Source organism: Amblyomma mixtum, chromosome 1 (genome assembly GCF_055824585.1).
Source record: "Amblyomma mixtum isolate Tamu chromosome 1, ASM5582458v1, whole genome shotgun sequence".
NCBI lineage: Eukaryota > Metazoa > Arthropoda > Arachnida > Ixodida > Ixodidae > Amblyomma > Amblyomma mixtum.
Window position 1 is genome coordinate 326,784,612 of NC_143012.1, and position 58,830 is coordinate 326,843,441.

Genomic DNA, 58,830 nt, shown 5'->3' on the forward strand with positions numbered 1-58,830 from the left:
TAGTCAGAAACGAAATACAGGTGTAGAAGTCACCGGTAAATTTCTCTAGTAAAGTGAGCGCGCCTATATCGCTTTTTGAGCGCGGATCCCACAGGTTAGGCTACATTGACATTCGCTTCACAGCGGGGTAGCCCCGTTGTGACGTGAATGGCATGTTGGCGACGAGATGCTTTAAGGTCGGGATAAAACTAAAAGCACTTAAATCGCTCACGGCAGCCGCTAGTAGGTCGCCCTTCTACATCATCATCTTGACCAGATTCCTGCCAGTCGTGCGCTCCACAAATGCCACATTCGTCTGGTTATGTGGGTGCTCGACAGCGTCCTCCACCGTTTCTGGCTCCGTAAACACGGCCTTAGAAAGAAATTCGTGCGGCGCGCCACACTCGTTTCATCCACAAGGCCTTTCCATAGTTCAATGAGGCGAATGGGCTCAGTGTCTGTAACATCCGGAGTGCCACAAGGTTGCGTATTAGCCCCTGTTTTATTCCTCATCTTTGTTAATGACTTACCATCAATTATTTGCTCTAACATCAGGCTCCAGGCTCTTTCCCGCCGATTGCATAATATAAAGCGAGATCAGTTCAACCCAGACAATGTAGCCCTGAACGACGACCTTCAAGCAGTAAATAAATGGTGTAACGATTGGCAAATAAACCTCAACGAAAAAAAAAAATCCCCCGCGTTATCAATAACCCGGAAAGTACAAAAATCAGCCTCTCAGTTCGCCATTACTAATATCCTACTCCCCCAAGTAGTGGAACCCAAATACCTCGGTGTAATCATATCCCATGACCTCAGATGGAACTTCCATATAAATCATATCACATCCCAGGCTCTAAAAAGACTCTTCTTCCTGAGAAGGCTCCTCAAACTAACACCATCGGAGACAAAGCTCTTAGCCTATAATACCCTTTAAGGCCCATTCTAGAATACTCTAATATTGTCTCTTTTCCCTTTACTAAACAACATGTAAGTAAACTAGAACAAGTACAAAGAAAGGCAATCAGGTTCATTTTGAATAAATATAGTCAAACTGATTCACCAACTGACCTACTCCATAAAGCTTGTATGCTTACCTTCCAGAAGTGAGCCAAACTAGCACGTCCTTGATTCATGCACTAGTTACTCAATAATCAGCTGCATATTGCCACTTCCAAATATTTATCCTTTACAGATACCAGGCCCACGCGCCATAAGCACTCCCATACATTGAACGAGTACACTTTCCGGACCGACAGCTTTAAACTCTCATTCTTCCCACTAACCATACGCGACTGGAATACTCTTGACCCAACCACCACAAGCTGCTCATCATTAAATACTTTTGTAGCCCTCGTCGAAAACCAGTTGCATACGAAATAAATGCTTGAAGTATTTTTGGATATGTATCAGCCTTCAAGGCAGCCGCAGATGATGCTCATTGTATGCGTATTATTATATGTTCCTCTGTTTCATTTCCTTCTATTTTTGCTTGTTATTTTCAGAATATTGAACCATTGGCTTACAGTGTCTGTTCTCAGTTCAGTGCTTCCATTCCATGGTTGTTCCGTGTATTTGAAAGTTTATAACCTTTTACTTCTATTCTTGAGTTCATTGTTAAGCATTTTACTCTCACAACGCTGCGTGTTTACTTTTGTATTAAAGGTGCACTGAAGAGGATTCTGAACTTGTCTTTTTGCCGCGGGAACTCGATCTACACGTTCCTAGCATTCTTAGACACTGCAACTTATTGCCCTGTATGACCGATTTCCCTAATTAAATCGAATTAACGACCGGCTCCCGCCCTTTTTTTTAATTCTGCCTCGTACGATGGGCGGAGTCGACCAACGCGTGAAGTTCTTTTCAGCCAGCTCCGTGGAGGCTTTGCTTTCGCTTTATTTTGTTTTTTAGGTTTCCGTGAATAAATAGTTTCATTTGCAGATAATATAGCCTCAAAATAAGCCCGCAGAAATAAAAATACGCGCGGACTATTTGCTACTACGGACTACTACGTATTACTCCGCCGATGGCAGAGCGGCAAGCCGCCACGGGACTGGGTGAAAGGCAATCCACGCGTTGGTCGACTCCGCCCACCGTACGAGGCAGAATTAAAAAAAAAGGGCGGGAGCCGGACGTTAATTCGATTTAATTAGGGAAATTGGCCACACAGGGCAATAAGTCGCAGTTTCTAAGAATGCTAGGAACGTGTAGATCGAGTTCCCGTGGCAAAAAGACAAGTTCAGATTCCTCTTCAGTGCACCTTTAAGTTAGCTTGCCTTATTGTTCTAGTTTATTATTACTGTTCAACTTTGTCCCTCCTCTTATTATCCCATATGGGATTGACAGTATGTACCAATAAATAAATAAACAAACAAGATGTGACTCGGGATATCAGCATCCCCTTACATAAATTTTTAGACACTCTATAGACTGTCTATAGACTTCTGTTCATAAGTCTATAAACTCTCTATAGACAAATCCTAGAGAACAGTTTATAGACAATACAAATATGATAGAAAGTCTATAGACAGTTTCTGGACAATCTATAGATTTATTACCTTACAATTTTAGTAGACTTTTGTCTAATGCAGTCTATAGACTACGAACAGACAAAAAAATTACCGACGATTACATTACTTCCTAATGCGAAATTTGAGCGCAGCAAATAAGCTGTTTCACCTTTTCGATAGATTGAGGCAAAGAAATCGAGCAACACATGTATGCGCTATCACAGAATTTTTCTTTTTATTTTTCACACGTATTCGCAATTTCGGCTCGGGCGGTGCACATATACAGATCCGCCGCCACCGATCTGGCTCTCTGATTGCCACCGCACAGGGGTTGCATTGGAGGAGGAGCGAAGAAAGGAATTAAGTTCGAGCCGGCGCTTTGACAACCGGAGACTCGCAGGAAGAGGGGGGAGGGGGGCGGCGTGTACACCCAGCGGTAAACGATGGGGGCAGAAGCGCGCGCAGCAAGCGGACAACACGATAAAGGGAGGAGGGAAGAGATAGCAGCGACTGACTGATGCCGCTGACGCCGATAGCGCTGGGGGGATGAAAGGGGGGCGGAGCTGGTTACGAGGCCGACGCCGACGACGACGCGAAACCCAGGAATGGACGCCAAAGAGCTGCGCTCTAAAAGAAATATCTATAGGAACGCAATAGAGTCTATAAGAAGCCTGTAGACTGTCTATAGATCATTTTCATAAGGTTCTGGTGGTTCGAATGTTTCCAGCATGCCCTGGATGACGCACCTTCGACCGGACGCCTTGAGCGTGTGAATGATGCCCATATCCAGTGGCTAGGCACTGCACGTCGCATCCGGTGGCAACGAGTTTAAGCAGGATCATTAAGAATGACCACCTTTACTGCGGCATCGACAGTCTTTTCGCAGTCGAAGTAGAACAAGACAAACAGTCCACCGTCATACAACGCCGAATTGCAGCCCTTGCATACTCGCGATGTAGCAGCCTCGCAGCCTCTAATCCTAGACAAGTTGTAAGGATGCAGTGACGAAGATAGCTCAGCGCTAGTGCGCTGAAAACATATCAACTACAGCGTCTGCGACCACCAGCAGCGAAAAAGTCTGAGCTGATTTTGCAGACGACGCGTGGCCCAAAATGCGCAACTGACTTTCAGACCTCTCAGGTCGCCGCCGTTGGTTGACCCACGACCGTCTGCAGTAGTTCCGCTTTCAACGCTGTCCCTCCCTCCCGCCAATCACGCTCCTTCGACTTATATACGCTTTGCACAACTGGCAATTATCTAATCATCATCGCCACTGCTCGATTTCATTATATCAGCGAATCTTTTCTCATTTATTTAGGCATCCTCATCTAACATTACATACCGTTTTATGCCCTGAGGCAATCAATATCGCTTAAAAAAAAATATCTAATTTCATAGCACACTTTGTATCGTGTTTTTTTTTCCTCGATAGGGTGTGGTGTGGGAGGGGGGAGCTTGAAGGCGTCACGGGACCACTGAGGCACCCTCCGGTCCCCGCTTACTTGGGGGTATTGAGTTTTTAAATTGCAGGAGTGAGTTTATGGCGCCTCGTTCATTGTAACCGAGTGGTGCGTCCGCCGTTGTTCGTTGTATCTGAGACGCAGAGCCATTGCCATAATAGATATTTTGACGGTGGCACTGCCTCGTTCATAATAACCGAGAGTTCATTATAACTGCGGCCGTTATAAGTGAACTGAACTCTACTTCGTTTTCTGCGGTTTGTCGCAATAACGCTAACTCTAAATAACCTATGTGAACGACGTGACTGGCGAGATCAATGATGCAGCAACATGCGTGATCATTGAATACTGTACTTTTCGCTGAGTTTTTTGGTGAGAGTCGCATGTTTACGGCAGACCTTGCCCAAGCATATACAAGAAAGGCACCCAGTCCGCCGATTCCTTAGAAACAGTCCACATTTTTGATCCGGTTAATATGAAAGTATACTGAACATTCCAAGAGCGACTAGCTCTTGCCACAAGCCGCAAGCGCAAAATGCCTCGAGTGAAAATTATTTTAACTGATACCATTGCACTGCCAAACACTTCGGTGTCTTCGTTCTGAGACCACAGCCGATGCTACTTATGATGCTAACAGTTAAGCGTCAAGTTTTGAGACATGTGTCGTTTTGGAACGTTAAACCATATGAATATGTTCAGATAAGGACGGTAATTGAGGTCGCGTGGCCATTTCTATTTTCAATTAAATTTGATATGTTGTGCGAAAAATGCGTCGGCTCAAGGGGATACAACTTAGTTTGCAATAAACGGTCTTGTTTTAGAGCGCAGCTCTTAGGCGCCCGTTTCTGCGTTTCGCGGCGTCACCGTCGCCGTTGTCCGTTGTAACCAGCAGTGGACACCCTTTCAGCTGCGAAACCAATGGAGCGGGAGCTTGGAAAGGAGAAAGTAAAAGCGCAACATCCTCCCATCCTTAGCAACCAGCGCGCCAGTGGGGGCGCAGCTGTGCACAGCAACCGTGACGTCACACAGTAGCGGTAGAACGAGTGCGCGCACGTCGGCGGTGGCAAGTACACCGCCGCTCCTTCGCCAGACGTCTCGTTGCAGTCGAGTGAGTGAAACGCAGTGCTCCGCAGTGATTCCGCGCCAAGCGGTTTGGGGAAGCGGCAGTGGGTTGACCACAGGGTTTTCGCAAAGCACACTTTAGAATTTCCAGTGTGTCTTGCGGTGGCCCTGAGACCTTGCACGGTCCAAACTCGCTTGCTTAATAAAGTTTTCCATCCATCCATCCATTGGTATTTTTTTAGGAAAGGAAATGCGCAGTATCTGTCTCCCGCAGTTGCGAAACCAATAGAGCGGGGGCATGTAAAGCAGAAAGTAAAATTTGTAAATTGGTTTTTGAGGAAAGGAAATGCGCAGTATCTGTCTCCCGCAGCTGCGAAACCAATAGAGCGGGGGCATGGAAAGCAGAAGGTAAAATTTGTAAATTGGTTTTTGAGGAAAGTAAATGCGCAGTATCTGTCTCCGCACATCTCGGTGGACACCTGAACCAGAGGGAAGGCGCATAACTGCCCTCTTGGAACAGTGGACACCTCAATCGTGCTTTAAGCTACGTGGCGGTAGTGACAGAAGTGCACTGCAGGCTTTGGCATTGACAACGTTGTTCCTTTCTCTCGTAAGGGCTCCCACAGCTGTGACAACCTCGCGAAATACTTGCGCAGATGTCGTCTTTGAGAACCATACATTGGTGTAGCAAGTCGAGCATATATCCATCTATTTTTTTTTTTGTCCACAAAGCTTCCTTCATGACAATCAAGAACTGTTAGTGGAGCGTTTCTTGCAGAAGGAATATCTGTGAAAAATAACAAGTTGTCTGTAATTGTACATACATGTCTTGCTCGAATTCTTTGCCTCAATCTATCGAAAAGCTGAAACCGCTGACAAGCTGCGCTCAAATTTGGCATTAGAAAGTAACGTAATCGTCGGCAATTTTTTTTAATTATTCGTATATCCTAAGAGTTGCAAAAACGTGATTTTCGCAATTCGCAAAGTCGCTAGCTTGGATCGCCGCAAAAACCAAACATAAAGTTCTGTGGAACCTGGATACTTTTTCAGCAATGCTGTCTTTTCTGTTGAAAGCACTGCAAAAATATTTTGGCTCTGAATTTACCCGCCAAAAAAAAATATCAAACATGGTTCATGAAGGTACATACCTAAAATTTCTGGACAAAAGCATATCTAAGCGGGAAACCATTTATGAACTGATTTTTTTTCATATAGTGTAAGATTTCGCTATAGCAATCAATACGAGGTCTGTTAGAAAAGTATCCGACCATTGGCCGTAGAAAAAAAACTTGCATAACTGGAGCGTTGCAAACCTATTCACCTTCAAAGTAGTCTACTTGGGACTCCACACACTTCTCCTAGCGGTGCTGCCATTGTGCGAAGTATTTCGAAAAGGCCCCTTTCGGAATGGAGTTTAGCTCAGCTGTCGTTGCAGCCATAATGTTCTTCCTTGTCTGAAATCGCGCTCCTTTCAATGGCCTTTTAATTTTGGGAACCAGCCAGAAGTCGCAGGGGCCATATCAGGACAGTAATAGTCTGTTGAACTACAGGAGTCCGGTTTTTCGCCAAAAAATCTGAATCGAGTGCGAGGAATGTGCAGGAGCATTGTCGCGATGGGTGCGCCAATTTCCTGTTGACCTCAGCTCCGGGTTCTTGCGCCGCACAGCATCACGTATACGAAACGGAGGACATCCCTGTAGTACTCTTTGGTCATTGTTTGACCCTGTGGAGTGCGTACTCGTGGTCTGCCACACAGAGGGTGTCAAAGAAAGCAGTCAGCATCACTTTCACATTGCTGCGCACTTGGCGGGCCTTCTTAAGTCTTGGGGACGTGGAATGTTTCCACTGTGACGACTGGGATCTGGTTTCCGGGTCGTACCTGTACACCCAAGACCAGGGTGTCGAACCGGAATTTTTTCGGGTTCGGTTCAGGTTCGGGTTCACGCCTTTCGGGTTCAGTTCCGGGTTCGGCTCCGGAGCGACATTCCGTTCCGGTTCGAACCGCTCCGGATAGCGTCTAACCGGTTCAAACGGGTTCAAACGGGTTCAGGCTATAAAAAATTCTGAACGTACGTTTTTATTCAACCATGTTTTGCTGTTTACTTTTCTTTGTGATATCAGCATATAAAACAGCACTGCAAAATTTGCTCACTGCGAGATGTTTTACTGTCCGCGGCAAAAAGATTTAAATTTACGCAAGAGCCGCGAAATCTAATGAACTCAGAATTAGTGTACACCGGCTATGTATACTAGACTCTCTGATGAGATACATAAAAAGAAAAGCTGACGGATTTTTCATCTACAAAACATTTCAGCTTCAGCAGTTTCGGAGTCCCCGTCAGGCAGGTATATACAGCCAAGACATCTTTCTGTCACCACAAAAGCGGCTTGCCAGTCACCTTCCCACTCTGGTACACTTGCAGCATATATCTAGAGAGTTTACCAGAAATATTTTATTTTCATCACCTGCTCTACATTGCCTTTGTAACTCGCATTATTTGTCTCGACCACCTATAGCTCAGTTTCTTCAAAAACACAGCAAATCGTGGCTTGTGGCTTGTAGCTTGTAGCTTGTACAGTGTAAAATTAAGATTTTGGCCTATGCTGATGGCGTCTCTGTCTCTTGCTCTGATGAAAAGAGTATGATAAAAAAGCAGGCTTGCATTGGCTGGGGGCACTTCGTGTCTGTACGGACACAAACTTGCGACGTCTTCGATGCGACGGCCGCCGCGGTGGCTCAGCGGTTATGGTGCTCGGCTGCTGACCCGAAAGACGCGGGTTCGATCCCGGCCGCGGCGGCTAGAATTTCTTTGGAGGAGAAATTCTAGAGGCCCGTGTACTGTGCGATGTCAGTGCACGTTAAAGAACCCCGGGTGGTCGAAATTTCCGGAGCCCTCCACTACGGCGTCTCTCATAGCCTTAGTCGCTTTGGGACGTTAAACCACATAAAACCAAAACCAATCTTCGATGCGACGTTGCGTTTCGATGCGATGCGACGTTGCAATTGGTGCATTGCAAGAGGAGGACCGTAAATTCGTAGAGTTGTTGTTACTTTTCTGGAGCGCTTTCAATGGGAGCCCAAGCGAGGACAGAATTTCATACTACCTTGATACAGTATGATGAGTCTTTGGTGCAGTTTTTGTCCACTAACCTGTTTCATGATTTTTATTTTTCGAAACCGAAAACCATCGCTTCCTGGCAGCTGTGCTTATTAGGTGAATAAGTGATCATCTGTCTTTTATGTACATAGTCGCGACGGAATTCTGTGCTGACACACTCAATTTCCTAAATATTCGCTTTTCCTTAGAATACCTGTACGGCTTCTCCAGAAGGCAGCTGACAAAAGCTCTGATCGCTCATTACTTCTTCTACGTGCAGCTTTACCTAGCCTTTCTTGACGGCCTTATATTTTTTTTTTATTATTTGGTACCTGCATCGCCTTTCAGCATTACAGCAGGGGGCACTTTCACATTCAAAAAAACAAAAAATCATGCACTTAACGCGTGAAAAAAGACATCCTTAGGTAGAACATTAACAATATGTGGCGGCAAAGCATTCCATTCGCGAACTGTTCGCAGAAAAAAAACGAATAACGGAGTACGTCACCTTTAAAAGGAAATTCATGAAGCTTTAAATTGTGGTCCCTTCACTTCGAGACATAGAAAGGCGGCTTCAAATATTTTGATCCGTCTATGCCAGTCTTGGAATAGAAAATATTATGCAAAAATTTTAATCTCAGATTTCTTCTTCGAGTTTTAAGTTCTGGCCACTGAAGATTCATTTTGCTTTCCGAGATACTGAGTTTCCTGGAATAGTTTCCAAGTACAAAGCGGACTGCCCTATTTTGAATTTTTTCCAATTTGTCAATAAGTTCTTGTGTGTGCGGGTCCCAGCACACTGATGCATATTCGAGTACTGTGCGGACGCGAGTAAAATATAGCTGTTCTTTGAGATGCTGTGGAAGGTGGCTGAAATTTCTTCTTAACAAACCTAATATACCAGCAGCTTTCTTTACGACGTAATTAACATGCTTTGACCACCTCAGGTCAGCAGTAAGATAAACGCCTAAGTATTTAAAATTCTGTTCTTTTTTCAAGGCCGCATGGTTTATAGTGTAGATATAAGCAGGGTAGGAGCGCTTCCTCGAAAAGGTGACGTGTACACACTTTTTAGTATTCAAAGTCATGTCCCAATTATTACACCACAAGGCTATCTTATCTAAGTCGTCTTGCAGGCTTTGCACATCAAGTGAACAATCTATAATTCTGTAAATCACGCAGTCGTCTGCGAACATTCTGAACGAAGAAGTAACATCAGCATTAATATCATTTATATACAACAAAAAAAGAAGTGGCCCCAGAACAGAGCCCCGGGGGACGCCTGAAGTGACAGAACCATAGTTCGAGGAGCGACCACCAACAACTACACACTGCTGCCGTAGGGATAGGTATTCAGAGATCCATACAATGACTCTTTCATTCAAATTGTAGCTGCGTAATTTAGAGTCAAGGAGATCATGCTCAACAACATCAAATGCCTTGTGGAAGTCCAAAAAAATGCAATCAATAACTTTCTGTTTATCAATAGCAACTGCGATATCATAAGTCAACTCAACCAACTGTGTAGAGCAAGACAAACCTTGGCGAAATCCGTGCTGAGCAGGGTTAAGTAAATTATGTTTAACGAGGTGCGACATGATAGAACTGTAAATTACATGCTCCATTGTCTTGCAAGCTATACTTGTTAGAGACACTGGCCTATAGTTTTCTACCAAATTTCTCGGTCCACTTTTATGGATGGGCACAACGCGAGCCAATTTCCAGTCTTTTGGCAGAGTGCCTTCTTGCAAACTCTTTTCAAATAATAGTGTAAAATACAATGACAATGTATCAGCGCAATTTTTGATAACTGCTGATGGTAAATCATCTGGGCCGCTTGCAACCGACGGGTTCACATTGCGCAATAACTTGCGAATTCCTGCTGTACTAAAGATAACTTCGGGCATCAGATCAGCACTTGCTGGAATCTGTAAAGCTCGCGAGTGGGATGAAGTAAATACCGACAAGAAATATTTACTAAAGGTGTCAGCCTTACATGCGTCGTCTTCAATGAGCGTATCACCACTTTTTATCGTTGGTACGGAGCAGTCATCTTTGCCGCTACTGCGAACATGTTTCCAGAATTGCTTCGAATCCTGTGCCAGCCTGTCTCCAAGTGAAGAAAAGTAAGAAAGTTTCGCTGTTCCTGCTAGCGATTTAAACTCAAATTTCAACCTTTTTAGTTCAGCTAGATTCCCAGGGCAACGCCTTTTTCTAAGTTTCAGATAAACTCGCTTTATTCTTTTCGTGAGAGCGCGTAACTGGCTGTTGAACCATGGTTTGTTTTTAGCTCTTCTAGGAGATATAGTTTGCGTGGGGATGAACATATCTTGTAGCTGTAAGAGTTTTTCTTTTAGAATGGTCCATAACTGCTCAGTACTAAGTTCATCAGCCAAAGTATCGAAAACCAAAAAATATGATTCTAACTCTATGTTAATGCTGTCATAATTTCCCCTACTAAATACATAGACCTTTCGCGCGAGTTTCTTTGCGACTGACACATTTCCAATAGAAATGTCGGCTATCACTATATTGTGATCACTTATTCCCAGCAGTACTCTAACATCTGTTATAACGTTCGGGGTATTACACAGCAATAGATCAAGAATATTCCCAGAGCCATCATTTCGAGACGCATCATGAATGTACTGATGGAACCTGAATGAATCAATTAAATCGAAAAATGTCGAGTACAAGGAACCTTGAGCACTGTCTCTCGGGGAACTGGCTGACCAGTCTATGCCAGGGAGGTTGAAGTCACCGCCCAACAAGATAGGATCACCTTCAACAGTGTCGAGAATACTTGATAGGTGCTCAAATTCTGCTCGCGATGAACCAGGTGGGCGGTAGAATACCCCAATTTTCAGGCTTTTTCCATTCGATAATCTTAATTTACAAAACAAGGACTCCGTAACAGTAGAAGAGTCTAACATTACACATGGTATTCCCGAAGCAACTAGAATGAACACACCCCCGCCTCTTGTGCAACGATCGCGACGAAAACACTGATATCCGGAAAGGAAAGGCGAGTTCAGAGGATGTACATTCAATAGGCCCCAGAAACCTTTCTTAGACTTCAAACGTCAACCTTGCGTGTTAGGACATGCCATCGAGCGAAGCAGACGTTTGTGCCATGATCAGTGAATTGCTACCTCTGCAAGCAAGAAGGAACTATTGAATAGCGAAATTATTTGTGACGCTGCGTTCGTATGAGACGTAGCTCACTTCAGCAGTATAAGATTTGTGCCAGTAATGAAGGACACCGGAATTCCATGTGAACTTTTCCTGTTAATAAGACTGCTTAGCTTGTCAAGAAGCTGTATGCTTGATAAGCACGCACAATCGCCACTTCCGGCGAGATCACTCTTCAGAGAACAGTTCATTTAAGCTAAGATCGTATATGCTGCGAAAGTTCAACCTCCTGACTGTTCGCCCTTTCTTGGCGTGTGCGCCTTCAAGAATTTTTATGTGCGGGCTGAGCAAGGGAGTGATAGTGGCATGAGGCCGTATTCCGAGGTCGCGGAATTCGACCCAGTCCAGTAAGGCGAGACGAGGTCAGGTAGGTTCCTGATATTCCATGAGGCAACAATAAAAATAATCATCGAAGATGGCCGAGTAACCTAAGGCATCAGTACACGAAGCTTCTCAGTTGCGCCCGCCACCACTGGATCGATTGCCACTCAGGATTAGAATATTGTAGCTGGTTTCTTTACTGCGTTAGGAGTTTAGTCTCCTTTCTTCCTTTCTCAAAAATTTCCGTGTTGTGTGTGTGTGTGTGTGTGTGTGTGTGTGTGTGTGTGTGTGTGTGTGTGTGTGTGTGTGTGTGTGTGTGTGTGTGTGTGTGTGTGTGTGTGTGTGTGTGCGTGTGTGCGTGCGTGCGTGCGTGCGTGCGTGCGCGTTTGCGTGCGTGCGTTTGCGCGCGTGCGTGTGTGTTTGTGTGTGCGTGTGTGTGTGCGCGTGTGCGCATGTGTGCGCGTGCGTGCGTGCGTGCGTGCGTGCGTGCGTGCGTGCGCGTGTCCATGCATGCGTGCGCTTAAGCATGTGTATGCACACGCGTGCACAATTCGGTGGGCACACATCGGGGCACTCACTGGCAAAAAACTGACAGACGGTTGCAATTGTTGGTAATGCGAAGTTTGAGCGCAACTCATCCCACGCTACCTGGCGTGTGGTGTATTATGCTGCTAGCCACTCTTGGGGCCTTCCCGTAGTAGCCACCTTCCAGGTGGCGTTTAATTCGCTCTGCTACTTCGACAACCGGTTACGCCGGCTACGCCGACTGCGACGCAGAACGCGGGAACGGGCGCATAATAGCTGCGCTCTAAAATGCCCCATCTACCTGCAGCCGATCTACCTGAGGTGGAATGCTGTCAATGCTGCACGTGTGCCGTCGCAAAGCGTTCCACAAAAGAACGCGAAAACGCTCATGAATCCTGACGCCGCGGTGCAAAAACTTCTTTTTGAGTCGTCGCGGTGGTGAGCGGCGAGGTTCCAACAAATTGCAAATTTAGCTGGGACGCGCCGCTCAGTCGCCCATTCGCTTGTATGTGAACTAACCTTAATCCTCTCGCCTCAGACACAAACAACCGGAAGCGAGGGTTCTCGCACAGCTTCCGCCCTCACCGTTCGACCACGTTTTTTATGTGGCATTCGCGGTAACACAGGACGCACTACGTCCGCCGCTACGGACGAGGGTTGCACTGGTGAACACTCTGATGGTTCGGTTGCACTATACCCCGGTTGCACCCCCGAAAGCACGAAAAATTAGACAGTCGTCGGTGCCGCGCGTAAGTAGCGGACATCTTAAATTTCCTCACTGTGCGCTTTTCTTTGGACTACCTGTGTAGCCTCACCAGAAGGCAGACGACTCATGTACTTACAGGGTATTTGTTTCCTGCACTGTTGTATCGGCAACCTTTTCTGGAGTTCCTTAATATCATGGCTTTAAAACGTGTTAAGCGAATATACATTTATTTCTTCTGCTGCAAAAACGTTCTTCTCTAAACGTCACACACCGACGCTGCCTGTCAGGCAGCGTCGGTGCTGCTGATGTTCATGCTGAGGAGAATGTTTGTGTCATGGACGGTAAATTGACACCTCCGCAATGCGCCAAAGACCATTGACCATTGTTTTATTCTGTGCAATGATGCTACGTTCTTCTGGGACATAATTACGGCGAACGTACACTTGAGAAGGACATTGAAATCACACGGATTAGTACCCGTTTTTTGCCAGTGGAAAAAAACTGTGTTGTGCCGTGTGATTGACTGTTTAGTCTCAAGAGCCGTATGATGGACCACCGCCGAATCAACGTGGTCATCGAAATTTTTGTTCCGTGGGTAGTGCCCTTTGGTGAGGGGAGTATATGTGGCCCTGAAAGGGCCGTCTTGCTGGCTCTCCTATCTACGTATATGCATGGGTGTGCCTCTCAGACTTCTGATGTTTAGGGAGGTGGGGATTTGCAGGGGTATGGTGGGCTCGTATTACACAGCCTGGTGTTTTGTGTCATGGACTTACTTCGATTTTCCTTTTCGGCACTATTTCCATGCAATAAAGGAAAAAATCGTCGCCATAGCTCAGTTGGTAGAGCACCAGACGCAAAATTCGGAGGTCAAGGGTTCGGATCCTATTGGCGGCATGTGTTTTTTTTTTTCAGTTTAAACAATTATCGTTAAAAGTAATTACTCTTCAAGCTCGTAATGATGAAAATACTTTTAAAAAAGTACGTCCCCTATGCTCCTTGGTTTCGGTTATTGTTGGCTTCCCTCATGTGCGGCAGAGGCAGATATAAGCCGCCCGTAAGAATTCAAGATACAGTAGTCCGAGAGTAGCGTGACGAAGCTTCCCGCTAGCGATTGTCATTTTTTTATATAAACAGAACAATTTCAGTGCATCGACATTCGACATAACAGAAAATCACTTCATCGCAGTAACATTTCATTTCAGTACCACCTTTCTAGGCCTTTTTCACATCTCAGCGAGCGCATGTATTTCCGCATTGCCTCTTTGTGTAATCACTATTTTCTTTTTCTAAGTATCGTACCGTTGCTACATGCCCGCCTTTCATTGCTGATTTCCGTCGCGTGCAACAAAGAATATTCGGATTCTTTAAAAAGAAAACATGTATGTTTCTCTGTTCTGTAATAATAGTATTATGTGTGTTCTAACGTGTCAAAGCGGCGCGGAGTCTATCAGGAACGCTGTAGTGGAGGACTGCAGATTAGCGTAGACCAGCTGGGGTTCCTCAGAGTGCATTCACATCGCACAGCACACACGCATTTTTGTATTTCGTCGCTATCAAAATGCGACCTCGCCACCGGTATCAAACCCGCGACCTTGGCATTAGCAGCCGAGCACCACAGCCACTGAGCCATCATCAGGGGTCTCTGCTATCTGAGACAAGGAATGCCTCAGAAAGTAAAATGTTGCACAACGTGATTTGGTCATTGCGCCTATGCTTCACATATTTATGGTACTCGACACACAAAAAAATGAAACCATTCTCAGTCAGTGCTTTACGACTTAAAGCAGTGCTAAGAATTCGAGTAAAGCTGTACGTAAGCATGTGAAAGGGGGATACTATAAAATCCAACATTTCACGTCTATCTGGCGTAAAATACTTTAGAATTACCAAAAGCACATTGCGGAAACGCCAATTAGCTTTCTTCCTGGAAACGAGACCTTTCAGATTTGTTGTTGACCTGGATGCCATTTCGACTGGATGCCATTTTCGCACTTCATAGCGCCGACAGCTTTCGCTGGGTAAATCTACGCGCTGGCATATGCCATTTGGTCTGAAAAAAAAAACGTATGCCGTGTTGCACAAAATGTGCGGCTGAACCGAGTCCCGAACCGGTTCGGAACGGTTCCTTTGAATCGTTCCGGTTCGGGTTCAGTTCCAAGATGGCGAAAAAAATTTGGGTTCGGTTCGGTTCCAGTTCCGGGCAAAAATTCGGGTTCGGTTCCGGTTTCGGGGTCAGGTTCGGTTCCGGTTCGACACCCTGCCCAAGACTCGTCACCAGTGATTATGATGTTGATGAAGTCGGGGCCACTGTTTGCGGAATCCAGCATGTCCTGTGAGACTTCAACACGAAGCTGATTTTGCTCCACTGTGAGCAGCTTCGGCACGAATTTCGCCGCAACTCTCTCCATGGCGAAATCTTCGGTGATAATGGAATGTACGGAGAAATTGCTCATGTCCACCTCTTGCTCAATTTCTCGGATAGTCACGCGACGTTCCCGCATCACCATAGCGTTCAGTTCGGCAATGACCTGGTCATGTTGGCATGTTGATGGCCGATTGGAGCGTGGCTCGTTCTCCACCGATGTGCGGCCATCTTTAAATCAATTTATGGCAGTTTATGGCAAAAATTGATGCGGTAGCGCTGCTCCTTTCACTGCGCCATTTTCCTTGCAATAAAAAACCGACGAGAGCACAGCACACTGCCTCACTCAAATGCTGCGTCCCAGCGACTGACGCTGTCGGGAGGCGGGAAAAAATTCGTGCATGCGCATGAAGGTTCAAGATCGCCTGATGCAAGCGCGCTTGTTTCATATCTATCAGGTGTTCGCAAAAAAAATAAAGTCGGATACTTTTCTAACAGACCTCGTATATCTGCAGATCAACCGATGGCAGCCTGTATTTTTTTTTTATTCTATTAAAGTTCTTGCCATCGTCAAAAGCATTCCACACAGGTTTTCTATCGCAGTCTTTACTTTTCGATGCGATTGATGCAAAGACTATAAAGAAGAACTGTTAGATATCAGAATAATGTACCGTTACCTTCAATATTTGCATAACGGTATCTTACAATTTTCTAATTTTCAAAATTTTAGTCTGAGAATGTTGAACATCTGCGTTCCATGAAGGGGGTTTTTCAGGACGATAATGAGACAAGAAGGAGCGAGATTTTTGGGGCTAAAATTTGCCCTCTATTTATCGGCCCTTTCTTCTAAGAATATTCCTCCTTCCAAGTGGTAGAATTCGTTTTCATAGTTGCGCGTTCAAATTTCCTGAAATTAGGCAACTGTGAAAAATTTCCAACTTTGAATCATATCTAAATATACCATTATCAACCGATTATCTTTTCAATTTGTCTGGGGTAACTTTAGTACCTGGTAATTCTATAGGAACAGAGTATTGCATCATATTGCTTTAAAATGAAAAATGAAATGCCTAATGCAGACCATACTTCGTTCAGCTACCATTAATGGGTATTGTCTGTTAGGAGTAAATGTTACGAATTCGACTTGGAGCTGGTTTCATGTGTTTAAGTTTTAGTTAACATAATGGCAGAGCTCCAGGAAGTACCTTGGGACCAGGTTTTTGCTCCTTACCTTTGTTAAGCCAAACGTAAATAAGTTTGCTTCTTCGAGGGGTTTCTATAGCTCGGGCTAATGCGAATCAGAAATTCGTCGCGCTTCTAGCTCACTTCAAAGCAGCCTAGGTTGGTATCAAGTCTACAAAACGCTTAGTTTCAAACTTTCACAGCCTTTTGTTAAATCAAGACCCCTGTAATGAAACTTATATCAAAGGTGCTCAAAATCGTATAATTTTCCTGTGTGCTGCTGTGCTCAAAAATGCACCAGAAAAAACCTTTTATGACAGAAGTATGATGAATCTCTTTATACGTCAGCAAGCTATAGTTCCATCTGTCTCTTCGATAAGAGCAAATGTTATCTAAGAGATATTGTTTTCGCTACAAAATAAATTTAATTCTGTAATTAGCACGAAGTACCGGCAGCATGTAGGTTGAATGAGATGGTTGAAAAGCTGTGACTTATTTGATATTTTTAAAAGCACTTTGGAGGAACACCACAGCATTACACCGCCCGGGTGCACAAGATCTACACCTGCAGGATTTATCCATAAAGAAGGTAGAGCTGTGAGAATAAACCGTCGTTCTGCCTTTTCACTTCGTCAAGTACTCAGCAGTCGTGTTTTCGAACGTGGCGACAGCATATAATTGCAAAAAAAAAAAGGGATGTTCTCGTTTTGCACGGCTGTTGCCACGTCAAACAACTTGACGCCGAGATCCGCTATCATTTCCGACGTGCCTCACGAGTCATTGCATGCATGTCTGGCTCTGACGTGATCGACGCAAACCACCAAAACCGTACATGTTCATCTGTATGTCAACGCAACTACTGCCAAAGACAAGGTTCCCACTCACTTAAAGAACAAACATCAGTTTCACGAGCTCTGAAACAAGAAAGTCATGTTACAAAGCCGCTGTTTCCTGCAACAGGATGACAAGCTAGTTAAGAAACACTGCACAACTAGCTTTCGATTGTGAATGAGGGCATGGAAACAGCCAGTGGTTTCGTAGGCGCACTCAAAGGAAAACTAAATATCAGCATTCAGGACCTCACGCAGGGTTAGCCTGCTAACTCTCATGACGGGATGGAAGGCAAGAAAATGGGCTGAGAAAATACGCCGTAACGAGATGCTCCACTTGCAAAGGGGTGAACAGGAAATGCTTATCAGGCCTACACCATATCTTTAGAGTAGAATCAGTTCTGGACAGTAGTTTACTGTCTTATGCTGGCTGTTCACTGTGGGAATAGCCACATGAACGGATACCTTTCATTTCATCACTAATTTTGCTGAAACTGGGTCATGCGCTTCAAGAAGCTTCTTATTCAGAGATATATGCGCTTCGTCGATAAACCACACAAGAGTAGCCTGGTGCGCACCGGGGCCCATAGGGCTGCACTACCGTGAGCCCCTGCACACGGCACTCATTCGAGGCAACTCCTCTGCAAGTTTATTAAAGATTCAACGAGGCATCGTCGTCTAAGATATAAAAACAATTAACTGAGTGCAGGATGCGTTCTGTTGACAGACTTTGTCACGTAGTGTCATCATATCCCTAATACACTTTTTTACACAAGAGACGAGGGAGCACCGGGCTAATGTATGCTGGCAAACAATATGCTGTGTGATGAAACTTCATAAAGTAATCTTGTCTAGCTGTACTTGAACAAACTGCGGCTTTTATCTCAGTCTAAATTGACTGGCCGTGCAATTAAAAGTCACTATGTAATGTGCAACGCTGGCAGACGACGGACACAGAGGAGAGGGACACACATTTGTGTAGTTCTGTTTCCTTGTCGTCTGTATCTATCGTCTGCCCGCGCTTCCTATTTCATTATGCCAGAATTCAGTCTGCTTGTCCAGCAACATACACTACTCAGTTAAAAGCGTGTTTTCAAATCGAGGGATTGAGACTAGCATTCGAAAAAGTCGTCGTCCTAAAACGCATAAACTAATTTCTACAAATATATATTCTACAATGCTTACAGTATATAGACATTGAAATATTAGAACATTCAGGTTAGGAGACCAATTTGTTTTGTTTTGTTTTTTTCATTCGCGACACCTGGAAACAGTATGCGAAAAAAAAAGAGGCCAGTTAAGGTCCAGCATAATAAGAATGGTGCTAATAAGCTAGGGTAAGCTTCGCGATTATTTTAGGATATTCTGTCATTGTCCTTAAGAAGTGCAACCAAATACATTTAATTGAAGTCGTATGCGTGACCGTTACTCTCTTAAACGAGCAATGTCCTCAAACAGTGTCGGAACGAAATATGGTTGGCATTAGGCATCTCATTTTGCACTTTAAAACAATATAATGTAAAGCTTTACTCCTGCGCTAGAGTTCCAGGGGCCAAAGATATTTCAGGTAAATTTGAAAGAAAATCGGCAGTGGTGGTTTTCGTTAATCTGATTCAAAGTTGGCCAATTTTCGATTTTTTTTATTTTAGGAAATGTGAACACGCAACTGAGACGGTAGTAGGAAGGATCGATGAATACTGAGGAAAAGTTTCAGCCTTAAGATTTTATTCCTTCTAGTTCTATTGTTGCCCTGAAAAGCGCCCTCCTTGCAATGCATGTCTGCCATTTTTTTGTTGCAAAATTCTAACAGCCAGAAATGATTTTTTCACTGCTTCCCACAGAAACGTCTACGTACAATTACTGAAAAAAAATATTTTCTATAATTCACTCTCCGGGGATCAAAACTTGCGATCTGGCGAAATCGCAAAAGCGACGCTTCTGGCCTCTTGCGATATACAAATTTTTTCCTAGAAATATTCAATTTTTGTTGAAAAATTAGGTCCTGTTTCGTTGTTTCGACACATTTTCCTATCAGTCAAAAAAATTTTGGCCAAAAAATGGTCATAGGCCGATTAGCGTCCTTATTTGAACGCACCAATGTGACGCTTCGCAGAAGTGCCAGCTACACTGCCGGCTGTTAAGAGTGGACAACGTGGTCCTGGGAGCCGGGTGTGACTCATCGCGAAGCAAGGGATATGACGAGGCCTGGCGCCGGCGGCAGAAGCATAGACGACGACGGACGGGGTTGTTGCACTCCAAATCACCGAACCTCCGAACCGATCGAAGGACGCTGTGTCCCACGGGCCTGGGAGAAATTACTGTCAGACGAGTGTCGTCGTTAGGCAAAGATGCGGCGAGAGCTTGCGACAGCAGCAGCAACGGTGGAAGCAGAAATGCACAGGAAGCACGGCGGAAGCAGCGGTATACGTTGGTCGAGTCGGTCTTCGGGTCACCGGACGAGGTGATGCTACACATGGTCACGCAGAGCGAGGCTGCTAATTGAAAGACGCTGTGTACTCGAAGAGGCCTCGTGCTTCGGCCATCCGGCGGGGGAGATCGAGGAGATCATTCACCTGCGGGGAGACTGCGGGATTCTCCTTTCCCGCGGCGGCAACGCATAGAAGACTAGCCCCAGTGGACAAGGCGACACCTCAGTGCTTGTTGGTGTTCCCCTTCTCATCCCCCGAGCTGTGAGAGAGCGAGAGAGCTTCAGCACCACCCCGTGCCGTGGGTGGTACCGCCAGCGTCATCAATGGCCCATCCGATTGGACAACGTTATTCGAACTAAGTTCCCCAGTCAGGGATCTGGGGAACGCGAACGGTATTTAACGGGATGTTGTTGTGTGATCGGAGGATTCGATTCGATTCTCTTGTGTAAATATGTAGAATAAACCCTTCTGTACAGTTTCCTCAATAACGCAGTCCGACAACGTCATTTGGAGCCGGGACCTGCGGGGCTAAACGAGTTAGTCATCTCCAGGAACCCTCCGTCTCCAACACTGGTTCCAGCGGTGGGATAGAGGCCCCATCTTTAACACTGGTGGCAGCGGCGGGGTAGAGGCCCCATCTTTAACACGGCTTAGTCCCAGTGGCATCTTGGAGCCCAGCACATGATCGCAGACGTCGTTCGCTTCCGCAGCGGTAGTACTTGGAAACAGGCACAACAAAAAGATGGAGCGCATGCAAAAGAAGCACCGGTACTCAGAATTAATAAAAAACCGTTCACCCTGACGTCCCTCAAAGATCCCTTGAAGGTTTGGGACCTGCAGTCCAGTTCCCTTCAGTGTGGATTTAAAAAACTCCGGGTCACATTTTGATACACATATTTTATTTTTTTGTCGAAATAGTGTAGTTGGTACCACAAGATGGTTCTGGGACTTAAGCTTGTGATTTAGGGCAGCATCGATGTTCCGTGCCGTAAACGAAAATTCCCAAAATTAAGCCACAAATCGCCTACACCCGGCCCTGTTTTTCTCCAACAGCTTGAAAAGTATTTAAATTAAGAAAAGTAAGAATTTTGGTACTAAACATTTTCCGCGACTCCGTAAAAATTGTGCATCTTTCGCAAAGATTAACCGCTCAAATTCACTGAAAAAAGAAAGAAAAGCAGGTCAGTAAGTTAACGTAAGCATCATTCATCCGTATCAATCAATGAATCTCATAAGATTCCAAAAAGCGACAACTCAAATGAACATAAACTTAAAAGACAGGTCATTCAGTAACATATGACTGTATACTTAAAAACCCACAATTAAATTTCGTGGCAGAGAGTGGGGGCGGGAGATGGTTTCTTGATACACACAAAGTGAACAAAGGAGGAGAAAGCCTCAGGGCTTGCCAACATATCGACAAGAGTTCTTAGACACCTTTAGTTGGCCGTACGGAACGGCGTTACGTACGCAGGAACGTTGCGGGCCGCGAGTGCGCATGCGCAGAACGTTCCGTACTGCTGGGCCGCTTGCGTACGTACGCAGGCATCGTGTCGTTGCGTGCGTGCGCTACGGGCACGTTACGAGTTGCGTTGACAATATGGCGGCGCCCAGCTCGCCCGCTTCGAAATAAATACATGTCGCCGCTGCATTCTCCGACGGGATAGCTCGCTCAAATGGTAGCGGTTCGCTTTTATTTCGCACACTCTCGCCAACACGCAGAAGTATACGCGATAACTAGCCCCTGTTTTTCAAATAATTTGGCGATTTTCAAGCTGTAGGCCTAACCGTGTTTACTTCGTAGCAACGACACCTGGCGGAGCACTTCTCTGGCTTTAAGTCAGGCACAAAATTGTGTGGGTACCGGGGCACACGGGGGTGGCAGGGAACCGAGAGGCCGACAGGATAGCTCGAGGATACATTACTTTCCGAGCTTCCGACGAGACCGCGGAACTCGCGCCAGCACCCAGGGAATACTCGGCCATACTACAAAACTATAGAGGCAGAAGAATGCGATATCCCCCACCGCACAAATCTCTCAGCAGAGAGGAAGCTGTCACTTGGAGACAATTACAAACAGGCTCTTTCCCAAACCTACATATACTAAACAAAATGCACCCTACGATATACAGGAACAAATGTCCCTCGTGCGACGAAAAACCTACACTATACCACATCCCATGGGCCTGCCAAAACATAGACGTGGTCCCCAAAATACAAAACCCGAGTGCGGAGCAGTAGGAGACTCTGCTGTCCAGCGACCGCTGCGAAGACCAACAAGGTCTGGTACAGCGAGCTCAACGGGCGGCAGTGGCCAGCGGAGCCCTGGACTGAGGGCAACCGACCACGGATTAGAGGCGGATGACTTCGACAGAGAAGGCTCCTGGGGGTAGAACCAAGACGTCTCTGAAGATGCCCCCAAACCGCAGGAAAAACCATTAGTGTAAATAAAGTTTTCCCTTCCTTCCCTGGCTTTAAGTCAATTATTTCATTTTCTTCTGCTTGCATAGTTTTTCTTGGAATAAAAAAAAAAGACTCGCGATGCAACCACCTTCGTTACCAGTAATTAAATGCTTCTCGGCAATTCGATAGCTGCTATGGTAGTCGCGGAGCACACGAGAATCACAACCTGAAGCAAACAAAACAGCGAGAACGGCTGGAGGAGGATTGGCGAGAGGCTTGGCTTGGCTGATGTCAAGAACTTTCAAACATCAGTTCATATTTCTTGCGCCAGATGGCGCGGAGAAGCACAGCGGAGAATTTTAGGATGCGCTTGGTACATCCACAAGGAAGGACGCTAACGTACGGCTAACTAAAAGTGTGATGGACGCGCCATTCGTACCGTACGCAACGTAGTGAGCGTTGCGTACATAAGCCCGTTAGGTACGGCCAACTAAATGTGTCTCTTGTCTTCGTCTGGGCGAAGCGTTCATCATTGGTGGAACTTCCCGGTGAAGCGTAGGAGGGCGTGAGGTGGGTAGGGTGTTAGGATGGGGAGCGTGAATCTTGTCCGGGCATGATGGCTGCTAAAGAGATTAACCCGTTGACCTGCAAATAGGCCAGTTCATCACAAAGGAATCCGGCAGTGGGGAATGTGGAGAGATAGCGAACTTGCGCTTGAAAGGCTGTAGCTCGACAGGTGGCTTGGTATGAGTGGCTGCGTTGACCTGAAAAAATAGGATAAAGAAATTAAGCAACATGGCAGAACGAAATAAAAAGTGCCGGACATAATATATAAGTATAAGAATAAATTAAACATTGAGGAGGGAGAGGACGGGTTCGGATGGAGTGGTAGGGGTCTTTTAGTGCGAAAACACTATTCCGATGGGTAAACACTGTTTCGGCGTCCGACAAGGAACACGAGAGTGGAAGATGGAAGCACCAAGAAGAAGAACACTTATTCGCGATTGCCTGCCGGTATATATAGCCTACAGGCGGCAGCATGATATCAGCCACGTGCTACAGATAGCAGGCTGGCCAGAGCCCATATAGAGAGCGCATGCGCAACTGATACAGTACAAATACCGAGGAAGGTCTCGTGATGTTGGTATGCTTGCAGTAGTTAAGGTAAAAGCTTGGGCGAGTTGGTGTTTGTTCATTCTAAAACAGCGCAAAAAAGACAAAGACAACAGGATGAGACGTATAAACAGCGCCTGTTTGTACGTCTCTTCCTGTTGTCTTTGTCTTTTTTGCGCGGTTTTAGAATTCTTGCAGTGTTCGTGGGTTTTTAGCAAGTGATTTAAATGAATACAAATAAATCAAATAAATATCCACGGCTGGGATTCGAACTCGCGGTGGCGCGAACCTGTCAGCTTCACTGGCCACTGCGCGAGAGCACTACGCTGTCGCCTCCTTTTTTTTAGACGTGGTTTTTTTATTACACTGAAATTATGTTCTATTTAGATTAACTACTTACAAAGCTTTGGGCAAACGCCACGAAAAATATCTCAAAAAGAGAGAGCAACAGAGCACTGACGACATCACCAAGGGGGAGTGCCACTCCGGTTTAAAGTCGGTCTGTTCGTACACTTCCTTCAGATAAACAATCATTTGGCAGAAATCAGATTTTGTCGCAACAACTGATTCACAGTGTCGGTCCATCATTCTAGTTTTCCATATAAGCTGTGTATTCAAATCAGAAAAAAAAAATACATAAAAAAGTTCTGCAACATATTGCGCTCCGGTGCGGTATCGTATGGGAAATGAATTTGCTTTTCAAGGTTCGTTGCAAGACATACGAGAACAGAATTGCGTCATTGCAAATAGATGAAGCAACATTCAATTCTTTCAGAAACATATCGCTTAGGCGGCAGTTCACAGATAACGCAAAACTGCCCTTTCTCTGGAAAAAAGTCCTCACGGGCAATGTTTCCATACGTAATTTGTAGAAGAAAGTCTTAGTGAACGGTGAAAGTAACATTTATCGCACCCGCGTAAGGAGATCATGCCCTGGCATTCGAAAAGTACAATGAGCGGTAAATAGGAGGAGGGCAAAGAGTGAAATCAAGTCTTCGTACAAAAATTTTTGCGACACTCAGAATAAGAACTCCGTTGCAAAACAAACTGCCAGAAAACGCACAGCAAAGTATACTCCATGCATAAATACCCATAAACAAGAACGGTCAGAGAGCTTTGAGGATTCAATCAGTGTGAGCAAAGCATTTACTAAATTTGTCTGCAAAAATTATCGAAGTATCGGTTGGCAAGTATCGCGAAAAAACAAAGCAGCTAGCAATCTGTCATGGACAAAACCTAGCCCACCCGTGCTGACAGACCGGGAAAAAATAATCATGTCGCATGGGTTTCATATGGAAGAACTCCAAAAATAAGTTGCAAAAACTGTGTGGGAGTGACGATGAAAAAGTTAAACACGTATATAACTGACTCCCTGGGCCAACGGACACCTCAACCGCGCTTTCTGGTGCGTGGCGGGTGGTGTCCAGCAGCAAAAAAGCTGTGCTTTCGCGCAATATGTCGTGCTTAGCATTGCTAAACAACCAAAAAATAAAAAAAAACAAAAAATAAAGCCTTGCCAAGAGCCCCGTGCCAGTGGTTCGGCAATAATGCAGTTTGTGAATTCTGGGAATTATTCGCGATGCCCTGGCCAGCGTTCTGAGCGCTGCGTGATGCTTCTTTTGCTTCGTAGAATATTTTTACTCCGCAGCTTCAGCATGCCAGTGCAGACTGCCCACTGATATAAGCCAGATTTTTTGTTCTTTGAGGTCTGTTGTCTTTCTTTATTACATTTCAAAATTGCATGGCAATGACAGCATGCAAAAAAAAGCAAACCCTCATTTCAAATACACCTGACCTTCAAAGGTGTGTTTCAAGTACCGAAACAACTTATCAGTTAGCTGCACTGATCAAACTATAAGAGAATGCGCAGCAATAACATGCGCCGAAATCAAACTAACAACTCGTGGCCTTTCGAAATAGACAAAAAAAGATACTAACCGTCATCATTCCTCAGCTTAACCTTAATACATACCGCTACAAAAAGTCCTGTGTGGTGAGCCGTGTGAAGCCATTGCCTAATCTATTCCAGTTTGTGCATACAGGTAAAGCAAAACTCAAATCAGTGGTCATTGTGCGGCTTAAAAGTAGTATAAAAGACTTGATACATAGAGCACTGTATAAGTGTGCAAGAAGCCGCATAAGAACAAAGCACCTGCACTTCTTTTCACGAGTCGCTTTCATGTGGCTTTGTGTCCTCGACGTTGCTTCGCCTTCCTCTCCCCAAATATCAACGAACTATGCAAAACTAAAGTGTAACTTAAAGAACTTCAGCTGTAGCGTTGTTCAGGTGCGTGTGAAGAAGTCGAACGCATAAGTAAAATGAACTCTGCCGCCATTTTCCAGGCCTCGAGTGCACTGTTTATTTATTAGCTCTGGGATCAATGCAAGTCACGAGTCGATCTTACAGGATAAAAACAGCTATCACTTGTTCAGTCTTTCATAAGAACAATTAAGGCAGCAAGAAATTGCGTAAAGAGAAATATTAATATTTACGCCATGCACTAGCGCCTCACGTGGAGTCTGTACACAAGCAGGCATCTTTTTTCTTCCTTAACTATCGCAAAATATACTACGGTCGACATGAATTGAAGTAGGTCACAGAAAAGGCAGTAAAAATCAATGAATGCTCCTATAAATATGTTCGCTTGAATTAGACGGCCCAGAACAGGCCGAGTTAAGAGTATGAGATCAACTTCTTTTCTACAGACACCTGTATCCGTGTGTGTCTTAGGTCATTGGAAACTCGGCTCCTAATTATAGCCGCTATAATGCAAAACTACCGGCTCTTTTGATTGTAGGCGCCCAAGTAAAACGCTACGAACCACACGAAAAACAACACCGCCTCTGACACTTCTAGCCAAACAAAAAATACCACAAAGTTGCCCTCTGCGAGCACCATGCCGATGGCATGCACGAAAAGGATGACAAACTGGGCTATCTGCAAGATGGTCAAGTACTTTTTCCACCACAGATACTTCCTGAAGGACGGACCGAGCGCAGCCAGGAAATAGTAGGCATACATGAATATATGTACGAAACTGTTCATGCAGGTGATGAACATGGCCTGCGCCTGCGCCCCGTACGTCACGTTCAACCAAAGGTTCCAGGACACGATCACGTGGTGGACAACGTGCAGCGCGCTGATCTGGCGGTAGTTCTTTCGCAGCACGAAGAACACGGTGTCGGTCAGTTCGGTCAGCTTGAACAAGTACAGCCACCAGGAGAGTCGCGTGATCTCGAGGCTGGCGGGCGAGTGGCTGAGGTCCATGCCCTGGAGGAAGCTGTAGCCCAGGTCCCAGTAGCCAAGCTTGACGAAGCGGCATACGAAGTACGCGCTGAAGAAGGTGGTGAACAGATTGTACGCAAGAATGAAGGGTCTCAGGTCGAAAGCCTTGCGGCTGGACATCCATCGCGGTCCGGCCACCGTAACGAAGTAGACGTACGTCGCCGTGATGACGGCGACTGACAGCGGACTCCCGGTCAAAGCCCAGCCTTCGGCTCGGGCGTCGCGGGGCGGGAACCACGAGTAGAACGTGTGGGCCAGAAGACGCACCGATGAATCCATGGCAACAGAGTGGCCCAAGGACGGAACGGATCAAGCAGCTGCTATTGCAAGTGCCCTTCTGCGCGGGCTTGACGTGTCTCTGTGGATCGCGCCGATAACAGACTGACAGCTTGCCGTGCGTCGAGCCGCGATCCTGCCGCTTAAAAAAGCCTAGTGTTACGAGAGTAGGGCCCTTTTATGTGAGGCTAAAAACTGGGGTATATGACAGGAAATGGCGTCACACGCATTAGAGTTGCGTTTTTTTTTGTGCTTGCGTGCGTGTGCGTGCGTGTTTGTGAGTGTGTGAGTGAGCGAGTGCTCATTTCTTTGTGGTATTTACTTCCGCTGCCTATCGAGCTCTGCGTGACTGCTGTAATAGATTAGTTTGAAATAAAAATAAGTGGAAGATTGTGTCAGCCGGTTTTGTAACTAAAATCAAGACTGAAAGAGGTAAGTGACGTCTATCGGCTGTGTACGGAGCAGACGCTACAGGATAAATGTATGCAGGTGACAGGACTGGCTGCCATCGTCAGCGAAGAAAAAGCTACAGATGACAGCGATAAGGATACACAGAAAACGAATCACGAAGAAAGGCAGTACTTTGCCCTCTTGCGCTTTTGGGCTTTCAACTTTTTCGAGGGCTTCTTGCGTCAAGTGTAGGGACTTTCAATGAACAGGATGACGTCAGTCGGCCTTGCGTTGTCGCCGTTTCGCTTTTTTCTATGTCACATGAATAGAAAAATATCATTTCGGAGGGACCAAAAGTCAGAATATTAAGATGTTAGAAAATGTTCGGCAGTAATGTAAGTTCTTTCCTGCACAAAAGAATCCTAAAAACAACTAAAATACATACTACAATACAGCATGCGCATAACGTGCGATATTGAAAAGTCCAGCTCGTAGTGATCATATTTTCTTGCGCGCCAGGACTTCACACGACAAGCCTTCAGCGAAATATGGTCTTCTCGGCTGATCTTCACACAGCTCCTTTGATGTACCTGATTTCATATTTCATTAAAAACATAATAAAATTTTCGCGCCGCGTCGAATCACTTCTTCATCGCACTCCATTCTGGTCTATTAGGTATAGAGCTCACTGTGAGTTTCAGTTGAAATACTTTAAGCCGAGAGCTAGAGACGCAGACACATTTTTTATACGAGCAAAAGTTTTTTTTGTACAGTTTGTTCGCAAAGGAGTGCAGTCGTGTGAGTCTGAGCACGCCACTCTAGGGAAGGCTAGCGACTGTGCTCGACGATGCTATGGAAAACTCAATATCTTTTTCCGCGCCCAAATGCAACACGATCAAGGCCAAAATATTTTAAAACCGGCGAATAGTAACGCTGTCGCTCCCGCCAAATTGCGAATATTAATTTGATGGCGAAAATACTTTCAATAATCTCTGCTTCCAATTTCATCTGCCTGCTTGCCTAGTCGTGCACTAGCAATATACTGGCTCCCAGCAACCTCTCGATGCATGGCTTTGGCGTTCAGTTTCTGATCCAGGTTACCGGGTCAAATGCCGGCCGTGGCTGACCTTGTGCGAATTTCATGTTGTGCTAATGCAGCCACCCACCAAACTCTTAGCTGACTGACTTTTTTTTGTTATTTGGTGGAAGCCAGGCTGCCGATAATACCTACAACTGGGTCAAAACTTGCGACTCTATCTCATGGGAAAACATTTATGACCTCATTCGAGTGCGCGCATCAAGTGGCGGGGATCATCACATCATTTATTGCAAATCTTTTCACTAGCCACTTTCGGTGGATTAAGATGCATCACACACATTATCTCAGTTGAGGTACAGCACGACTTTATGTCGACGTATCGTAGGCGCAGTGACGTCAGCAGGCGCAGTGACGTCACCAGGCTCTCGGTCTGTAAAATAGCGCATATATGCGAATAAGAAGTACTTGCAGCTGTGCTTGTTGGTATGTATTCCTGAAAGACATGAGAGGGCAAAAATGGCAACACGGACGAGTAAAGGAACAGGACGAGCCTTTGATTTGATTTTGATTTATTGGGGTTTAACGTCCCAAAGCAACTGAGGCTATGAGGGACGCCGTAGTGAAGGGCTCCGGAAATTTCGACCACCTGGGGTTCTTTAACGTGCACTGACATCGCACAGCACACGGGCCTCTAGAATTTCGCCTTCATCGAAATTCAGCCGCCGCGGCCGGGATCGAACCCGCGTCTTTCGGGTCAGCAATCGAGCGCCGTAACCACTGAGCCACCGCGGCGGGGCGAGCGCTGCACTTTCAACGGGATTTGTTCGAGGAAGAACGTTTATATAGCCTCTGCCTTTATCCATGTTCTTAATCGCAGTTTGTCAACTGCGATTAAGAGCAAGGGTAAAGGCAGAGGCTATACAAACGTTCTTCCATGAATAAATCCTGTTGAAAGTGCAGCGCTCGTCCTGTTCCTTTACTCGTCCGTGTTGCCATTTTTGCGCTCTCATGTCTTTCACGTATGCGAATAAAGACCACACTTTTTTTTTCGCGTCTCTGGCGGGTTTCGGCACTAACCCGAAAGCGGAATTTCCCAGCTTAATTTTCATGCAATACTCCGGGGAAACTACTTTATCTTATACAATCTCACCCTATACATGTCGCTTACACTACTGCAGCCCTTACCCGCATATATGCGGCACTGATTAAAATGCGAGGTAACCTCACTGAAATGCCTGCCGCAGGCAGCGGTCGCATATATCAACCAACTATCTTTTTTTTTTCATTTTCAAGTATGTTGTGTAAATCAACAGAATGGAAAGCTGGGCTAGTTGTAGGTTATCTGCGTAAATTTTGAGTTTGTTCAGTCATAACATGGAATCTTAACTGTTTTTATCTGTACCTACCTGTGATATATTTTCATGTTTAAGTGTTTGTTGCCTTCCCATTAAACTAGTTGTGAAAAAGGCGTTTGTCCTGTGGTTTCTTCGCTGTCTTTTGTTTGTTCGCGCGCACAAATTTTCATACTGCTGTGTAAAGTAAGAAGGGTAAATCTAGCACGTCTTGCTCGAACCCTAACACGAAGTTAAGTGAATTCTGTTTTGCCAAACTTCTCGATCTAAATAGACACGAATGGTAGCATTTGAGCAAAACATTTTGGTATAGAGCCAGCGGTGCTGGTTTATTCGGGTTTAACGTCCAAAAGCAACTCAGGCTATGAGGGACGCCGTAGTGAAGGGCTCCGGAAATTTCGACCACCTGGGGTTCATTAACGTGCACTGACATCGCACAGTACACGGGCCTCTAGAATTTCGCCTTCATCGAAATTCAGCCACCGCGGCCGGGATCGAACCCGCGTCTTACGGGTCAGCAGCTGAGCGCTGTAACCACTGAGCTACCGCGGCGGGCCAGAGCCAGCGGTGCGTTCGACAAACTACGCCGTAGAGGTTCCACAAAAGACGTAATTATACTCAGAACTCATGGCATACCTAAGCAGTAGTAACAAAAAGCGTGTATTCCTTTTCTATGAGCAGGGCATATACATTCCCTGTCCCATTCGTATAATATATCCCCAAACGTCTGCGCTTTACAGTTTTCATTAGTGGTTTTTTTTGTGTTTTTTGATGCAGACGCACTGTTTTATTATTATTCTTTTTTCGACTCCGAGGTGAGTTTGGGTATGTAGGTTGAAAGCGACGGGTTTGTTCGCAAATGGATGCGGTCGTGGGAGACTGACTACTACATTATAAGGAAGGCTAGCGACTGTTCTCAACGTTTATATGGACAGTTCAATGGGTTTTTGCCGCGCTCAAATACAACAAGATTAAAACCCATGACGTTTTGAACCGGTGACTAGCAACCATGAGTACCAGTTTCCCCCGCCAAGTTACTGCACTTGTTTTGGTGGCGAAAGTATTCCCAATAATCACTGTTTCCAATTTCTTCTGACTGATTGCCTTTTTGTCACCCCTAGAAACAAGTTGGCTCCCAGCGATGGCTCAGCGCACGGCTTTCACGCTCAACTCTTGAGCGCAAGGTCACGAGTTCAAATCCTGGTCATGCATGAAGTCGCATTGCAAAAAGCACATGTGCTATGAGATGACAGCGCACGTTAACAAATCCCAGGTGGTCTAAATTAATTCAAAAGCGTTTACTACGGCGTCCCTCGTAGCGCACGTGCCGCTTAGGGACGTTAACCTTCCACACCTACCCATTACTTAGGGCTTTACTTATGACATTTGTTTTCAGAGATGAAAACTTCGCCTGGTGGAAACGCCCCAAAAGAAAAACGGTTCTATAATGTTCGATCAAATTCGATGGAAGCCCATCGAGGCTGAAATGAATTCTGGCGAAAATCTTGCAAGCGAAATATTAGCTGGACCAAACTGAAAACTCTATTTGAGTAATGCTCTTTAAAGTGCACTTTAGCTCATAACACGTGCGTCCTGTGTCTGTACTGTGGCCATTACAGCTGGCTATGCGGATGTTGGTTTGGTCACCGTCGAATACAGCGAAGAAAAGCGCGTTCGCAGCGAGTCGGAAACTTATTTGTGCTGAAAGCCATCAGCCAATAACAAGTGGGCAGGATTGGCGAGCGTGTTTCAACGCGTGTCCGGTTCGTGACGTTCGTAGCCCGCTCGGTGGTAAATTACAGCAGTCAACGAGACAATACCCAAAATACAGGCCATTTGCTATTAGGCAGCTTTAGAGTAGTGTATTCATGCTTACGTAAGCTAAACGCAAGCATTTATTTAGTTCAGCATATGCAAACGGAGACGCAACGATAACTAACGTTGAAGATATCTTGAGCCTAGTGGCGCCATCTGGTTTCTAGAACGGTGAACCATTTTTTCAGCAGCAAATCGATTGTCTTATTTGGGCATAAGAGCGGCATAATCGATGCTCGAAACAGGAGATAAAGCAAATTTATCGCTACACGTTTTCTTTTAGGCAAGAAATGGGGGCACATGACTCAAGCGTACGTTGAGGTTCGATTCGAAATAGCAGACGATATTAGCACACCGGAGACGTACACCGGTTTGCCGGGCGCCTCTTGCGCACGCTTGCCGCATGCGCACTACGAAGTGCGCTAGACCAGTCCATTTGGGCCTGCCAAACAACGCCCGGTGACGTCCAACCCATATCCGGCCCAACCCCTCGATCAGCGTCTTGGTCGTTTAGAGGCGACCAATGGGGCCTCGACTAAGGGCTCCGACCAAGATGAATGAGAAGACGACACTCTAAGGGGCCCCCCTAAGAGAGTCCACCCTCTATCCCGTTTGGAACATTAAAGTTTCTACCCCCACCGAACGCTTCTTCTTCAGAGCTTTTTCTGTATTCGTGATCTTCTATAGTAAGTAAAACGATAATGTACGCATCGCGGCAGTGTCTCCATTTCTTCGAGAACATCGTCTGATCCAGTTGGATAAAAATTTTCTGCACACTTTAGATGTCATTTGTTCTCCGAGCACCCTAAAATGCAGTTAAAGCCAGGGTGCCCACCTGTCGTCCCCAGCGCAAATAAAAATCGAAGTGCATTAATGCTCGCAAGGGTGGAAGAGTGGGCTAGTTGGTAGTTCATCTTGGGGAAAAACACAGCGCACTCCTAAGACACGGACGAAGAAAGGGAAGACGATACAGCGCTGTTTCGTCAGTGTTCAGCGTGTGTTCAGCCCAGCGCTGTATCCCCTTGCCTTTCTTCGTCCTTGTCTTAGGAGTGCGCTTTGTTTTTCCCCAAGCATTAATGCTCGCAGTGTACGTTTGTTTTTGTTTGTTTGTTTGTTTGTTTGTTTGTTTGTTTGTTTGTTCGTTTGTTTGTTTGTTTGTTTTTTTGTTTCTTTGTTTGTTTGCAGCAATACGCAGGATAAATAGTATTAAATTTGTCTGCCTTGCGATAGTGCCGCCAGTATCGGCGGTGCTCAGGCTCCCTCGGCACTCGAAAGCGAGCGCCACGTGAGGAACGGCGCAGATGGTGCGCGGTGGCGCTACTATTTCTTATTTAAGCAAGCTGAGGTTTTTACCCCAGGAAATGCACGCAACTTGAAGCTACAACCATCCGATTGTTAATGAAAATAAGAATCTCATCATTGTAGGCGACATGAACGTCATGAATGTTACTGACAGCTCTTGTCCCGCACAATCCCCAATAAGAATAATCTGCATAAAAAGTTAAACTTACAGCCCTTTAACCTTACTCTTCTTAATCGCTTCAAAAGTACTCCCAGTTCTTACCGATTGCATTAAAAGAAGCGAAACAAGCTTGTTTATGGAAAACGAATAGTTAGCAACTACCGCTAATACTAGCGAGAATGGGAAACTGCAAAGCGAATCTCTAAATCAGAAGCAACCAGAACCCTTAATCACACATCAACGGTTCTCACATCTTCTACAACCGTACTAACATTTATAATGCCTTCCATACTAATTTCTGAATTCATTGCTCAACAAGTACAGTCTGGATCAGAGGCTTTTGTACCCGCATGTACAGTCATTTCGCCTCATTGCGTTCGTCATACTCACACATTTTTTGTACTCCCGACATCACTAGATGAAGTTTACAAAGTAATAAATAACATTAAGAACAGCAACGCTGGACTCGATCTCGTCACCCTTCTAAAATAAAATATGCTTTTTGTGACATTTCTCTCCCTAGAGGCGGTGTCATTAACCTGTTGTTTAAAACTGGCATTTCCATGCATAAGTGTGGGAAAGTCATTACGGTATAGAAGATGATGACTGAAACTCAGGAACTAATTATCGTCCTAAGTTTGGCTTGCCTCTTTGTGCGAAAGGCCTTAGACACTCAGCAACACCGGCCAAGAATCTTGTCACCTTACGTTCAACGTACGTACGATCTTATGCCTTCGCCTAGCCACTCGAGTTACTACCCGAGGTAACTCGAGTAAGCTCGGGTAAGTTCGCAGGATCATCGCGGCAGCTGCGCGAGAAGTTGGAAGAGCAACATGGGTCGCAAAATTCTTACCGGTGGTTGCGACAGAAACAGCCGTGCACCGGCCAGTGCAGTAGCGCGTCTCTTAACCGCTAGGCCACTGGGCTCGTAGTGGTTAGAGTTACTGTAGTTGCGCGTCTGTTTTCCCTCGCCGCTCCGAACGCCATTCGCCGAGAGGCGGTCACATGATTTTCGTGACGTCGTGTGTTCTACACTCCGCGGAGAAGCTGACTTCACAGGTGCAGCGCCGAGCGAACCCTTGTCAGCTCGACGCCCGCCGATGTGAGCCCGCGCTGTCGGCTACATTCATTTGTTTTCCATGCACACCTGTGGCGTCAGGTTTGGTGTTCTGAAGTGGCAGTGACGGACGCAGTCGTCAGCTATGACTGGGTGCAGTGCGCCAAACTGCAGCAACCGCACGGGAAACGGCAAAGCGTTTTACGCAGTGCCATGTGGAAGGTCGGCGGCCGAAGTGCGTCGGCGCCTCAAGTGGCTCTTGAGAATGAACCTCTCCTGCTTGCGGCTGTGAAAGGCTTACAGTATTGATAAATAAATAAAAATTTCTAACATGTTCCAAGATCTACCAGTGCCATCACAACCAACATTTGCTTGTTTCGACAGCGAAATCAGAATTGCATTGGTAAAAACATTTTTCATGTGTCGACATTTGTTTACCTTGAACAAATCACTAGTTTTTTTTCTAACTTACACACATTATCAAATACGGAACAGGCAACGAAAATCTTGTGTGTCTATCTTTCACTTAGTGTCCTTTTATGGATACTAGTTTGAGCCTATACCTGTCCCTCGAAGCAGTATTTGTAGCATATCACTGCATTAAAATTGTACAGATTTTACAGTCTGCATTTGCAACTTTTTGGCCCTTCACGAGGGCAGGCTCTGCTTACTCTACTGCTGCTTCGAGCCTTCGAGCCTTCTGTAGTGATGGTTCGAGGTGAAATATAAGGGACAATGAATGTTCAAGAAGCAAATTCCATGCAAAGTTTTGCTACATTTCGATGCCAGTCTCACCTGCATAAACATTTAATTTGCCTATGCAGCCGCTGCGGTGGCTTAGTGGTTATAGCTCTCGGCTGCTGACCCGAAAGACGCGGGTTCGATCCCGGCCGTGGCGGTCGAATTTCGATGGAGCCGAAATTCTAGAGGCCATGTACTGTTCCCTGTCATAGCCTGAGTCGCTTTGGGCAGTTAAACCCCCTAAACCATTTGTCTGCCTATGCTATAAACTATTGTTCTTAGTAAAAATGCCCTTAAGAACCATCTGACAAGGATTAAGTGAGAGATGTGAGGATAGGGTTGGCAAAAATCGCATGTAAACAAGTGTCGCAAATCTTGATGCCGCGAATAATTTCAGCTAGAAGACAGCAAATCAGCCTATAACCTCGCCTTTAAAAAAATCCAGGAGTCGCGAAATGTTTTGATACTGCAACCTAAGCCGAATCTACGAAGAAGGAGTACAAAAATGCAAAGCGGAACATTAAATGAGTTTTTCCGAGCAATAAGGATGAAGCAGGCAGGAAAACCTACCACAGTAATCAACAACTATTGTAATTTAGTAACTAAGGTGAAACGATAGTTCTTTTCGATAAAAAATGAGGAAAGTTAAATAATATCTACGTGTAGGAGTACTTTCAAGGTTCTTTAAAGATCCGCCCTATCACTGCATTTAGCAACGGGGTACGTACATTTGGTGAAATGTGTTGGACAAGCAAATGAGTGTAAATTTTTTCGTTATGTCAGACTCGCCTCGTTCATTCAATGGCGTTGCTTTAGTCTGGTTGCCTACAAGAAGTTGCACAATTATTTTAATGTGGTTCTAGAGAGATGCGTTTTCGTATTTTCCGCGCATAACTCGCACAGAACACGCGGCGGTGCTAGTTGTGAAAAAAAGTAATTCATCGCTATATTTTGTTCTTAAAACGTGCACGCAGGAAGACAGGATGGGACAGACGCTGCCTCATCTGGAACGGAACTGCTTTTTCTTCTGAAACTACTTGTTCCAGAAAGAAAAAAAAAACTAACAGGCCATTTCCAGTCTTTTTTCGTCAGTTTGTCATGATTACGATTTGCTGTTTACCTTTGGCGATTTTTTTTTTTTCGTGCTGTATGCACACCCTCGTCAAATCACAGATTAGTTTTCAGCGTTACGTTCACAAACTTGCCATCAGGTCAATCTATTTAAAGGAGAAAAAAAAGCCCAAGCGCCCTACACAGCGAGCTACGCAGCCCCTTTACGTACGAGAAGTGACTTTCCCGCACAGCTTGGAACATGATGGCGGACCTTCGCGCAACTCTGCTCCCTGCGGGAGCATATACAGGAACTCTAGTAGTGGTATGAGGACTCACCGCCATTGATAAGTAGAGAATGACCGATTCGGCATATATGGGGATTACCCACTTAAAATATCACGTCACACCCTTCAGGCAGATCTTGAGTGCCCCTGCAATTGAAGAACGAACACCTGCTTTCACAGTCTTCTTAGTTTAACCCCTACCAATTTTAAAAGCTTGTGGTAAGCCGACCCATAAATCCCATTCAGAAATTTACCGTGTTGTCAGTCATTGTTTTAGGAAAAACCCCCAAGGTGGTGCAGATTTGTAATAAGGGAATAATCACTCGCTTTCATCCACTACAGAAAAAGATATGCAGCCGTCGTATGCACTTGGGTGGATGGCAGTGAGTAATTACTCCCTTATTACTTATCTTATAGTGCCAAAGAGTCAGTTTTCTTTTAGACATAGTTACTCAACCGAAGCACTCTTTATTCAATTCACTGAATACATTAGAGGCTGTTTAAACTCACTGACATGTCTCGGTACAAGAAGACATGTCGCTTCCGCTTGCATTGTGGCACGGATCGGAATTTGGAGGGGGGTTCACTTCATTTTGGGTAGAAAACAGTGCGAACGGACGAAAGACTTGGAACAAGGAAACACACAGACGAGCGCTGTTTTACCAAAATGAACCCATACCAACTAGCCCAATTATCCCTTCCACTACGGGGTTCAGTTATTTGGGTCCCTGATAGTACATAAAGTTCGGAAATAAATCTTAAATTTCAAACATGCAGAAATGTCACATACGCAGCCCCAATAGAAAAACGAAAAAAGCCAGGTGATGTTCTGCCGCTGAAACCGCCAGTTAGCTAAAGCAGTCAGGTATCCACTGTGCTAAAGCAGTCAACATAATTCCTCCTAAATGCAAAATTTAAGCTCAAGTTTCATTTGGGTCGCCGACCGTTGTAGCGCCTAGAATCTAGGTGCGCCATATTTTGTTCTGATATCGTCCGCTCTTTGATATCTACGTCCGTAAAGGGCTCAACACAGTTTTACACCTAGGCGGGGGGTTTAAAGATACAATCAGTCATTCCCCTATAATCTATTTTTCTCTAAGGTCCCTCAACAGTTGACAGTATTGGACAGCATCTTTGGATTCCTGTCCATCGCTCTCCTTAACTTAACAGTTCCGCTACTCATCTCTGAGTTACGTAAAACTAGCATCGACCGCTGGAAGTTCATTAAGCGAAATAAGAAAACTAAGTAGGGAAATTTATAGTGCGACATTGTAAATGAGCTTGTTATTGTGCGCTTTTGAATACAAGAGGCAGACACCTGAACATGACACTTACCTAGTAGGCTTGAGCCAAAATATGCATAATTAGCAAGAAAGCTCCTAGAAGGCCAAGAATTCCAATGCCCTCATTGTCGCAACAACCGACTCGTCTAAATGTTGTTTAAAAGGTCATGGGAGATGGAAACAGTCCTGGTGGACGTCGATAACGTTGTCTTCCTAACTGCTTCCGCGGTAAAGAGAACAGCGTTTCATGATATCTGTGGCTTCCAAGATTCATGATAACCTGGGAAAAGAGAAAATTATACAAGAAAGAGATTCTCTCTCCTTTGTTTTCTTTTTTGGCTGGTGAAGGTCGCATGCCGGTGTGTCCGCAGTAACCTATACTTAAGGTTCAGTGATGAAGCGACTTCTTTTTATGTTGAGTTGTTTCTTTAGCCCTCAAATTACTACTCTGCCCATGTGCAATTTACCACCTTTTTGAGCTCGGTGAGTTACCGCGCTACTGTCGTATACGGACTTTCGTAATCCTCCTACAGTAATGTAAATTCAGCATGAGCATGAAACAAAACTTAACTTGTCGTCGTAAGTTTATCGTAAACAGTCTTCATCCCGCAAAAAACTGCCAAAGCTACTTAAACAATAGTAACAATTAATTTGGGACGCGCTACTTATTTCAGAGCAGGAAAGGCGCACACAGGTATTCTTAAGGCTGCGGTGGCGCCCCTAGACGTTGAGCTAGAAAAAGTGGAAGTGACATGTTGCGGCCAGCCTCCACTAGATGTCGCTTGCATCGTCAGCGTGCTATTTTTAAGGAGAGTTTTTTGTTGCAGACAATAAAGCAAGCTTGATCAGCCGAGCAGACACAAATTAATTAAGTACATTTTAAGCGACAGAGTATACAGCTCGCTCGGTCGAAAAGTCATTAGCGTAGTAGCAGCCGGCACCGCGTGTCGGAAATAATCGGGGGCTGCGTGAAAAATATCTTATCATGCCAACCGCTTGCCGCGGAGTGTTCCGGACGGTGTCATACGATTGAGTGTTTCGTGCAGCATAAACTTACTCCCGGCAGGGATTCGAACCGGCGACCTATAATCGGGGACTGTGTAAAAAAATCGTATCATGGTAATTTATGGTTCTAGTGATCGATGATTGATTGGTGTGATAGACGATGAAGAGTTACTTAAATCATTGTAATTGGTTAAATAAAGAAATGAAAAATAAAAAAATTGGAAAAAGGAGCTTCGAAGGTGTCAAAATGCTCGAAATGAAAAGCCAATGCTTGATCATGCTAATTAAGAAAATTTTGATTGTGTAATTGGTGAATTTATTGAAACAATTAAAAAATGAAAACTGCGTTGAAAAGTGTCGAACTGCTCAGAATGGAAAGCCTAACCACCACGCTATCGCTTCATACCCGTAAGGCGGAGCTTAAAGGGTCCCTGAAAGGGGTGTCTGAGGTTGGCAAAAAAATAGTTGCATTGTGTAGAGCATAGGCCACTGAACGTTCATGCCGCGTACAATACATCAAAAGCGAGTAGATAATTTATCATACATTTTCAAAAACTGCTGCTCCCGAGCCTTGAGGCGACCAGCGGCGGTGAACTTCCGCCCGAATCTGTACTCATTACGTCATTTCAGTACTCTTCACGTCACCAGCGCAGGGCTATCATTGGTTCGCGGTGCCAACGTGAAATCGCACATTTAAGAAACTTAAAGCTCTAGATACTTCACATTCTTACTCTTTACGGAACCATTTCGCATTTCAGCAAGGAGAGTTGTCGTTTATATGCATGTTTACGCGGTTATTGTGTGTTGGGTGTCAGAAATTAGTACTGCACTTCCGGTTTACAATGTTTTCGTCTGCTCGTACCGCTTGTGTCACTCCGCCGGCGCCGCCGTCGAACCGAATCGAGAATCGAAGTGCGATTTGGAGTCACCGCACTACTGATTTCTGTCGCGACCTCCGTCGCATGCGCAATCAAAATGGACCGGCCGTGCTGTGTTGTTGGTTGCAAAGACAGGGTTCGGCAAGATGTTGCCCTTCGGTACTGTCTGCCGAAAGATGGAAGTGAGCGAGCTGTCGTCGTCGTCAGGATTCAGCGCCGGATTTCTGAACGGCGTGTCCTTAAAAACTTGGCCGCCGCGCCGCACCGATCGTCGCTTGTGAACTTGCGCCCCACTACAAGCAGGGACACACGGAGCGGTGAGCGTCGCTGCGCCGCTCTACCCAAGCTCCGCTCACAACCGGTGTCGCCCTTCGCCGCCGTGCAGCAATGCCTGAGCGCTGCTTGGAATGGTGTACAAATATCACAAGGCAGGATCGCCTTGTTATCAGAAATATTGCTCGAGCAGCGACAAAGCATGCCTGCTTATGTTGCGAGCTTTCGGCAACGGCACCGCTCGCGGGCGCTCCGGGCGACGAGCTTTGCTGCTGCCTGGCTGCCGTGGTCGTCGCTAGGCCTATTGCCCCTTTGGCAACGAAGCCGCAGCGGCCGGCGCTTCGGAAGTCGCCTGAGCTATAATAAAAGGCTTACTCTACACATCGCTTTGCAGTCAACAGCATCATCTCATAATAAAATAATAATATGGTCACTTTCCGCGACTCCTTCAGCAGCGCAGCGAGCGGGCGCCAGGCGAGCCGGACCCCACGTCGGGCCAAGCGGCAGCTGCGAGACGGTTGTGGCAAGACATTTGCTCGTATCACACTCGTTACCTTTACCAGCAGCTCAGTATTGGTCAGCGATCCTCAAAAATGACACATTTTTCACATTTCTTATCCCAGGGTTTATTATTTACGTCAAGAACACACTTTAGCTCGTTTTTATGACGCCGGCAGACAGGACCCAGCCAACCACTCAACATCCACTGGACATTTATTAAATATCTGACATAAGATATTTGATGCCCACATGATGTCTATAAAAGTTAATATTATGTTGACATAAGATCCATACAATGTCAACTTTGTCCCGAGTGGACATCTATAGAAAACCCGCAGCATGTCCACATGCAATATTGATGCAATATTCAATGACATTCTGTAGACTTTTAGGCAACATTTTTTTTGGCACAGGGAGCTACATTATAGCACTACATAACCTTATAATAAGGCAGTAATTACTCATTAATGTCCACCTAAGTGCAACCATATGAACTACAAAGGACAGCTATACAGCTTTCATGGCAACTTTTTTTTCACCTATGATGCTGCTGTCAACTGGAATGTAGCCTCGATGCTGCACTTGGGTGGACATTAAGGAGAAACTGCTACCTTATTGCAAACATACCTAATTTTCGGGGATCTCCCCTAAACATATATATAGAATACTATATCAGTTTTATATGGCCGCAATACTTTGTAGCCGCCAAAAAAACCAACATTGTTTCTGTGTGTACTCAAATTTATTTACAAATTTACAAGTTTGGAAAGGTGTTAATGTGCCCAGGTAGCACCGAACATTAGAATAGTGTTATAAAAATGTTATGTAAGTTGGAGTAATGTTACATGTTGCATAATAACTTTACATTAACATTAAAAATTAACATATAACGTTATAAGTTACATAGGAAACGTTACTTTCACATTCTAAACAAACGTTGTTTTAATGTAATCTTCTAAATTTTATTATAATGTTAGAGTCGCAACTATAAAACAACATTGCAAATATATTTCGAGCACGGATTTCCAGACATTTTCTCACTGTTCTTAGAGTAAAGATGTTTATCAACTAACAGTACCTTGTAACCACATCTTTTAGATAGTACTCGCCATAGATTACATGAAGAGCGCCATTATTTTGTCAAACTTTAGTTATTACCCATTCCCCACTGTCACTCATGGGGCATCCCGCAGTAGCGAGTATATAAGCTCGGCGGCATGATATCCGTTTGGAGGTGAGTGAATACGAGTTGGTGTGCTGTAGTGTGTCGCTCTTGTTGTTGGTTCTTGCAAAGTGTTGCAAGTTGTGTGCCGTCACCACTGGCAGGCCTGAATGCTTGTGCGGGGCTGCTTCACCATTTTCGAGAATGTTGCATTTATGTTGTTTACATGTTTCATGAATGTTTGGGGAAGGTTATTCGAACGTTCATATGTAACATTACAAAAACATTAGAAAAAAAGGACACTGAAATAACATTTGAGCGTAACAAAAATGTAACATTATCGCAATGTTTCAGTGCTACCTGGGTGGAGGCTTTGGCAACATGGTACATCATATTTAAGGGAAAACGGCGCAGAAGACTGGACAACAGATAACATGACAACACAACGCGCTGACTAGCAACTCGATTTTATTCTGCCAGAAGCGAAACATATACAGCTGGGAAAGGTATGGAAAACAACAAAACACAAAACATTTTATACAACCCAGATAGAGAAAGTGCAATTATTTTAGGTGCTTTGCACAGGTCGGAACAAGAAATAGCGTAATTCTTTTTCAAGCAGTTTTACAGATGGCTTGCTGACACGGCCATGGGTTCTGGTGATTGATAGCGCTTCAAATATTTCCATTGTTTTTTTTGCTTAGTATCTCTTGAATGACGCTCGTGCAATCCAGGAAAGGTACACAGTTGGCTGAGGGACAGTTCTTGCAGAGTATGATTATATTGCTGCCTATTTTATGCAATACAGCGTGCTCGCTTAGTGTGGTGTTCAGCGGCCCATTTGCCTGACGTACATTTCACCACACGATAGTGGCGTATCCTTCACCACACCACACTAACAGTCAGTATAACGTTCTTGATCGTTTGTGTCACATAGGGGGCATTTGTTCGTCATTGTTGACATGTCAGCGCATAGCACTTAACTTGGCGCGCGGGTGTGTCAACAATGACGAACCATTAAGCACCATCAAGAACTGACTGTCAGTGAGGTGTGGTGTATGATATGGCAGTATCTTGTGGTGAATGTATGTGAGGCAAACAAGCCACTGTCTGAACACCACACTAAGCGAGCATGCCATGTTGCATAAAACAGGCAGCAATATAATCATACACTGCAAGAACTGCCCCTTAAAAAAACTGCGTACCTTTCCTGGACCACACAAGTCTCATTAAGAAATACAAAACAAAGAAAGCAACGAAAATCTTTGAGGCGCTACCATTCAACCGAGAGGCCAGAGCTGCGTCAGCAAGCCATCCACAAAACCGCGAGAAAAAGAAATATGCTATTTCTCATTTCGACCTGCGCAAAGCACCTACAATAACTGCACTTTCTTTATCTAGGTCGTCTAAAATGCCTAGTGTTTTGTTGTTTTTCATACCTTTCCCAGCTGTATATGTTTCGCTTCTGGCGGAATAAAATCGAGTTGCTAGTCAGTCCGTTGTGTCGCCGTGCTCTTTCTCATCACATGTTCTACGGCGTTTTTCTGTCTGAAATTCTTGAAATGGTGGTTAGGCGTCATCCAGCGGGGCCTGTGCACTGGAGGCCTGTAAATACAGCAATGCATATACATATAGTGTCAAACAGTAGTGATGTCACAATTAACACGAATGTCACAAATATAGAAAATGTTAAAATGGGTGCCTATGAAGGAAACCATGTTCATCAATGTAATCACGGCTTCGAAAAAGTAACTCAGCAGCAGCACTGCAGGCAAGCACCTTGCAGTTGAAATAATGACTGTCGGTATAGCTCAAGATATTCATAACCAAACATGGCAACTTGTGAAAACTGATAGCTGGTGCATGCTACACGTGTGCACACACTGCGCTTAAAGTGGCCATCTTCCAAACAAAGTGGGCAGCACAATGCACAGGGATATAAGCTTTGGCAATACGAGATCAAATGCAAATGTGTGTCCTGTTAGTTTTTACAGTGTACATAAAACTTGACCTTGAAATATGCAGCTTACCTCCTCCTGCTTCTTGACACGCCTCTCCTCCTTAAGCTTCAAACGGCATGAAGCGTGCTGAAGCCACTTTTTAATGTTAGCTTCAATTTCGCACACTGTAGTTGTGAACAGCTTGTTGGACTTCACGGCATCTGTAATGAATGAACAGTCGAAATATTGCAGCTCATCTGTTTCCTCTTGTTTCATCAACACTATTCAGAAGGGTAGCGGATCGGGCTAGTTGGTGCAGTTCTGACATTTTTCAAAGCGCTAAAACAACAAGGACGCAGAGGGAACAGACAGGGACGAGCGCTACTTCCAACTGTTTATTTCGTAAAACCGCAAGTGCTTCAAACAGTTCTCGAACGCTTTTATGACACGGCAGTAAACTGCATGTGTGAGATTACACAGTATAGCTGCCGAGACTAACAGGACCAAGAAGATAAGAGCACGATTATGTTGATACCCTGAGCAAGGCGAGTTCTTTTTTTGACAATGAAATAGACGGTGAGCTTACACAAGTGCTACCCAGTAAGCTCACCGTCTATTTCATTGTCAACAAAAGAACTCGCCTTGCTCAGGGTATTCATGGTTGGCTGGGTAAGAATGAAGCACGAAAAACAGTTTCATACCAGCTCTTTGTCTTGATGGAGCAAATCCAGCTAGTGAGTGACAACATACAGACAGCCTCTTTTCTGAACATGCTCTCCAAAATACCTGAAAATGAACAGGAGAGAAGAATGGTCACACCCAGTTGCATTACAGGTTTACAATTTGCAACTCTCATTTTATATAATGTAACCCCATAATGGGGCACACGAACAGTAGCAAGAATTTTCACAGCACTACTTGCATTGACACACTGCAATAACAAGAAATTTTCAGCAAAAGTTATAGAAACCACAAGCTGAAAGACAAAAATAGTCAAGAACCAAATATCATGAAGTGAGCAACAACTGAAATAGGAGAAAATTACAAGTAAGAAAGAACCCACAAAGGTTTTTTAACAGCACAAAGATGAAAAAGCAATGTCAGACCGCAAAAGGCAAATTTAAACAGAAGAGCTTGACTTAAAACAAAGCCCATTTAGTTTTGAAGAGAAGAGCAGCAACGAAAGGGGACCTGTTAGCAAATTTTACACCAACACAAGATCTGCCAAAACTGTCTTCTTGAGCCGCCGGAGACTGGAAACTGTCTACCTTTGTAGTGAGGGTCATAGCATGCCAGGCGGCCGCCAAAGGCATTCCCGCGCCACTACTGTACCATGTCTCCACTTCGGGGACAAATCCAGTTAACTAAACGCCACGCATTTTTAAGCTATCTATGCACTCCACGAACCGATAAACCGGCTGGTGAAATCGCCAGCACGAACACTGCACAATGGCACAAACGAACACTAACACTTGTTTGAAAGAAAAGTGTGCAAAAACTCACCATTATTGCCGTCCTTCACGTAGTCCCCCAGTACATTGCACAATGCTGGCACAGGGCGGTGTACGCCGCGCACAAGCTTGCCGCCACAACGAAGAAAATGTGAACACGCGAAAAAATAAAATGTGCAAAGGAACGCTGAAAGGAACCAAGAAAACATCGCTTCGCGGCCGCCGCGGCTAATGATGATGCCCATGGCCGTTGGGCTGCCTAATGTCAATAGAGTTCTAGTTACGGTTCTGGTTTGAAATTCGCGGCGTTTGTGGCTTTAAGTCTAACTTGAGAAGTTTCTTCAAATAATCGTACTGCACATGCATTTGCTTGCATAAAATAAAATCAAAGCATGTAATTGCTGACTGCTTAAATAATTCATTCCTGAAAACTTCAGATTGCGAAAGCAAGAAAAATTAAAATCTAAAGGCAACATAATTTTAATGTGTTTCCTGGTAAGCTGTTTGCATATTTCCAAATCTTCCACTGTGCTGAAAGAAAAACATGTATGAATGTCATCTGAATATCCACTAACTGATATCTGAATCCGATAGTCCTCTCAATATGCAGAGGATATCATACATAGACATTGGACGTTAGGACCATTAGTGGACATCCTCTGCATATTCATGGTTTGCTGGGGATCCACGCTGGCCGGCTGGCCGGCATGCTCGGCGTACCTCACGTTCGCACAAGAAAATACAAAGCAGACATAATACCAGACAGGATGCTTCCTAGATTCGAGCAACGACAATATGCCTGTGCAAAAGTGGATCTTTCGGCAACGACACCGCCTGCGGCAACGCCGCGCGACGAACTGCACGCTGGTCCCAGGCTGCCCTAGTCGTCGCTAGGCCTATCTGGTTTCGGATCGAAGCCGCAGCTGACGGCGCTTCGGAAATCGCCTACGCTATAATAAAAGGCCTACTCTTCACATCGCTTTACTGTGAACTCGTCCCATTTTAAAAAGATATGTTCGATTTCCACGACGCCTTCAGCAACGGAACTAGAAGACGGCAGGCGAACCGTAGCAGCAGCACCAAAGCGGCTGTGGGATGAAATTTGCTTGTATCGCAGTCACCACTTTTACCAGCAACTCGATATTGGCCAACGATCGTCAGAAATTATGCATTTTTGACATGCATCTATTCAAGGGCTTGCTATGGACGAAAACAAACAGTACTAGTGCGTTTTTCAGTCGCCGGCGGCCGGAATCAAGGCTGGCAGGCCGGCCTGGCGTGGCTCGGCCCCGAGCGCAATGAGGAGCGTGCTGTGCGTGCTCTCCGCCCTCGTATTGGCTGCCGCTTCCCGTCGTTGCGTTTTCCGCGCGCGGCTCGTCGTTGACATCCAGCAGGTTGGACGCAGGCGACGAGCTGCGATCAGTCGTTACGACGTCGTTCACGACGGCGCGCCGCAGCGAATCGCACACACTTTCGCACATATGTCCCCGCCTTAAGGCTGAAATCCCATTTCGGCACTAATCCGCAAAAGTCGTTCCTTCAGCTCGGGGTCCATAGTACGAGAGAAGCCGCGGCGACGGTTGCGAGACACAGGTGAACACAGCAGACAGCGGGAAAGCGAGCGAGCGAGCGAGCGAGCGAGCGAGCGAAAGGGCGCGTCAACCGGAAGTAAACAAACCGATCTCGTCGATGACGTATTTGTGGGCGGAGCATGTTCCCCGTCTGTAATCTTTATTTTTTTATGGTTGGCTCTGGTGTACGAGTTGAGAGGGAAAAGACTGGTGGTCATTTTTAATAGCCATTATCTCTGGTTCCACACAAGGTAGATCAAAAATTTTTGCGGTAGGATGATGGATCGTTCAGTGTCTATCAATACTTCGACTTCTCTTTGCCTACATGGACACCGTTTCAGGGACCCTTTAAGTGTCGTTTCCAATTGTTTCTCCTGAAAACATTCCTACTTGCGCCAAATCATTGCTTGAATCTTTTAACGCCTGGACTATGGTAGCTGAAAGGTGTTCCGTCTTTGGTTATCGGCAATACACTGTACCCGTGCGGAGGCAAAGGATGTGCACTATTCATCACAAATCCTCTAAGAAACGTGAACTATACGCAGCAAAAAAGCACGTAAGAATTCGCACGGTAGCTCCACATGCGATTAGCTCTCTAAAGGCTTTTTTCTTCTTCTTTCTTTCTTTTCATAATGAACAAAGGCGAGTAGGAACCGAAGGGTGAACTGAACCTGCTGCCTATATTTCGCATCGCGGGCAGAGGACGAGTACAGCTTAACAGCTCAATTAGGCGGTGTGAGTGCCAACTTTGACGGCGCGTATTTCCCAGCGTATGCGTGCTATTCAAGGACATTGCAATGGGCTAGGTTAAAATAATTGTTATTTCCGCCTGTGCTGTATTAACACGGTCCCACTTCAATGTAAAGCGGGGCAAAAGTCTTATAGACCGCGGTCTCCGTAAGCGAAGCCGATAGATCTATTATCAGCGCCCAGCTGAATACCCACTTGTGATTGTGTGGAGGTGTATGAACGTTATTTTCACTTTCGCCTCCACAAGTCTCGTCTCCAACCAGGAGTTAATACTAGAGCTATCGGCTTCGTTTACAGAGACTAGTCATGGGCTGTGCCTAGGGGTGCATAACTACCAAGTTCGCCCAGACAGTAACGTTTTTGTGACAACTGCCCCTGTTTAAATGTGCGGATGGAAAAAATGCCGTCATCGTAGTGGGCTTTATTTTTTTCACTGGCTGCTTTAAGGAAAATGCAGTAACCTGGCAGCTGTTAACTACTGCCGCGCAGAAAATGAAGGCCAAAAACAAGAGCGGTAGAGCATATACAGACTAAAACACAAGCCCAGTGACGTACTTGTGAGATACCTTATAGTGAGCAACAACGTGTGAATGCAGGAGATCCGCATCAAAATTACCCTAGACGAACTTGGTCCGCATCCGCCGGCTAATGGCGACATCCGATACCCTGTCCTTGTGGCACAGTGACGCATATCATGGAAAAATGGCCACTCGCACACCGCCATCGCATGATCGCTTGCCTCTGACTGTACAGTCGCGGGTAAAAAAGATTAGCACACATGACGGAACACCAGAGCGCCGGAATGACAACGCGTGGCGCTGCGGGTGGCGATGAGGCTGATAACGAGATTGCCGAGGCGTTCCCATTCTACAGTATTAGGGGGGTTCAGCGGACTGCCACGGTCAGCAAAAGTACTGGCTAAAAGCAGCGCTATCATCTATTGTTTCCACGAGTTCCTTTTGACAAACCATCGCGGACATAAAAAAAACAGTAATAAAAAGAGGTCATCTTTGCTCATGATAACCGAGCCAAAATAAATGCCGCAAGCAGTCACGTAGGGTCGGCACTTCAACGCTCGGGCGGTGCACGCTTGATAAAGCTTACTTCATGCCGTCCCCTCCTACGCTGCAAACATGGAAACGGCCCGTTAAGCAGCTCTGCGTACCGCAGTGCCGCGTGGTGAGATATACGAATTCGATTCGCAATTATCTGTGCTAATATTTTTTGCTCTCGACTGTACACGCACTGACAAGCATAACAAGCTTTAGTCGCGTCGTCGACACATTGATGCATGCAGCTTCACTGTCAGCAGACGCAGCAGTCGCCTTGGGAGGTCCAACACATAAGAAGTCGCGAACAGCAACGCGATATTGCGCCTAAGCCTGATCAAAGCTTTCAATACTTATGATCTGAGACACAGAAAAAGACCGCAAAAGGTATGCTATAGTTTCTAACCCAAGAGCCTGGATTACCGCAACAGTTCAGAAAAAAAAATGCTGAAAAAAAGATCCCTTGCTTGCTCTTAGATAAAGGACGCAGAAAAACCGCATAGCAACCTGAAATCATTGAAGGGGATACTTCTTTCACTCCCACCTTCCTCCCTTCCCTTACGGCGCGGTTCAGGTGTCCACAGAGATGTGTGAGACAGATACTGCGCCATTTCCTTTCCTCATAAACCAATTTACCAATTTATTTATGCTCTGCTATTCACATTGGACAGCGGTGAGGGACACGTGCTTCAAGGAGAGTAGCCAACATTCAGTGAAGACGCCGCTCTTGCGTACGTACCCGGAGCAAGTTGGATTTAGACGCCAGCTAGGCCTAATAATTGATCGATGATGCTTATTTTCATCTGAATGAGCAGACGTTGCGCTTACTCCTTCGTGTTTTCACTTTCCTTTCGGCAACCTTTTAGTTGCTGGAAACTCAGCTCTCCTTGGTTGACGCATTGGCTGTGAGGTTTTCAAGGGACACTGTGAACAAACTGAATTCGGCCTTGAATGAAGGGTCGGGGAAGTTCAGTGTTCAGTGACCATGCACAAAAGCAAATGGCGTTGATACCTTCTGACAGTTACTTTCTAGGGACAAAGAAGCTACTTCGCAACAAACGGAGCTCGAAAAGGCGAGATGAAAGCAAAAAAGAAAAAAAAGGTGCCTCTACTAACAGCCGTTTCCACAGGTACACAACAAGAAGCGAAAGATTACGCACCCGAATATCGAAATAATTTTTGAATCGTTGCCACCAGTGCCCTTTAATGGCGTAAGGAAGGCGAAAACAGAAACTGAACGGAGAAAATGAACGAAAGCCCGCGACACTTCACGTCACCACCTACGTCACGACTCTGAATCTGAAAGACGGGATAAAATGTTCCAGGTATAACAGCATATCGCTCGGTAACATCAACTAACATCAACAAAACTCACGAGAGGCCAAGCTATTGAATTTGGTAAGGTAAGAAGTCTACCAGAGTTGTCCAAACCTCCGTCTTAAAGGTGCACTAAAGAGGAATCTGAACTCGTCTTTTTACCACGGGAACTCGATCTACACGTTCCGAGCATTCTTACAAACTTCGATTTATTATCCTGTGCGGCAGATTTTCCCAATTTAAATCGGATTAAACGCCCCGGCTCAAGCCCTTTTTTGAACTCATCGCTGAAGGTATAGGAGGAGTCAACCAACGCGTGGAGTGCCTTTCAAGCCGTCGCGTGGCGGCTTCCCTTTCGCTTTTATATTGTCTTTTAGGTTTCCACGAATAAACAGATCTAGTCAGAGACAACATAGCTGCAAATTAGGCCCGCTGAAATAAAAATATCCGTGGACTATCTGCTTTCGCCGATCGCTACACATCACTCCGCTGATGGAAGAACGGCAAGCCAACACGGGACTGGCTGAAAGGCACTCCACGCGTTGGCTGACTCCTCCTACCGTTAGCCGTGAGTTAAAAAAAAATAAAGGCGGGAGCAGGGACCTTTAATCCGGTTTAAGTTAGGGAAATCGGCCGCGCTGGACAATAATGCGAAGTTTCTAAAAAAGCTCGGAACGTGTAGATCGAGTTCCCACGGTAAAAAGAGGAGTTCAGATTCCTCTTTAGAGCGCCTTTTTAAGGGACCCTGAGGGCAACTGTATCCGATTTTTGCTGTGAGTAAAAACCATTTCCGACGCTCTTTCCGCCTGTGGTGATGTTCATCCAGCAGCAAAAGACGCATTTATTGACGCAGAAATTGAATTTTAAGTAATCACCCACCAATCAGTCCCTACACTTGACGTCAAGACCAAAACAGACTCAATGATCCCCGTTTGGGAAGTGAATGGCGGTGTATTTAGCCTCAAGGATTCGAGCGCAAGAAAATTTCTCGATGCAATACAGTACGCTTGCGAAAACAGCCGGTGGTGGCGATATCTGTATATAATATTAGTGGCCTTTTTATAGCTGATAAAAGCTACGCTTTCAGAAAGAGTACCGTCTCTCCCACCAGAACGCGATAATCGATGAATAGAGGCCCACTTCAGTTTGTCCACAGACTTCTTTCAAGGGTGCAGTTCCTTACCGAAGAACTGAAAGCTTGGTTGTTGAGGATAATTATACCAAACGGTCTTTTCGTACTGGGCGATAGCGATAAAAGGCACAATGTCGACACCGCCACGCCTTCTTTCTTATATAAGTATTTGATGAACTGTTTTCATTTTGACAGAAAAAATTGAGCTTTAAATCCTTAATTGGCTCCAGCCTTTATCCTCTAAGTAATGTTCTCGATAACAGCTGACTTGTATCTTCCGCGCTACGGCCAAAGGCATTCTTCAAGGCAGAATCTGCAACAGCTCAAAGCCCGCCCTCTGTGTAATCAACGACTTTATACAGAGTCCTTGTGAAATGTTTAACCTGTCTTATGTGCATGTATCGATACTACTATCGATAGCACTATCGAAAGTACTATCGACAGTACAATCGATAAAACCATCGAAGGTGCTATCGATAGCACTATCGAAAGTACTAACTATCAACAGTGCTATCGATAGTTTTTTTACCATCGATAGTTCGATAGTGACTCAGCTATCGATAGTATAGATAGTACTATCGATAGTTCCGCATCACTAGAACTTCATGAACGAGCCTCTCGGAACGAAATGTAAGTCATCTCTTGTCGAGGCGACCTCTACTCAGCTTTCAAATTAAGTGCCCGCCGTCCATCGGCGGCAACTAACTGGTCGGATAACAGAACAGGGATGGACGAATCCATACGTGTACAACGAAAGGAGAGACGGGATGCAGTTCGTAAGGGTCCTTCGCGGTGTTTGCGCACCTGGCCAATCGTGCGGCAATGACTTTTATTCAACAATCACACTATAAGCATTCCTCTAGCGCCGCGTGACTACAACTTTGACAAACGTCCCGTGCTCTAGTCTATAGGGTTGCAAACTATCTTTGCTGCAACTTCGCTGTCCACGACGCGCACCGAGCGAGCGTCCACATCTAAGAAGCAATGCACCCCTCTCAACGAATAGTACTCCATGGTCCGGGCATGCGATAACACAAAGATTAAAAAATAAATGTAATCCACCTCAGAACGCGAGTGTGCGTTTCCGGAGATGCCAGGTAAATCGAGCTCACACGGCGCTAACGCAGTTTCTTTTCGGCCGTCATTCACTGGATAGGCGATATTTCTGGTCGCGAATCTGCCTTGCAACACGAAAAAGCCAGCAGATAGCCCGCGAGGAGCAGCTTATCATCACGGGTTTAGCACCGGCTGCCTATCCCCGCGTTAGGAAAGACATCGCGGCACACACAAGCGGCATTAATCGAGAAACCGATGCTTCCGCTGCTTATAACGCCGCTTACAAACGATAACAGGATGCTTGTCGCTGCGCACATAATCTATTCTGCACACACAGCTCTGCTTAGAGTGGTTAATGAAACCAAATGAATAAAAAATAATCATGTGGGCTTACCTTAAGTGGACGATGAAGTTGGATTTCAGTGGAACCGTAAACCACGCGAGAACACGCCGACGACACCGACAGATCCGCACACACAGTCGTTTGCAGCCCGAATGCTTTTCCGCCGTTTTGCGGTAAAATAGGTAAAATGTGAAGCAGAAACCCATTTCACGGCCGTATCTTTACCGCTCGCACTCTCAGAATCGTGTGTAGCTTGATCTGATAACCAAGACTACAGAGGGCAATTGGTTTAAAGCTGAAATTCTGCACTCGCACTTTAGAAACTTAATTGCTTTCGCGAAAACAAAACCGAAACCGTACTGCGTTGTCCGCATGCGCTGCATCTCCTATCGAATAGTATGTGGCACACTTTTCAAAAAATAATTAAAAAGTTGCATAGCGTAACGTCTTTCTGCGTTTGTTTGTGTTTGGAAAACTGGTATGGACGACATCAGTGTTTAATATCGTCTCCGAAGCAACAGGTGTATGTGGAAGAACGAAAAAATTGTGGGTTTGTGATCGTTGCGTCGCAGCACTTTTTCACGTGAATGCAAACTGCAAAGGTATAAATGGCAGAGGTTAATCGTGTAGAGGACCTTGCTCTTTGAGACTCTTCTAATGGTGTTTCTAAGAGATGGGCACATCCTTGAATTCTTACACCCGTCTTTCCCCATTTATTTGCAGGACGTTTTAAAGAGAAATCCAGGATCGCTGAAGAAATGCTTCTGATTTAAGCGCGTTGGACAGTAACAACAGAAAGATGTAATGGTATTGCCTCGAGCGATTTCTTCAAGGGAGAGCGTGTTCGTTTGATGCAGTACACTTTGCGGGCGCCTCTACTTCAGTAGAGAGTTTTAGAATAGCGTCGTGGCGAATAGGGTGACCCTATCAGCATGCGCTTAGCGTTAGGGGAACGGGTTCACGTTTTCTGTCTATAGAATAGGGTCGCGGATGGTCGCTTTGCGTTGCTTGAAGGCAGCGCCACGACGGCGGGAAAGAGAAGCTTTCAGAACAAATAAGTTGATATATATGCTGCACTTTTTTTACTGTGTAAATAAAATGACGCGCGAACTGTTTCAGTTACCAATTACTAATTAGGAAAAGCGAAAAATGATGCAAATATTTTTTTATAATGCGGACATGTTCAATCCGAGCCAAGGCTATTCACACAGGAAGAGTAGTAGTAGTAATGGTTTTTTTAATATTTTGCATTGAATATGGAAGGTAGCAGAATTTTTTTCTACCCCTGCATCTGCTATCGCTGCTGGAAGCACCTGAGCTGGGGCAGCGGAAATAAAGGATAGCAGGCAGTGTGTAGAAGTGAAAAGAAAGAGGGGAGGGGATAGTAGAAAGGACAGGGGGAGGAGTACACTGAAAATAAATATATTTACATATATACATGATAAATATAAATATATACAGGTCGCACGCGCGTGAAGGTCTGGTAAAAAATTGCGAACCTGTTTGTGGAGATCAGTAGTTCAAACCTCCCGCGCTCTCTGACGTCAGTCGACGAGAACTCGCTAAGCCTAGCAGCTCCGTAAACACGGGAGCAATCTGAAAATTAGGCGTGTTTTATCGCTAAAATTTTGTTGTTCAGGAAACTTCAGCCAAAGCGAAAGCCTCGTGCGCCTTTAGTTTGATGTGAGCGTGAGCCACAGGGCAGCGGCAACGACGAATCGGTGATGAAGCGAGAGGGCCCGCTACGGTGGGCGCCGCCATGTTGTCCCAACGTAAAGCGGCTTAGGGGCGCACGCTATTTCGCCGATTTAACGTTAGCGTCGCCCGCTCACCCAAACACCCAAGGGCCGATAGCGTTCTGCGCATGCGCAGTAGCATCCCGCTATTCCTCTATGACCCAAAGCGATAGGGTGACGATATACTAAAAATAGAGAGTTTTAGTATAGCGTTAGCGTGATAGCGGACCTAAGGGAAATTACGTTAGCGTGCCGCAAGCACCTTATCCCCACAGACAGTAGAGAGTTATAGCATATCGTTACCGTGTTTACGTTACCGTTTACCGTGTTACCGGACGCCGGACTTTCCGGTTAGCGCTGCGCACGCTAGAAGACGTGTTAGCATACCGTCTCTCCGGTCTCTCCCGTAACAAGTTACCGTAAGGCGAAAACGAATGATGATGATGGTAGAAGCCCCAGCATTAATTACAAACAGAAATACGCATTCATTGAAAGCATTTATTTGCAGTGAGGTGCTACATGCTATTTAATCATCTTTTTCTCAGTATATAAAGACGTGCTCACTACTTTTCTGCTAACGGCCGGCTCAGTGGCTTCAAAAGTACTCTGACCAGTAGACAAGTTTACTACACAGAACGCACTAAGCTTGTGTACGCTGCGCTTACTGCGTTGCGAATGCTGTAAAAGACGCAGCTACAACACCTGTTTGCCGCGCGCAGCGTCGCTTCTTTGGATGTTTGGATGCACGACTTGGATGTAAACATAGTGGCGCCATCTGGTGACAGTAAGTCAAAGCACTTGAACTCTGGACTGGAGAAATTTTTTTTTTCTGAATTTAGTGGTTAATATGACAAGCACTACCAGAATGTTTTTGTTTTTCCAGGAAGAAAACTATGAAAATAGAGAGAAAAATGTTAAAGCTGACACAAAAGCTACAGTGTTGTTGCTTTCTTGGCTACGCGCTTGGAGGAAGGAAAATTTGCGAGGCGGATAGTTAGGCTTAAGTGCTCGAAAATCACAGAATTATCTCAACAACATGGGCTAGTTGTCACTTAAACCTCGGCGTATGGGTGAGAGTATGCTAAATAAAATCGAACCGCTACCATTTGAGTGAGCTGTCGCATCAAAGAATCCAGCGGTGACATGCTTTTATTCCGAAGCGGGCGAGCAGGGCGCCGCCATGTTTGTTTACAAGCGAACGCTAACTCTCTCCGCAACGCTGAAGAGTTTCCGTAAAGTGTTACCGGCCCGGTAATGGGCGCGCATGCGCAGATGTCGCCAGCCGAGCCCGGTAAACGGTAACCGAGCCCGGTAAACGGTAACCGAGCCCAGTAAACGGTAACGTAAACACGGTAACGATATGCTATATCTCTCTAGTTTTAGTGTAGCGTTTTGAAAACGCTAAACGCCATCTGCTTGACATGGATGCCAACGCTCCTTCTAAAATGGTTGACATTGCCGCTAACTTGCCAAAGTGTAATATTTCCGAGTTTGTTAAACGAACTATTAGTGCAGCGTTCATTTTCTCCTGCAAAATTACCCGAAATTGAAAAAAAAAATAAAATAGAAACGTAAAATAGTGGCGCCATCTAGTAAAGGCAATGTTAACTACAAGCCGTTGGAGCAAGAATATTTGTTATCACATGACGTCTAATGTTTAAAAAACTTTTGTAAATTTAATATAAACTTTCTTTACATAATTTAAGTCCATAAAACACCGCGAAAAGCCTCCAAATCTATTTTTGTCTCGTTCCAGACGTTTTTGCTGGTTTCTGCTGCGTTTCGGGCCGTTGCAGACGGTAGCAGTGCAGCTGGAGGTGCTATTAGGCTTGCGCGCTCCAGAATCGAGAGCGTATCTTAAAAACAGGGCTGAATTGCAGCTTAAACTTTATCGTCGAAGCAAGGTAAGTCATAGCGAAAAGCAAAAAACACCAGTAGTTGCCGGTAAACATGCCGACCGGAATCGCAAGAGCTGCTGAATCGGCTGAAGCGGGCGGCTGTCGCTTGAAAGGACGCCGCCATGTTTCCACGCTAAGGGCGCAAATGCCGAAACGCTAAATTCTGAAAATTGCGTGCGTACGCTAACGCTATTTCCCCGTTAGCGTTCTGCGCATGCGCACTCTGGACCCGCTATTCCGCTATGCACGCAATTACGCAAAGCCCGCTATACTAAAACTCTCTACTCTATTAAGGGCTGCCTTGCCACACTTTACCTGTTCGCGTGAAAAATTATTCAGTTGTTTTCATAATATACATCATGCTATAAGGAAAAGGAGCGTCTCAAGGCTTCGAAAAACAATATACACGAGGGCGTTGCATTGTCGTCGTACAATATTTTTTCAATTCCCGAAAGAGCGAAGGAGATGGAGGACTCTAGCCATAGTTGCGGCCACCGGATGCAATTCCCTTCAGTATGCAGTGCAAAAAGAAGTTGACACTGTTCTGGACTTAGTCAAAAGGCAGTGCATAAATTCTCAGATAAAACTTGGATTGTTACACACTGGTCTATAAACAGTAGAGGCCTGTGTACTGTGCGATGTCAGTGCACGTTAAAGAACCACAGGTGGTCGAAATTTCCGGAGCCCTTCACTACGGCGTCTCTCATAGCCTTAGTCGCTTTGGGACGTTAAACCCCATAAACCAACCAACCAACTATCTGTAGTCTATAGTCTATATATGGTCTATAGTCTATAGACTATCTATAATCTAGAGATAATCTATAGACCGTCTATAGACGGGAAGTAAATTAAGGGAGTGATAGACTTTAGTCTATAGACAGTCTATACACCGTGTATAGACAAAAGGAAATAAATTGGTTATAGACTTTAGTCTATAGACAGTCTATAGACCGCCTATAGACAAAATAAAGTTAAGGTTGTTATAGACTTTAGTCTATAGGTAGACTATAGAGAGCCTATAGACAAAAGGAAATTAAGGCGGTTATAGACTTTAGTGTACAGATCTTCTATAGACCGTCTACAGACAAAAGGAAATTAAGGCGGTTATAGACTTTAGTCAATACATATTCTATAGGCTGTCTATAGACGAAAGGCAATTAAGGCTATTATAGACTTCATTCTATAGATAGTCTATAGACTGTCTATATACAACACCAAAAGTCTAAAAGATGTCTATAGAGTCTACAAAAAGTCAACAGAAAGTCTATAGACCATTGTAGGGGTAAGCTATCTTCACATTGGCCTACAGTGCTCCCAAGGGCTCCAGATTGAAATATCAGTCGTCTACGCGTTGCGGGACCTTTGTTCTCATTCCTTTCTTTATTGCATACCCGTTTAATCGTTTTTCATTTTCTTATTAAATTGTTCGCCTTTCAACTCAGTTATGACAACCTGCTCGTCATTCGCTTGCTTTTGTGTGTCAGTCGACACTGCTGAAATGTATTCACGCTAGTCCGACCGCAGTTGGTTCAGCTGCCGCAGTGAAAGCTTCCACTTCAAATTTTCGTCATCGTGATAGGCAGATGATAAAACGAGCGGAGCGGGAAAATATGCTGGAATTTTCGTTTCCTTTCGGGACGGCGTACTAGTTACAGCGACGTTTGTACCGCGTCACATTGTTTAAGCACCGTTAGTCTCAAAGCCACACGGTTAATTAACCACGTTGAATGCCCGTGCCGCACGACCATGGTTCAGGATTAAATGACGAAGAGCCTGACCGTTCCGAAAGCCATTGTCTCTGACGACCTGCCGCATGCACACCTATGTTTAATGCAACTTATTGTCAGGGGACATTAAGAAGATAACCGGTGGTCTCTTAAGGTAACAGAATGAGTTCCAAGGCAAGGCTAACGTAGCAGTGGACGAGGCTGGTAAGTTTGCAGGCACCACCTGGTGCAGGTCAGGGCTAACTAGCGGCCACTGAAAGAGGCGTTTGTCCGCAATATGCGTATTTACGCTGATGATGATGACGACTGTTGTGGTGGTGGGGATAATATGGGCGCTGGTGTGATGTTGACGATGATCGCACCGAGAAAAATTTTTATATTCCAGCAATGTATAAAAAAAATTGGGACGACATGCGAAATGAAAATGTTGCGTAAATGAAGCGTGTAACATTTGAATGGCTAAAATGTAATGTTTTAGTTAGCCCGCGGAATGTAGCGCAGTTTTATGCTTTCGTAAATGCCTGCTTGCACACTATGAACAACAGACTGACTAGCACAAAACAAATCTGACACTTACTCGCATGACACGGTTTCTTCCAAGGTTGAAAGCAGGATTAGCGCTTGATTTAATTTTTGCGCCTTTTGAAGGCGAGAAAATAGCGAAAAAGTTAATTATGCCCTTTCAGCTAAAATTCTGTTAAATTTGCCGTGCTGACGTGATACAAATAGCTCCGGAAATGAAGACAGAAGCAAAAAAAAGAGAACCCATCACGAAAACAGTGAAAATGCTTCTGTGTAAAACGCTCCGGGATGAACCTTTGGTGTAGACTGTAGCAAACGCACAGCAGATGCAAATCAGGAAGCAAATCGTGCAATGACCTCTATACCGCGCTTAGTGGCGATAAGCGATCCTAGGATATTAGTATATCAGCCTTAACCACGCACGCTTCAGATGTGTAGCTTCGAGCGAAACCAGTTGCTATCAGAGAGGTCGCAACCACCTGCATGCAAGTAGGATGTCTGCTTCTTCAGAAGGCCATTGGAATGGAACAAGGGACTATATTCACAGCACTTCCCTTAGGTAAGTACGCTGCGAACCAGTCGTGGCAGACCACAGTCAAGTCGAGACAGCCGACTCAATGCGTGCAGCTTAATCAGGAACCTCACTGACGGAAGAGAAGAGTACGAATCCTGCCCCACTGTAGTTCACATTTCTTTCATTAACAGTTCGCCTAAAAGTCGCTTATACCGCACTCTATAAAGTGGGTAGTCGCGTATGCAGGAATAAAATTTAATCGACTTCACATAACGCCTTGGGTACTCTTCTGTAGTTACTTTTCTCTTTATTCATTGTTTTGCCGCCGCGGTGGCTCAGCGGTTATGGTGCTCGGCTGCTGACCCAAAAGACGCGGGTTCGATCCCGGCCGCGGCGGCTAGAATTTCTTTGGAGGAGAAATTCTAGAGGCCTGTGTACTGTGCGATGTCAGTGCACGTTAAAGAACCCCAGGTGTTCGAAATTTCTGGAGCCCTCCACTACGGCGTCTCTCATAGCCTCAGTCGCTTTGGGACGTTAAACCCCATAAACCAAACCAAACCATTCATTGTTTTCCTCCTCCACACTGGCTGCTTTTTTTTTTCTGTGACATTAATTGTGTCATGTCGAAAGCAGTTTTTTCCGTCGGCTGCGCTATCAAATGCAAGGTCCGAACTGTGCCGGCGAGGCAAGTATATTCAGTGTTTCAGCGAAGCCCGTCAGTAATCTTTAGAAAAAATCTTTTTGAGGCATAAAGATGGCCTTTGCGCTGTAATAACACCATTGGTGACGGCCTTC

At 45.3% G+C, this 58,830-nt stretch overlaps 1 pseudogene; it reads right to left on the reverse strand.

Annotated features, from left to right (window-relative positions):
• Positions 1-25,948: 25,948 nt before the first annotated feature.
• On the reverse strand, positions 25,949-26,737 carry LOC149372812 (very long chain fatty acid elongase 7 pseudogene; annotated as a pseudogene).
• Between the last annotated feature and the right edge of the window lie 32,093 nt (positions 26,738-58,830).